Source organism: Rhinoderma darwinii, chromosome 5 (assembly GCF_050947455.1).
Source record: "Rhinoderma darwinii isolate aRhiDar2 chromosome 5, aRhiDar2.hap1, whole genome shotgun sequence".
NCBI lineage: Eukaryota > Metazoa > Chordata > Amphibia > Anura > Rhinodermatidae > Rhinoderma > Rhinoderma darwinii.
The window spans coordinates 162,266,520-162,338,608 of NC_134691.1; the positions used below are offsets into that span (position 1 = coordinate 162,266,520).

Below are 72,089 nucleotides of genomic sequence, written 5' to 3' on the forward strand. Positions count from 1 at the left end.
AATACCACATAAAATAGTTACTAGTTAACATCCCCCATATGTCTACTTTATGTTTGCATCGTTTTTTGAACGTCCTTTTATTTTTCTAGGACGTTACAAGGCTTAGAACTTTAGCAGCAATTTCTCATATTTTAAAGAAAATTTCAAAAGGCTATTTTTTCAGGGACCTGTTCAGTCTGAGGTGGCTTTGAGGGCCTTATATATTAGAAAATCCCCAGAAGTCACCCCATTTTTAAAACTGCACCCCTCAAGGTATTCGAATCAGCATTCACAAAGTGTTTTAACCCTTTAGGCGTTTCACAGGAATTAAAGCAAAGTAGAGGTTTTTTTTGCAGAAATTAATTTCTAATACATTTTTTTTTTGTAACACAGAAGGTTTTACCAGAGAAATGCAACTCAATATTTATTGCCCAGATTCTGCAGTTTTTAGAAATATCCCACATGTGGCCCTAGTGTGCTAAAGGACTGAAGCACCGGCCTCAGAAGCAAAGGAGCACCTAGTGGATTTTGGGCCTCTTTTTTTTTAGAATATATTTTAGGCACCTTGTCAGGTTTGAAGAGGTCTTGTGGTGCCAAAACGGTGGAAACACCCCAAAAGTTACCCCATTTTGGAAACTACACCCCTCAAGGAATTTATCTAGGTGTATAGTTAGCATTTTGACCACACAGGTTTTTCACTAAATATATTGGAATTAGTCTGTAAAAATTAAAATCTACTTTTTTTCTGAAAAAACATAGAAATTTTTAATATTTACGAGGAATAATGAAGAAAATCACCCCAACATTTGTAAAGCAATGTCTCCTGATTACAGCAATATCCCATATGTGGTAATAAACTGCTGATTGGACCCACAGCAGGGCTCAGAAGGGAAGGAGTGCCATTTGGATTTTGGAGCACGGATTTTGCTGGATTGGTTTTCGGTGCCATGTCGCGTTTGCAACGCCCTGGAGAGACCAAAACAGGGGAAACCCCGCAAAAGTGACCCCATTTTGGAAACGACACCTCTCAAGGAATTTATCTAGGGGTATAGTTAGCATTTTGACCGCACAGGTTTTTTGCAGAATTTAGTGGAATTAGGCAGTGAAAATGAAAATCAACTTTTTTTCTGAAAAAGCATAGAAATTTTTAATTTTTACAAGGAATAAAGGAAAAAAAGAACCACAACATTTGTAAAGCATTTTCTCCTGATTACGGCAATACCCCATATGTGGTAATAAACTGCTGATTGGACCCATGGCAGCGCTCAGAAGGAAAGTAGCGCCATTTGGATTTTGGAGCACGGATTTTGATGGATTGTTTTTCGGTGCCATGCCGCCTTTGCAACGCCCTGGAGAGACCAAAACAGTGGAAGCCCCCCAAGTTACCCCATTTTGGAAACACCCCTCAAGGAATTTTTCTAGGGGTATAGTGAGAATATAGACTCCACGGGTCTTTTGCAGAATTTATTAGAATTAGGCGGAGAAAATTAATATCACAATTTTTTTCCACTAAAATGTTGAATTTTCTCATTTTCACAAGGGATAAAGGAGAAATAAACAACCAATTTTTGTAAAGCAATTTTTCCCGAGTACGGAAATACCCCACATGGGGTCATACATTTTTTTCATTAGAAATGAATTAACCCTTTCAGGACTGATCCATTTTTTGCTTTCTTATTTTCGTTTTTCATTGCCCGCCTTCCAAGAGCCATAACTTTTTTCTTTTTCCGTCAGTAGAGTGATGTGACGGCTTATTTCTTGCGGGAGGAATTGTAGTTTCTATTGATACCATTTAAAGTGCAATAAAAAGTACTGGGAAACTGGAAAAAAATAGGAAAATATAGGAATATAGGAAAAAAATCTGATTCCATTTTTTGGGGTTTTCGTTTTTACAGCTTTCGCCGTGCGGTAAAAACGAAAACTACAGCGATTTTGGCGGTTTAAATTATTTAAGTTTTTTACGTTGTTCACCGTGCGAGTTAAATAATGGTATATTGTAATAGTTCGGCCTTTTACGGACGTAGCGATATCAATTCTGTTTATTTTTGTTACATTACTTTTGAAGAAAAATGGGAAAAGGTTTTTTTTTGTAACTTTTTTTTTTCTTTCTCACTACTAATAACTTTAATTCTTCTACACATTTTATTAGTCCCTTTAGGGGACTTGTACCAGCGATCATTGGATCGCGGGTACAATATGCTGTGATACTAATGTATTGCAGTATATTGTTATTTTTACAGGCTTCTGTAACCGCGCGATCGCTGTTCCTGTCCGTTAGTCCCGGGTGTCAGCTCTAATACACAGCCGACACCTGCAGCATATGGAGCGGGCTCAGCACGTGAGCCCGCTCCATACATCACCCCCGCACCATGACGTGCTATTAAGTCATAGTGCTCAAAGGGGTTAATGCACAGCGGATGGTGTGAATATTAAAATTTTGCACTGATGTGCCATTTTAGTGCATAATATGTTGTGCCCAGTTTGTGCCACTGAAGACAAATACCTCATAAAACGTTAAGCGGGTTCTCCCGGGTATGGTGATGCCATATATGTGGGCGCAAACTGCTGTTTGGGGACGCTGCAAGGCTCAGAAGGGAGGGATGCCATTTTGCTTTTGGAGCGCAGATTTTGCTTGGTAGTTTTTCTGTTTTGGGTTTCGCTGGTATTTTAGTTTATAATGTGGGGGCATATGTAATCTGCGCGGAGAACATCACGGCATAATAAGAGGGTATAATAATGCGGTAAATAAATAATAATTCATAGATATGTGGCCGGCGTCGCACTGATAAATGGTGTCGGATGTTACCCGCTTTTAGAACGCTCTGCACATTTTGCATTGCCATATTCCTGGGAGCCAGAACGTCTTTATTTTTTCACCACCGGAGCTGCGTGAGGGCTTATTTGTTGCGGGACAATCTGTACTTTTCATTGGTACCATTTTGGGGTACATGTGATTTTTTTTTATCACTTTTTATTACATTTTTTTGCAAGCCGGGTGACCAAAAACAAGCAATTCTGACGATGTTTTTTAGTTTATTTTTTGCGGTGTTCACCCTGGGCTATAAATGACCATTATATTTTATTCTGCGGGTCGGTACGATTACGGCGATACCATATGTATATAGGTTTTTTTATGTTTTGCAGCGTTTGCGCAATAAAATCACTTTTTTATAAAATAATGTATTTTCTGTCACCATATTCTGAGAGCCGTAACTTTTTTATTTTTCAGTCAAAAAAGCGGTGTAAGGGCTTGTTTTTTGCGGGACGGGTTGTAGTTTTTATCGGTATTATTTTCGGGTACATGCGACTTTTTGATCACTTTTTATTCTCTATTTTGGGTGGGGTGGTGACCAAAAAATAGCGATTCTGGTGTAGTTTTTTATTGATTTTTTTCACGGTGTTCACCGTGCGGGAAAAATAACATTATAGTTTTATAGTTGGGGTCATTACGAACGCGGTGATACCAGATATGTGTACTTTTTTTAACGTGTTCATTTTTTTCCTATAATGAAAGACTTATAGGAAAAAAATGCAGTGTTTGTTTATATAACATAACTTTTATTTTTACACTTTTTTTTTAAAACATTTTTATTCTTTTTTTTACCTTTTTCACTTGTCCCACTAGGGGACACTTAGACTTGCAGCTTTGATCGCTGCTTGAGTACATTACACTACACACGTAGTGTGATGTACTCCAACTGTCATTGTGACGTGACAGTCACACTGACAGGAAGCCTCGGAGGACCGGCAGGAGGATGCTCCTCCGAGGCTTCCGTACATGGCAACCCGGAGGTCATTATCTGACCTCCGATTGCCACGACAAGCATCGGTAGCCCCCACGATCACTTCGTGGGGGCTGCCGATGTGCTTCAAACCACTTAAATGCGGCGACGGCAATCCGTCGCCGCATTTATGGGGTTAATTGCCGAAATCAGCGGCGATGGTCCGCTGACCGGCAAGGCTGGAGTGTCAGCTGTCAGGGACAGCTGACCTCCCGGTTCCCGGACACCGTCCGTTAGGACAGTGTGCGCCGGGAACTACTCCGCAATAGTACGTCCTGGTGCGGGAACTAACCCCTCTGCAGGACGTACTATTGCGGCACAGCGCGGGAAGAGGTTAAACGCTCTTGTTCTATTTCTAATATTCTATTGATTGTAATAATGAAGAGCTTGTTGGATTCACACTTATGCCAGAATATTCTATCTCAGTAAGTGAGCATGTAAATGTTTGCAGGCACTATATTACTTATTTTTTTCTTATATTAAACTCTGACAGACTTACCCCTTATTGACCAGTTCTCCCAGTATTAGTAAGTAGGAGCGGAATTGAGAGTTACAGTATTTCATAGCGGTTAGGCTGGGTTCACACGACCACATTAACGTCCGTAATGGACGGACGTATTTCTGCTGGAAGTCCCGGACCGAACTCAGTGCAGGGAGCCGGGCTCCTAGCATCATAGTTATGTACGATGCTAGGAGTCCCCGCCTTTCCGTGGAACTACTGTCCCGTACTGAAAACATGATTACAGTACGGGACAGTTGTCCTGCAGTTAGGCAGGGACTCCTAGCGTCGTACATAACTATGATGCTAGGAGCCCGGCTCCCTGCACTGAGTTCGGTCCGGGACTTCCAGCAGAAATACGTCCGTCCATTACGGACGTTAATGTGCTCGTGTGAACCCAGCCTTATGTTGTGTTCCTCTGCCTTCCACGTGACTGACTACAAAGATAAACTGACACTGGCATTGCTCGGTGTGTATGCCCGCTGGAAATTTTGTTTGTCAGCCTCTGATCAACACTTCGTGTGCCCTAGCAGCATGTAAGAGGGTCGAACACTGTACCCCCCTTTTGTAAAAGAACTGAGAGTGTATCCTTTTTTATTAAGATTATTCCATTGTGTATTTGTTTTGCCTTATATATTGCATGTGTATCTACTGTAATATTTTACTTTGGCCACTAGATGACTCTATACTGGCAGTAATATATAGGAAGGAGGAAGTGGGTGGAGGGCAGTGTGACTGGAGATAGACTCTGAGGGGCCTGCTTTGAGTGTGTGAACAAGCAGGCACAAAAAACAGACACTATGGAGTAAGCTGGTGAGCTGTAATAGACACAAGTGGCAAGGGCTTGAGTGAGGGACCTGAAAATCCTGAGTGGTGCTGTACAACTAGGCCCGATTAATGCCATGGAGATTCAAGCCAGTTTGTGAAACATATGGAATGATGAGCAGTAAAGACTTGTCCTCCCCTTTTGATAGCCAAGGACTGTTCTCCTGAGGACATGCGTAAAGTGACCGCCATAGATGCCCACCCGGATGACAGATAAAGCTGTGTGTGCAGTGCCTAGATGTGCCAGGTGGGGCGGTAGCCGCAAAGGGCTGTAAACAGCCGGATTGGCAAGCGGGGCAGGAGCCGGTGAATAGGCCTAAGTGCTGGATTGCTATGCGGGGAGCAAGCCGTCCAGGGCTGATAATGGCTGGGGTTCTCATCATCGCCGTCAGCCACTGTATATAGTTGCATTTATTAAGAGACTGTGTTATTGCATTTGTAACGTTCAAGAATTCTGCCTAAGGCCCCATGCACATGAACGTGCTTTTGCGGCCGCAATTCCCCCGAAAATCCACGGGAGAATTGCGGCCCCATTCATTTATATGGGGCCATGTACACGACCGATTTGCGGGCGGCTTGCGGGTGACACTCCGTTGCCGACCGACCCGAAAATCACGGCCATGCACATGGGTTACGGTCATGTGCATGAGGCCTAAGAGAGTTCATCCCCAGTAAAGTGATTATTGAATCAACTGTGTCTGCAACATTTTTGTACCGGTATAAAGGGGGCCTGCAATTTCTCCTGGAGTGGACTTTTTGGTTGATACGGGCCCCCCCCATGCACCCACTAATAAGCAGGCTTACTGAACAGACGGCCCTAGAGTCCTTTCTAGATCCCCTGGGCTGACTGCAGAGTCACAGTCTCTGAGTGTGTCACCTGGGTTCTGGTGATGCGATCAAAAGTGGGAGTTCCCTTTGATCATGACACGGACTGCGGCAATCAAAGGGTTAAACAGCCTTAATCGGCGCTTTCTCCAATACCGGCCATACTCATAAGGCATCTCTAAGAACAGAAGCTGTTGGTAACAACTCATTCTTAAAAGAATAAGCGCTCACTGAAGTGCTTATTATTCTCTTCTACAAGCAGTAATTTTTTTATTTCTGTCAGACAAAAGGGCCCCCCTATGGATTTGCTTCTTGCTATATCCCCATTATTGTGCTGCTTGGGTAAACAGATTGACGTAAGAAATCTGTTGAGTTGGTTATATCGGATTCACTTAATTTAAATTTCCTTCCGGTATTTTGTGTCCAACTTTATTCCACTTTACTGACCAGTTATAGACTTGACCCAATTTATAGTCTTTTTGGTCATGTAAATATATTTCTCTTTTTTTTTCCTTTGATTCTATTTTCAATCTTGTCTATTTGCGACAGTGTCTTTTGGAATTTGTCCTCAAAATTGTGACTATTTTTCTGCCCTTCCAAAGCTGCCACTGTCTTGTTAAGTTCTTGTTCTATGTTTTTCAAGATGAATTCTTAATCCTCTATCAGGATGTTAATATGCAGTGGCGGATCCTCATATGGGCGTTTCGGGCGGCCGCCCGGGGCCCAAGGCTGCACGGGGGCCCATAGCTGCCCAAACCGCACACAAGTGAAAAAAAAACTCTCCAGGGCTGCTGCCGGCCGCATTCTAGCGGTCATCGGTCCCACGTGCTGCTGATGAAGAGGAGGGGGGGATGTGCAGGGGGAGTCATTTGCGGCCAGGGAACAGGGGCACAGCACATCAGCTGTAGAGAGCAGACTGTCAGAGATTGTGATTGGCAGGTGCTGGAGTCTCCCTGACAGTCTGCTCCTCTGTGCTGCTGTGCACTGTCCCTCCTGTTTAAATCTCCAGCAGCTGCCTGATAACGGCAAAACTGAAACTAGAGGGTGAAGGACCTGTGGTGACGTCACAGTCACATGATTAAGGTCCTGGAGGCTACCAGAGACAAGCACCGCAGAGGAAGAGACTGTGGTAAGTGTGTGTGTGTGTGTTTGTGTGTGTGTTTGTGTGTGTTTGTGTGTGTGTGTCATAATGTAAGTCTATATAGTGTGTGCTGTGTATATAGTGTGTGCTGTGTATATAGTCTATATAGTGTGTGCTGTGTATATAGTGTGTGCTGTGTATATAGTGTGTGCTGTGTATATAGTGTGTGCTGTGTATATAGTGTGTGCTGTGTATATAGTCTATATAGTGTGTGCTGTGTATATAGTGTGTGCTGTGTATATAGTGTGTGCTGTGTATATAGTGTGTGCTGTGTATATAGTCTATATAGTGTGTGCTGTGTATATAGTGTGTGCTGTGTATATAGTGTATATAGTGTGTGCTGTGTATATAGTGTATATAGTGTGTGCTGTGTATATAGTGTGTGCTGTGTATATAGTGTATATAGTGTGTGCTGTGTATATAGTGTATATAGTGTGTGCTGTGTATATAGTGTGTGCTGTGTATATAGTGTGTGCTGTGTATATAGTGTGTGCTGTGTATATAGTCTATATAGTGTGTGCTGTGTATATAGTGTGTGCTGTGTATATAGTCTATATAGTGTGTGCTGTGTATATAGTGTGTGCTGTGTTTATAGTGTCTATAATGTAAGTCTATATAGTGTGTGTGGTTTGAATATATAGTGTGTGGTGTTAGTGTGAATTGTATATAGGGTGTTTAATCTCACATTTTTTGTGTGTGAAATAATTTCCCACCCATAGAGCCCTCTGCAGTAAGTCAGATGCTCAGAACCCCCCAAGCAATATAATCTCCCCCATAGAGCCCTCAGTAGTTATTATACTGCAGGGGGGGGGGGGGGGTCAGAGCGTTTGATTGACTGTTGAGGGTTCTATAGGGGAATAACTCCTTCCCCCCAGAACCATAAGGGCGGATTTACACGAACGTGTAATACGTCCGTGCAACGTGCGTGCTTTTTACGCGTGTCGTACGGACCTATATAAGTCTATGGGGCAGTGCAGACCGTCAGTGATTTTTGCGCAGCGTCTGTCCGCTGCGTAAAACTCACGACATGTCCTATATTTCTGCGTTTTTTGTGCATCACGCACCCATTGAAGTCAATGGGTGCGTGAAAATCATGCATGCCACACGGAGGCACCTCCGTGGGACGTGCGTGATTTGCTCAACAGCAGTAAAACTATGATTGCAAACAGAAAAGCACCACGTGCTACAAACATACAGAGTGTCATAATGATGGCGGCTGCGCGAAAGGCACGCAGCCGCGCATCATATGGTGATGACACACGGAGCTGTTAAGTGTCTTTTGCGCGCGCAAAACGCCGCATTTTTTGCGTGCGCAAAACGCACACGCTCGTGTAAATCCGCCCTAAGTGTCAGACGCTTAGACCCTCCCATAGGGCACTCAGCAGTCAGTCAGATGCACTGGGGAGGGGTGTCTGACTGCTTAAAGGGTAACTAACGAAACTTTTAAAAAAAAATTACGTCATAGTGACATGTCAAATGTTCTAATCGGTGGGGGTCCGGGCACTGAGACCCCACCAATTGCTGAAACAAAGTGGCAGAAGCGCTCAGGTGAGTGAGGAGCCACTTTGTTTCTGATCGTCTTTCCTCTGATAGCCGAGCATGCGGTCTATGGGCACAACAGAAAGTCTATGAGTCCGTACACCGCGACGAGTAAAAACAATCAGAAATGAAGTGGAACAGCGCTCACCCGGGCACTCCTGCTGCTTTGTTTTAGTGATCGGTGGTGGTCTCAATGCTGGGACCCCCATCGATCAAAACTTCTGACATATCACTCTCACTATGACACGCCAAATGTTTTTTAAAAGTTTAGTTACCTCTTCGGGACTGAATTTATTGGTTTGAGTTAATGTATGGGCCTGGGTCTTAATTTGCTTAGGGGTCTGGGGTATAAGACAATTGATGGTGTTTATGTCTGAATTTTTATGTTGCTATAGATGCTGAAAATGGCTACAGAATCAAGGGGAAAAGATTTCTCATCAGGAAACTTTGCAGTCATCAGGAGAAGTCGCCATAACGGTCTGTGTCAGATGGAGAAGAAAAGAGAACGACCCATCAGTGAAGACATCACCTGTGAGTCATTGCATTTATAGATCTGTCACCTCTCCTGACATGTCAGTTATCGGAAATCCTTGTATTCCACATAAAGTCTTTGTGTACCCAAGACTAATAGACACATGCGTGTTACCATTCCCCTTGTCAGGAGGATGTGTCCCTACATAGTGTGATACTGTCAGCGATGGTTGGAGACTGTCAATATGTAGTGACACAGCCCTTTGACATGGGGAATCGTAGCACTCATTTGTCAATGCTCACACAAAAAGGTGGTGTTTAATATAGACATGACGTGGCAGGGCGGTGGTGGAGAAGGGGGCCCAAGCTTGAGGAACAGCCCAGGGCCCATGGTTTACTTAATCCGCCACTGTTAATATGTATCCTAGAAAACTCTGATAGGGTATTTTCTCAGTTGTCTTTTAGGCCTGATTTAGTCAATTTATATGTCAGGAAGAGGGGACTCCTCAAAACTCTTGTAATAAGATTTTGTAATGTTGTTTTAGTCCACCATGCTTGGGAAAGTTTTACAGTAAGATCCTTAAAATTGTCGTAGGAGAGTAGTAATTTCCGCTGTGAGGTCAGCTCCTATTGCACCTGTTTCCCCTTCAATAAGAAATAAATTTGACACTTCTGTCTTATGTATTGTGTCTTTCTTTCAATTGATCAGATACAGTAGCATAGCTAGCAGGCGGGGGCAGGGGAGGCGGTGGCTCCGGGCCCACTGAGATGGTGGGGCCCACTCACTGCGATGGTGGGGCCCTCCGCTCCCGCCACTCCCGCTGCTCTGCTCTTCTCCTGCCACTCTTCTCTCGCCGCTCCCGTCGCTCTCACCATGACTGTGCGCGGCCACACAGCCTTTCAAGCTAGCAGACGTTCGCGCACTCTAGGCACGTCTGCTAGTGCACACTTCTAACGCTGCCAGCCAGGAACAGAAGAAGCCTGCCTGCGTGTGAGGAGAGGGTGAGCAAGCACCCCTCCCCGATGTATCCCGTTCTGAAATTATACAGAGATAATTGCTGCTTTAAACAGGGATGATGGGGGTTAATACAGGGATGATGGCTGTACTACCCATCATCCCTGTATATAACCCTCATCATTCCTGTATATATCAACCATCATCCCTGTCTATAACTGTATATAACCCCCATCATCACTGTATATAATCCCCCTCATACCTGTATATACCAGCATGGCTGGTATATACAAGGATGATGGAGGTTTTATACAGGAATGATGGAGTTATATACAGGGATGATGGTTGATATATACAGGGATGATGGGGGTTATATATGGGAATGATAGCTGGAGCAGCCATCATCCATTTATATAACCCTCATCATCTCTGTACACAACCCCCTATCATCCCTGTATATTCCAGCCATTATCCCTGTATATAACTGTATATAACCCCCATCATCACTGTATGTAACCCCATCATTCCAGCCTGGCTGGTATATACAGGGATGATGGAGGTTATATACAGGAATGATGGCTGGTATATACCGGGATGATGGTTGATATATACAGGGATGATGGGGGTTATATATGAGGATGATAGCTGGAGCAGCCATCATCCATGTATATAACCCCCATCATCTCTGTACACAACTCCCTATCATCCCTGTATATACCAGCCATTATCCCTGTATATAACCCCCATCATCACTGTACACAACCCCCTATCATCCCTGTATATACCAGCCATCATCCCTGTATATAACTGTATATAACCCCCATCATCACTGTATATAACCCCTATCATACCTGTATATACCAGTTGTGATGGCTGGTATATACAGGGATGAAGGTTGATATATACAGGGATGACGGGGGTTATATACGGGGATGATAACTGAAGCAGCTATCATCCATGTATATAACCCCCATCATCCCTGTCCAATACCCCCTATCATCCCTGTATATAACTGTATATAACCCCCATCATCCCTGTACACAACCCCCTATCATCCCTGTATATACCGAGTAAAATGTTTTTTTTAATGTATTTTCTATGATATATTAAAGTGTTTTTCTATCTGAATTATAAGGGTATTGTAAAGGATCTGCCAGGCACAGCTTCGGGGTTAACTCCCTTAATTAATCAGTCAGCACCTGAATCTACATCCCTGAGACTGACTCCAGCTTCCACCACTCAGGCTGGCAGGCTTAGGAGTGGGAGAGCCTATCGCAACCTGGCCAGACTCAGCTAGCTCCCGCCCTCGGTCTATTTAAGCCTGCCTTTCCTGTTCCTCCAGTGCTTGTGATTCTTTTTCGTGTGGTTTCCTGGCCCAGCTACAGCTCCTTCTATTTTGTTCCTGCTCCATACAGACCCTGGCTTACTGACTACTCTTCTGCTCTTCGTTTGGTACCTCGCACACTCCTGGCTTGACTCGGCTCATTCACCACTCTGGTTGCTCACGGTGTTGCCGTGGGCAACTGCCCCTTTCCCTTGCTTGTATTCCCTTGTATGTTTGTCGTGTTTGTCGTGCACTTACTGAGTGCAGGGACCGCCGCCCAGTTGTACCCCGTCGCCTAGGGCGGGTCGTTGCAAGTAGGCAGGGACAGAGTGGCGGGTAGATTAGGGCTCACTTGTCCGTTTCCCTACCCCCCGGTCATTACAGGTATGTTAACACGGGCTATTTTTGGCCATTTTTTTATACAGTGCCAGTATAATTTACACGCTCACTAACTGAAATACACGGTCTGTCATAATTGTGAATCCCAAAAGCAGTTCATTACTATATAGGCGATCATTAAAGTATTCGAAATAGAACAAGAGCGTTATAATGACTATAGGTCGGTGGGCTGATGTAACACATTAGGGGACACTCAGCCCTCATTCCCATATCATCTAATATTAGTATCATCTAGTTTTTCTTATGACTTCTAAATACCAATAACCCCTATTTTCTAGTATAGTCTATCATAATATAATTTATGCATGCAGCGGTGTACATAGAGGTAAGTAGTCCCCATAACATAGCCCAACTACTAGTTAAGACCACCACAACTAGACCCCAACTTGTACAGCCCTGTTTGCACGTGTAGTAGAAGTGTACAATGAATTTGCATTACAGCGGTATTCAATGAAACGCAAATGACAATTTTTATGTACACTTTATTGTATTGAGCTTAGTAGTTACATAGACATCCAGTAGAGTTTCTAAGACTTTTTTTCATAGTGGGGATGACACATACAGTATTCATGGAGAGAAAAGTGCTCCTTGAAATAAGACAAGCGAATTTGATTTCTTTACTAAGTAAAAGATGAAGGGATGATCTGCAATGAATGGTACCCGTACAGGTAAACTAGTAACACTTATTCCAACTCCGGTGGCAGCAGCTGCCTCAGTACCCTCTTCATTCACCTCTATAAACGCTTTGTGGGCTACACTTGACACAACTAAACCCTTTGTTTTAGATATTCCGGATAAATCAGCATTTGTTTGGAACAGATCAGTCATTCCCAATTTCTTTAGCATTGACAGAAGCTGATAGCTTGCTTCCATCTTGAATTTAGGGATCTTCATATCAATCTCTGTCTCTCGTAAGTTTTTTGTTTGCACCCAGCTGGTCAGTAAGTCAGGCGTCGCCTTTGACAGGAGCTAAAAAAGCAAAAAAATAAAAATAAGAAACAGTGTAAATAAAAATGAACTTGGCCTCAGCTCTGGCCTTAAAAGGATTGTCTCATTAGAGATGACCCCTTTCAGATTTGAGCAGCTAATTTTGCCCGGGGAACCCGCAGCCTGCCATACATATCTACTGTAGTGGCCACTGCAGGGGAAATGTAGTATTGCATGATGGCCATGCAGATGAAAGGCCATATATTTAATAAATGGACGCCTCGAGTCCGCCAGAGAAAAAGGCTCTCTTGTAGAATGGATCACCATTTTGGCTCATAGAGGATGGTCACCCTCTATAGTGCCCATATGTCCCAATTTGGCATAAGGACAGGGGTTGTCTCTGTGAGATAAGCCCTTTAAAAACTATGTCTGTTTTTGAATCATTTTTTTAAATTTCTCCAGTGAATATAATGAAAAATTACCCAACTTTGCAAATAATCACTGATTAAAGAAATCCTATGTTTTTGTGAATACAGCTTCTATGCAGAATTATGTGTCCCACGTAGAATTTATATATGCATGTTTTGTTGCTTATTAAAGGAGACCAAGTAGAATAAATGTATAAAAAGCCTTTGGAGTACAGTGTGTGGCCTCCCAGTGTTTGTGATGTGAATTGCAGCCTGCTCAGGGTTTTGCTACCATGTCACGATAATGTATTGAATTTGTATCATGAGAAATTGGAGTCCTAGATGATATTTGCGGAATGGTATTACATTTTTATTGTACACTACACGGCCGTTATTTTTGGCAACTCTTCTTAGATTTATAGGACTGACTTACAAACTCACTTAATGCTCTACTGTTCTAATATAGTCTATAATGTCCATAATGTCAATATGCCCTTATAGAGTGACCCTATATATCGCATGTCCCTCGTTTGTTAATTTAAAAAATATATATTTAGCATTACCTCATTTACTCCATCAATTTCATCAGGCAACAGTATGATCATACTGATGTCTTCTTCATATGGAAGATGTAGAACCTTGCATTTTATCTCTGTTAGGGCAGCAAATTTGAACTTTCCACTCATAGACATCATCTGAATCGTCTTCTTTTCATTCTGGTAGAAGCAAAACATACAAATTCAAGCTTAAAGGCTATGGACACCTTTGATGGCATTTTTTTTCTCTAATATATAGAGCAATCAGTGTGATTAGTGCAACTTTGTATATAGTTTTTATTAAAAATTAGTTTTACTTTTGGAGATACAGCTGTTCTGTATTCTCTATACGGAACAGCTGTGTCGCTCGTTTTGCACTGAATCCGTCAGTCCCCCGGACCTGTCTTGCAGGATCCACCTGCAATCGATCACATCTAAGTTATGAACTTAGATGTGATCGTTTACAGGTGGATCACACACACACACACACACACACACACACACACACACACACACACACACTATAGATGTAGCAGATTACCTTAGTCATGTGGAAAGTTCCTTCTTTTGTATTTTCTGGATGGAACTTTTTTGCCCACTGCCCCTTAAAGTAAATTGCATTTACCAAGGCCAAAACGGATGATGCATCAAGTGATCCTTTAGCATACAAGTCAATAATTTTACCTAGCATGACAAAACAGACACAAAAAGTAACAAATATGAGCAAAAACTGGCAGTTGTTTGATGAATTAATGTTATTTGACTTTGATTCAGTTATACTCTACAAGGGTTATGCTTTGTAGGGACTCTGTCATTATTCTGGTCTTCTAATTGGGACCTTCTCTATTAGTTAAGGAGAATCTGTCAGCTCTTCTGTCATGTCTGTTCTAGTAAATACTTTTATTACCTATAACATATTTTAACAATACTGCAGCATCTTTTCTCCGAACCTCATGTTGTGACGCTCCTCTGTTATTCTTCCTAAAAAGTTCTGAATACATTGAATACTGGGTGTTACCAGTTGGTGTTGTGTCCCTACACTGTCCAATCAGTGCTGAAAGTGCCAGATTGTGTAGGAAATAACCCTTTTGACAATGGGAATGGTTACACCCAGTTGTCAATTCATTCATAAATTTCTAGGAGGAATAATAGAGGAATGGCACAGTGCCGAATTCTAAGGAAAGATGCTCCAGCATTGTTATTTCATGGGGTAAATAGGTATTTACTAAAACAGACATGTCAGGAGAAGTGACAGGTCATCTCTGTAGGTTGACACTTGTGGAACTGGAGATAAAATTATACTTGTATATCAGGGGACTGCACAAATATAACTTGATACCCTAATACTTCTATGATCATAGATGCTCCTTTAATGAATAAGAGCAGTCCAATAACAGATCATGGCAGTGATGAGTCCTTGTTATTGATCTGCAAGAACATCATCAGAATATAGGAATCTTGAATCTGAACACTGGCTCTAGGACAGCAGCTTAAATTCCTGCAATTTTTATAATCTATCTTCAGATTACTTTGCTCATAAGAGATTGATACAGATAATAGATGTACATACCTCCCAACCATCCCGGATCCAGCGGGACAGTTCCGGATTCCGTGAGGTGTCTTGCTGTTCCGAGCAGCTGGTGGCATGTCCCGGTTTCAATTATATCTGCGTCCTCAGGATGCAGATACAGTTGAATCAAACTGTAAGGCAGCCAGGTGCGGCTTGACCGAGTCAGGCACAATGCAGTGACGTCATCATGCCTGCCTGCACCAAGCCACACACAATGCGGAGGGATCCGCTACACTACACTCATAGTGGGAAGAGGTATAGGTGAGTATTTATTTAATTACCTTTATAAGGCACTATGGGGGCATTATACTGAATGTGGGGGGCATTATACTGGACATAGTGGGCAGCTATGGGGACATTATACTGCGTAAGGGCAGCTATGAGGGCATTATATTGCATGAGGGCAGCTATAGACGCATTAAACTGCATGGGGGCAGCTATAGGGGCATTATACTGGATATGTGGGCAGCTATGGACATTATACTGCATGGGGCAGCTATGGGCGTATTATCTTGGATGTGGTAGGCAGCTATCGGGGCATTGTACTGTGTGGGGGTAGCTATGGGGGCATTACACTGCATGGGGGCAGCTATGGGGCATTGTACTGTGTGGGGGCACTATGGAAGCATACTTGGTGGCAGGGGAAGCTATGGGGGCATTATACTGGGTGGGGGGAAGTTACTTGGGCATTATACTGTGTGGGGCAGCTATGGGGGCATTATACTGCATGGGAGCAGCTTAAGGGGATTGTACTGTGTGGGAGTACTATGAGGGGCATTGTACTGTGTGGGAGCACTATGGGGGCATTGTACGGTGTTGGAGGAAGCTATGGGGGCATTATACTGGGTGGGAGCTATGGGGGCATTATAATGTATGTGGGGCAGCTATAGGGGCATTACATTGTATGGGGCACCTATCGGGGCTTGACACTGTTTGGGTCATTTTACAGTGTGGGGGGGGGGCATTTTACTGTGTGTGGGGACATTATACTGTGTGTGGGGGCACTATTGGGGCACTATATTATGGGGGCACTATACTGAGTGGAGAGGCATTGCACTGTATGGGGGCATTATACTGTGTGTGTGTGCGTGTGTGTGTCTGTGTGTGTGTCTGTGTGTCTGTCTGTGTGTGTGTGTGTGTGGAGGGGAGGCCCTATGGGTGCTTTAAACTGGTGGGCACTATGGGGGCAATATGTGTGGGGCAATATGGGGCATTATACTCTGTGTGGCGGCATTACAGGGGAATACACTATGGGGAAATTATTCTGTGTGGGGGGCACTATTGGGCCATTGTGGGGTGAACTGGGTGTGTATGGGTGGGGGCTGGGCAGGGTTAAAGCCGTTCCTTAACGTTAAAAAAAATTGCAGTGGCGTAGCAGGAGTTGTCCCTATTTACAATACTTGAAAGTTGGGTGGTATGAATATATATTAGGGAATTACATATAAAGGCATTCCCTATGATACAAGAGTAGTTTCAGTTGTGGCTCATAAAATATACTGTCATAATTTATAAATAATGAAATATGAACACAAATTTTGCTGAATAAAGTAAATTATGGAACATAATGAAAAATTATTTACCATTTGTTATAGATTTTATCCATTCATTTATTTTCTTTCTTTCTGCTTCTGCATTATGCTGGAAGTCAACAGTCTGGAGATCTGCATTGAACTCATTTTTTATACGCTTTACATATTGCTGAAATAAACAATTCAATATTTTCAAGGTGAGGTAAGACTGCATTTGCTCATTGAATAGGACCTTTCATCTGTCCTGACTGACTATTTTTGTAAATTTGTGTATTCTCCATTAAATAACGATTAAGAAGCACCTTCTTTTTTTTTTTTTAGAACTCTGCGTTGTGCTGTTCCTCAGTTGTTCTTAATGGAAATGTATAAATGAGGCTCTGTTCACATTGCATTGGGGCTATACATCAGAGTTATATGTTTACCTGCAACATATGCCACTGTATAGTCATATACAATGTTAAGTACCATGCGGTAAACATTTTCTTACAGTGGTGCACTGTATAGGAAAGCGCAGTCTGCTGTGCTTTTCTATGCAGCAAAAAAATAAAGAAATGGTATGTCGGAACATACCACCTTGACAAAGACAAAAAGGTCACAAACTTTTGGGGTCCGTCAGGGGAATGGGGCACATGGCTACACTTGATGTATATGCAAGGAGCTTTTCTGGCCAATACGCCGAACGTGTTAAATAATCTGAGGAATGGCAGAGTACTAAGAATTTTTTTTCCCAGAATTGTTATTTTAAGGGGAATAAAAGGACAAAAACATACATGACAGCACCTTTTTAAACCAAATAAGAAGTACTCTAACAAAGTTTTGCATACTTTTCTCTAGCCAGAAATAAAATGAATTTGAACTAGAAAATTTTGGTTACCTTTGACTTCCTATACATAGGTAATGCTAACAAAATACATTAAATCCTTAAGAAGAAAACATTTGAGAACGCGTAAAATAAATGGAAAAGTACAGTAGAAAAAAAATAACAAACTTCAAATTTGTAACTTACATCTAGAACTGTAAACGTCTTTTCTCCAAAAAGTCCATTCACGATCTTGAGTTCATACTTTTTGCCTGTCTGGTTTGACAGAAGTTCCTTAATGTCTGGTTGGAGTCCTTCTTCACTGTCCTATAATGCACATACTATAAGTAATATTTAACGCATGGGCAGAAGATTTCAGATGTAAATGCCAGATTGTAGAAGTCATGAAATCATGAAAAAGAAATGTTGGGTAATGTGGGAAGAGGCTATATTTATGCACGATAATTTTAGCTTGTTGGAGTGAGCAGTGGATGAGCTCACATTTTGTTATATATCTTACATTAATTTAGTCTCTGAGAGCAGATCTTGGGTGCTATATCTAGCAGAACAGCAATATTTGCTACCTGGACAGCACTTTGCCCAAGTGCTAATTCTTGATGCCAAGATAATTTATACTGCAGATATAGATGGAATCGCAAAACGTAGAGTAGAGGATGTGCACCATGAGGAGAACCCAATTTTTATTCTGTTGTTGTGCCCTCCGTCATCTATTTACTCCTTATTTCTAAAGAAGATATTGGCCTTACAGAGCACTTCTTTTATTTATAATAATTTTTATAGAAGTGTGCAAGTTTCTCTACACCTTTATGCCTATAAATGTTTAATTGAGGGGAAACTCTTACAAAAAAAACAAATTTTCTATTAGAATTTAATACTTAGGGAGTCCTTCAGACTTTTTCCACCTATGCTGTATACATGGCCCAGATATGATACAACTCTAAACATTGGACTAACAGAAATACCCAGATCCTGAAGTACACAGGAATATTTTTATAATAGGTAGACATCACTTCTGTTATGTGCAAGACATGATTACGTTTGGTTAATATATACCTTTGTTGCGCTTGAACAAGGTTTTGGAACATGAAGGACCTGCAATAGAAAAGACAATTTAGCATGAATAATATAGGATATCCTAGTCTTGAAAGCCTAGTGACCATGAAACTGCACAGACATGCTTGCTACTGTATCTGAATATCATTGTATGTAATTGTGCAGTAATGGTTTTAAAAGGGGTATTTAAAACTCCTTGAGACTTTCCCTATGCCTGAGAAATAGGTCCTATAGGTGCCGGTACTCTGCTATGGTGTTTGTCTGCTACGACTATGGTTTAGACTCAACTTGTTTTCTGATCTCACTTCTCTGAGCTGTCTGCACTGACCCTGTGTCTTGTTACCTGTCCTGCAAGAACTCTTCCTGCTCTGACTTTGGCATATGCATGACTTTCCTTGTATCTGTGCTACACATCTCGTGCCTGTTTACATGTCAATGTTTGCTAAATTTGACTTTTCTGGGATAGCAACCTGGGAATTCCCTGTGGGAACGTCCATACCTCTGGGAGGATGTTAAGGGTAAGAACAGGATAATAGCTTGGACTCAGTTTCTTAGTCTATCCTATGCCAACCCGTTATTAACCAAGTGGGTTCACTGCCGGTCTGTGACTTATCTATGTACTCATCAAAGATAAAGAAACTGGAAACACAAAGTATTTAGAAACACAACAAATAGGTAAAGCAAGGTCTTTATATGTTATATTGAGAACTTTGTGTTCCTTAAGCACCTTTGACAAAGACTTCCCTTTTTAGTTAGGTACTGGGTAAGTAACCAGGTTGAATTCAGCCCTGTTTCTTTTCAATACAATGATAGGTTATTGCGTCTTGTAAAATTCTCATGTTACCATATAACATATGGGCAATGAAAATGTTCTACCATGACACATTATAGAATATAACATTGGTGAAGGTCTATAAGCTATGACCCCATGATTCACAAAACAAAACTCTGAATACCTTTCTGCATTACTTGAAGATTTCCATACCTCATATTTGCAATATATCTGTATAGCGTCCATGGCCATGAACCGGCGGCATTACTCACCCCCCTGCGGCCACAGCCATGGATCTGTGAGCGCTGGCCCGCATCTCCTCCCCAGGAGACGCTCACTTCCGATCCGGTTCGCTGTGTCCCGTAGGGTGCGCGCGCACGCTCGTGCCCGGCCTTTAAGGGCCAGTGCGTGCACATGGGAATCATCATTAATTATCCCATGATCACCCTGGACTAGAAGAAGGGTCCTGCCCCTTTGCTCATTGCCTGAGCGTTTTTAGTATTCCCAAGTTAGTCTTTGCAAATGGTTCCTTAGTGATTACCCTGTTCTCGTTGTTCCCGTGCCCTGCTACCTGTATCCCATGCTGTGTTATTGTTCCTTAGCCTGTTAGTGATTGGAGTCATGTCCTGCTGCTCCTGTTGTCATCCGCAATGTCTTGCGCAACCTACTGCACCTGCTGTCATCTGCCACTGTCTGGACTATTCAGGTAACCTTGTGCTGGACTTTGTATTGCTTGCGTGCTCTGTTGTTTGGCCAGCTGCCTCCCCGCTAGGGCAGTGCGGCCTAGTGGGTCCACATACCCACAGACCGTGACAATATCACACAGTCTAATTCTCTACAAAACCTATTCATTTCAGTGGTGCTGCAAGGATCTCCGGACCCTCGTTTATTGACGCAGTGGCTCTCATATTAAAAATGGTTGTCTGTGATGAGACAACTCCTTTAACTACTTTACCAATTGCTTCTGCCCCAATATTACGCTCTAATATACTGTATCTGAGTGATATATCAACAGATAATTAGAACTGGAATATCCCTTTACATTTTAGCCTTTTAAAATAAGTATTAATTGCAGAACAATGGTACCTTTTCCATTTGGGACTTAGTATTTCCATCTGATCCTCTCATAACCATCTCCAACACTATAGAAATGCTCACGGGTGAGTAAAATATGTTTTTGTTTTTTTCAGTTTTCAGGATTTCTTTCAATAGGTCATACGAGAAGCTGAAAACTGCTTTACTAGAGGCATCCATGATGTTTACGGTGGATCCTATAAAAAAGAAATACATTCAATTACTGTTCACACTTGAAAATGCCAAATTACTGAGAAACCTACACCATTATTTATTTTTTATTTTTTGGCTTCTACCTCTTAAAGAGGCTCTGTCACCAGATTATAAGTGTCCTATCTCCTACATAATCTGATCGGCACTGTAATGTAGATAACAACAGTGTTTTTTTATTTTGAAAAACAATCATTTTTGAGCAAGTTAGGAGCAATTTTAGATATATGCTAATTAGTTTCTTAATGACCAACTGGGCGTGTTTTTACTTTTGACCAATTGGGCGTTGTAAAGAGAAGTGTGTGATGCTGACCAATCTGTGACCAATCAGCGTCATACACTTCTCATTGTTCCAGCCCAGCTTCTTTCACTGCACAATCACGCTGTAACAATGGGCTGGAACAATGAGAAGTGTATGACGCTGATTGGTCAGCGTCATACACTTCTCTTTACAACGCCCACTTGGTCAAAAGTAAAATCACGCCCAATTAGTCATTAAGAAACGAATTAGCTTAAATCTAAAATTGCTCATAACTTGCTCAAAACTGATTGTTTTTCAAAATAAAAACTACTGTTGTTATCTACATTACAGCGCCGATCAGATTATGTAGGAGATAGGGCACTAATAATCTAGTGACAGAGCCTCTTTAAGCAGTCTTGAAAACCACTGTTATGTTCAATTAGGGCTAGATTACTTTCTTATTGCTTATCTGGTAGTTTGAGAGGTGCAAAAGGTTAGAATATATAAAAAGCTATTTCATGGGTTAGTGAAAAAGGTGGATTTTTAAGTCAGAAGCGAAAGTAAAACATTTTTTATGTGTTATTAATATCTAACTATATAGTTTAGAACACAATTTTTTTTCAATAAAATATTTTTATTGAATTTTTCAAAAACAAAAATAACAGATATTTTCCTTCTTGTCCCAACACCCTCATCTCACCCCCCCCCTCCCACCCACATACAAAACAGTGTGTACCATAATACAAGGTTTGAACATCATAGGCATCGAAGAGAAACATAACGTTAGCAGTAGGCAATGTCACCTAAAATTCGAGTACAATCAAGGCCAAACATCGCACAGCAATAAGCATCAAAGAGGTATATGCATACAAAGAAACTCTTCCAAAACCCTGTCTACAAAATAGGTAGAAATAGCAGGCACCCTACTCATCCCCTCCCACACCGGAATAACAGCAATAATATATCATATCATCATACTGTTCAAATAAGGCCTAATCTGTATCTGGTCAACTTCCTAGACGCTAGTCCAGGGGAATCTATCCATGACGCCCAGAGTTTTTCTAAATAATTTAGAACACATTTAAACAGTACACTGGAATACATTAGTTAAAAATTCTCTGAAGAATTTCACTTACCTCATGTACGATGCAAGTAAAAAGTACTATAGTGAGTAGGAGATATATATATAGAAAGTATATGGAAGTAAATGTAAGTCATATTACCTTGCCTGATTTGTTAAACAGTCTCACTGTATCCTTGCTAGATCTCAACTGACTGGTAAAGCATTTAAAATGTGCTGACTTTTATACTTTGTCTGTACCCACTGGCAATGTGCCATATAATCCAATGTTTGTGTAGCGAGTAACTGAATGGTACATTGTTTGCCATAGCTCTGTTGACACATTTTGAAGCACTTATTCACTTTTAAGTTGAAGGCTTTAAATGTCTTTGTTAATAAACATTATCTTTCTATTTATCTATCATTAGAAAAGGCAAAGCCGGAAAAAAATCCTTTATGCATTTGTCTGACAGGCTGAGCAGGTTTCCTACATTCTCAACAAACCAAATGAGCATCTAAAAGAAAAAAATCCTGAGCTAAATAATAAGTGTAAAAATGTAGGAAAGTAAAAACCTATTAAAATTTACATTTGGTAAATAAATTTAAAAAAAGGGTTAACTCGGTGGTCCCTTATAAAAAGTATAACTAGTGCAAAAAAACATCTAGAAATAGAATCCTAAACAAAGTTTTCCATTGGGATTTTAATGTGAACCAATAAAATATTTGCTTCAATGGGGTAGAGGAAATTTCTGCTTGCATCAAGTGTAGTTTTTGCCCACTGTCTAAAGTGCTCAAAAAAAAAGTATTAGATTTATAAGTAACTATTTATTTATTTATTTATTTATTGAGGTTAAAGATAGACAATGTGTGACTGTACATTGCATGCGAAATATGACCTCAGTAGAACTTGATAAAAACCACATCAGTTACTTTATGAATTAATGACAAGAAAGACAAACAAAGATGTTCTTGCTTTTAGTTTTTTAGTTTTGTGTTTTTCCCTATTCACGTCAATGCATGAAAAGCTCAACTTTTTTAAAGAAATTTGTGATCAACAGAACATAATGCAGATCTTAACCCCTTAGTGACCACCAATACGCCTTTTCATGGCGGTCACTAAGGGGCCTTAGGCTAGGCCGCCGCCTTTTCACAGCAGCCTAGTCTAAGTCGTGCACGGGCATGTTGGAGTGGGTGCCCGGCTGTCTAATGACAGCCAGGCTCCTTCTCTAACGGTAATCAATGTCTACTTAGATCTCAACTGTTTAGCCCTTAAATGCTGCAGTCAATAGTGACCGCGGCATTTAAGACATTTACAGAGAGAGGGAGCTCCCTCTGTCACCCATCGGCGGCCCACAATTGCGATTGCAGGCACCTGATGGGGTGCCATTGCAGCCGTGGGCCTAGCATGGACAAAGATTATAGTAAAAAAATAATTTTTCTCTCGCTCTCCTCTTTCCTTCCCCTCTCTGTCTCTCCTTTCTCTCCCAATATGTCTAACTTAACCATTGTCTCCCTGAATGCACTGAGTCTGAATATCCCGGAAAAGAGGTCCTCCATTCTCCGTCTCCTCTGGAAGAAGAAGGCACAAGTGGCGTTTCTTCAGGAAACCCATTATCAGGCTGATAGCATACCGAAGTTGACGGACTCCCATTATACGGAGGGGTATCATAGTGCGTCACCTGATTCCAAGACCAAAGGGGTCTCCATCCTGATCTCCCTTGGGAGCATGTGGAGACTCGTGCGGATGGAGCGGGAAGGTATCTCTTCGTGAAAGATAGGTTGGCTAACACATTGTTCACACTGGCTTCATATTATCTCCCTAACACTGGTCAGGTTGCCTTCCTGGAGAGGGTTTTGGTGGAGTTGGATGGCTTCCTGGAAGGCACTCTAATACTGGGGGGGATTTGAATGTCCCCTTGGATCCCACATTGGACTCTTCGCGCGGGCACTCAACTTTACCCAGGTCAGCTCACTGTCGTATACGTCGGTTGTTGCACAAGCACCAATTGGTCGATGCGTGGCGGCTCCTGCACCCATCGACAAAAGACTATACTTTCTTTTCGGTCCCTCATAACACATACTCCAGACTAGATTATTTATTCCTACGCCACTTCCATCTGTCCGACCTCTCCTCAGCCTCCATAGATGATATTACCTTCTCGGATCATGCTCTCACCACTCTTTCCCTCTCACTCCCAGCGGCCCACCCTCGCTCCTGGCAGTGGCGCTTGAACGAATCGCTCCTGTAGGACTCAACGGTGGTATCGGACATTCGCAGGGATCTCCTGGAGTATTTTGCCACAAATGTTTCCCCGGAGGTTGACCCGCTTTGTATTTGGGAGGCGCATAAGTGTGTGATCCGCGTTCTTTCATCCGTATAGGTTCTAAACTTAAAAAGGTGCGAATTGCACACTTGCTGGATCTCTTGTCTCGCATACATCTATCGGAACAGTCCCATAAGGCCTCCTTGGACTGGGTGGTGGGGGCGGAGCTTGGGCAGCTGCGAGTTCAGGTTCGTTCCCTCTGCCTTTCCAAGGCTAGGGCCTCCCTAGCTAAATGCAGACGGCATTTCTATGAATTTAGTAACAAACCTGGTAATACCCTGGCGCGAGCACGTAGGAAAATAAGATTACGTACCTATGTCCCCCATATCCAGTCTTCCAGCAATAGGCGTATGCACCCTCCCCATGGCATCTCGGAGGCCTTCCGGGCCTATTACCATTCCCTTTATAATCTTCCTCGGGCCTCTCCATCTTCGGATGGGGGGAGCCAACTGGAGCAGATAGAGGCCTACCTTCGGTCCTCAGGGATGAAATGTCTCCCCCAGGAGGCTATTGCTGTTCTGGAGGAGCCTATTTCCCCGGAGGAGTGGTCACAGGCTTTGAAGGACTCGCCAGCAGGGAAGGCGCCGGGTCCTGATGGCCTGCCTTTACAATACTATAAGGTCTGCTCAGACCTGCTCTCACCCGATTTCCTGCATGCCTTCAACTCACTTACTGTGGGGCGCTCCCTCCCTCTGTACACGCTGAGAGCCTACATTACGGTGATACCCAAGGAGGGGAAGGATCCATCCATATGTCAAAACTATCGCCCCATCTCTTTGCTAAACATGGATCTAAAACTGTTTGCGAAGATTCTGTCCCATAGGATTACCCCCCTCCTCCATAATGTGATCCATTACAATCAGGTGGGCTTCATGCCTCTTAGGGAAGCTCGGGATAATACCACAAGGGCAATTAACTTGATATACCATGCGGCTTCCTCGGCTCTGCCCACGCTTTTGCTGTCCACCGATACGGAGAAGGCCTTCGACAGGGTCAAATGGGACTTTATGCTGGCCACCTTGCGGCATATTGGGCTGGGCACTCACATGATGCAATGGATTTCGAGCCTCTACTCCTCCCCCTCGGCCCGGGTTAAGGTCAATGGTACTTTTTCCTCCCCACTCGCTATCTCTAACGGCACAAGGCAAGGTTGTCCCTTGTCCCCCTTAATTTTCAGTTTGTGCCTGGAGCCCTTCCTGTGTCAGGTTCGCTCCAAACCAGATATAGCGGGTGTATTGCTAGGAGGAGGGTCCCATAAGGTCGCGGCATATGCGGATGACCTGCTTTTCTTTCTCACAGCACCCAGGATCTCCTTGCCCAATCTCATGGCAGAGATGAGTAGATACTCGAAATTGTCCAACTTCAAAATTAACTATTAGAAGTCGGAGGCTCTCAATGTCTCGTTGCCACAGTCTCTGGTGAAAGATCTGTCTGAGTCCTTCTCCTTTAAATGGGCTAGAGACTCACTCAAATATCTGGGGCTCCAGCTCTTCTGGGATTTATTTAGCCTTTATGCAGTTAACTACCCTCCCCTCCTTCAACGGGAAAAGAGCGATTTGGATTCCTGGACGACGGGCACCTTTACTTGGTTCGGCAGGTGTGCAATTTTTAAAATGAATATCCTGCCACGGATCTTGTACCTCTTCCAGGCCCTGTCAATTCATATTTCCGCACATTCCTTCAAGACCTGTTGTCCTTACTCCATAGATTCATATGGGTGGGGAAACCAGCCCGTATAGCCCTCTCCATGCTTTTCCGTGCTAGGTGTGAGGGCGGGGTGGGTCTTTTGGACTTTGTCTTATAACACCAGGCCTCACAACTGTCACGGATTCTGGATTGGTTCAGGCACACGGAGGTTAAACAGTGGGTGTCGATGGAACAGACCTTTCTGGCAGTCCCTTTCCAGCCTCTGCCTTGGTTGGGCAAAGATATTCGGTTGCGTCCCGGCTCTTCCTCCGGAAAGAAATCTCCCCATCTCCCTCCCCTCCTCTTTCCAGTCCTGGGCAATCACGCATTCCCTCCGGGCGAGAAAGGGGTCCATTCAGGCGCTGGTTGCGGGCAGGTAAGGGACATGCTGCTCATTCCATACAAGGGGAGACTTGGATGACTGGCCCACAGTTAGCGCCTCTGACAGACCCCCTTCCTTTTACCTCTTGACAGATCACTCAACTGAGACATTTTCTCATTTCCTTGCCTGACCCTACAGAATATGCGCGGGATAGTTCCCCTTTTGAGCTCCTTTGCACAGGTACGGGCATGTTGCGCCACTCTCTGTCCAGACTATATACCCTACTGATTTCCCCTTCCAATCTTCCTACACCTTCCTACCTGCTCAGCTGGGAGAGCGACTTGGGCCTAACATTTACAGCAGAACATAAGGACCGTTTGTTCCCAATGACACATAAATCCTCCATGGCTAGCAGGTTTCAGGAGGCGGGATTTAAGATCTTATCGCGATGGTATAGAGTGCCTTCCAGATTGCATGCAATGATTCCTGCGGTCTCACCGCTGTGTTGGAGATGTGGAGACCAGGTGGGCACGATTTTACATATCTTCTGGGAGTGCCCGCTGCCGACAGATTTCTGGTCGGAGGTGTGGCGCATCTCCTCCAAATTCACGGATATCCTCCTCATGCGGACGCCGGCCTTTTTCCTGCTCCATCTGTGCGAGGCTCCATTATCTATGTACCAACGCTCTGTGTTTCGCCACCTGGTGAACGCAGCTAGAGCGTGTATTCCTGCGCTGTGGAGACAAACTTACCCTCCATCGATTGGTATGTGGTTCGGTAAGATCCAGGAGATTATGAGAATGGAGGATCTCATGGCATCCATGAGAGGGACCCATGCTAAATTCCTCAAAACTTGGTATCACTGGGTCAGATTCAAATCTTCTGTTGAGTTCGGGAACATTGTGGCTTCATGAATATAATCCTGAGGTATAGGGGGCATTCTTAGTTCTCTTCCCTCCCTTTCCCCTCTCTGTCTCACCTCCTCTGTTGCTTTTCTCTCTCTCCTTGATATGTCTACCCACGGACCTTTGTGCATGGCTGCGGGTTCAGGATGCATAGGTCGTCCGTTTCAATTACTGTATCAGATGTACGTTACTGTTCTTTTTGCACTTATTGTGCTGCAGATGTTTGCACTATCGTGTCTTGTGTTGTGGAAAATGGAAAATAAAAGAATTGAAAAAATAAATAAATAAATAAAACCATGTTTTCCATTAAAATGTGGTTTTATTTAGTAAAAAAAAGAACTAAAAGTACACATATATGGTAACACCGCGACTGCAAAAAACGATGGCGGAATTGCTTTTTTTACATTGCCCACCATAAAAGTGATAAAAGTTAATTAATAAGTCCCATTTACTTTAAAAAGTACCAAGAAAAACTACGTCTCGTCTCGCATAAATAAGCCCACATATCACTAAAGTGACGGAAAAATACAAAAGTTACGGCTCTTGGAATGCGATGATGCAAAAACAAATAATTTTAGTTTAGTAAAAAGTGTTTTTATTGTGCAAAAGTAGTAAAACCTAAATAACCTATACATATGTGGTATCGTCGCAATCCTACCGACCCATAGAATAAAGATAATGTGATATTTACACTGCACGGTGAATGGCGTAAATTTAAACCGCATATAACAATGGCAGAATATCTGTTTTTTTCTATTCCCTCCTCAAAAAAGTTAATAAAAGTTAATAAAAAAATTATATATAGCCCAAAATGGTGGCATTAAAAAAATACAACTAATCCCGCAAAAAAAGTCCTTATACAGCTATGTCAACGTAAAAATAAAAATTGATCGCTCTTAAAATGTGGCGATGAAAAAAACTAAAAAAAATAAATGCTTGCTCACTATGGGGTTATTGTCATCACACTTTCAGAAAATCCACGGTTACGGTCATGCCTCGAGACCAGAGCGTGGACTTGCTGTGTCACTATTGGATTTGGCTTGGGCTAAAATGGTGGCGGGGGGGGGAGGGTAGAGTCTTAGGGATTTTGGATGAGAGTACCTGGCTCGCAATCTCCTTTCTAGTTCACCCCAAAGGTATTTGATAGGGTTGCGGTCAGGGCTCTGTGTGGGCCAGTCAAATTCTTCCACAGCAAACTCACCTAACCATACATTTATGCACCTTGCTTTGTACACTGGGGCACAGTCATGCTGGAACAGAAAAGGACCTCCTCAAAACTGTTCCCACATAGAGAAGCATACAATTGTCCAAAATGTCTTGTTATGCTGAAGCATTAATATTTCCCTTTACTGGAATTAGTTGGCACAATGCAGTCAGACAGGTAATGTTCTCCTGGCATTCGCCAAATCCTGACTCGTCCATCAAACTGCCAGATAGAGAAGCATGATACGTCCCTCCACAGAACACGTTTCCACTGCTCCAAAGTCCAGTGGCGGCGTTCATTACACCACTGCATCCGAAGCTTGGAAACCCATGCGATGAAGCTCCCGGCTCACAGTTTTTGTACTGATGTTGATGCCAGAGGAAGTTTTGAACTCTTCAGTTATTAGGTCAGCAGAGTGTTGGCGACTTTTATCCATTATGCATCTCAGCACTCGGCGACCCTGCTCTGTAACTTTACGATGTCTGCCACATTGTGGCTGAGTTGCGGTGGTTCCAACAGTGGCATCCTGTTACAGTACAATGCTCGAATTCACTGAGCTCTTTAGAATGACCCATTTTTTCACAAATGTTTGTAAAGGTGACTGCATACCTAGGTGCTTGATTTTATACATCTGTGGCAATGGGACTAAATGAAACACCTGAATTCAATGATTAAGAGGTGTGTCCCAATACTTTTGTTTATATAGTGTATTTCCAAAGCAATGAACCAGAATCATTAAACAGAAGCGGTTGTACAGGTCTGGCAGAGATTATGCAATACAGATACAAGTCAGGGTAGGGGGAGTCAGGAAACGGTCAACGCAAAAATGGCACCATCACAAATGGACAGGAACTAGAATTTTGGTTAAAATATTTAGAGGTGATCAGCCATAGGATAAGCATTGACCAGCTGACATAAAGTAAGCTAGTCATTTTAAGACGTGACAGAGCTCGTATCGGCCGCACAGGTATTCATAGCGGTCAATGTCCTATTATAACCATACTGATTTTCCTCAATGTGTGAATTACACTCTGAAAATTCTCATTCATTTGAATTACAAAGTATTTTTGGTGGGAATGTTAAATCTTCACCAATAATATACATTTCTGCCACTCGGCCTAACAATCTTGCAAGGCGGTGTGGAGGACATTAACCTCTTCCAGCTCCACGCCGCAACTATACTCAACTGGACCTCTGGCAACTTGAGGTGGGGTTCAAGAGGTGAGGTGGGGGGCACTACCAGGGTAGCATCATGCAGGTTGTCCCTCTGAGCCAGGGCTTGGACCTGTAGGGAGAGGCCCTGCATTTGCTGAGACAGGGTCTAAAGGGGGTCCATAGTTGTGTCAGGGACCAGGGTAGACTAGGTATATGGGCCTGTGATTATGTAATGATGGGGTAGGGAGACAGACAGGTGTGCCCTAATCTACCCGCCACTCAGTCCCTGCCTACTTGCAACGACCCGTCCTAGGCAACGGGGTACAACTGGGCGACGGTCCCTATGCTCAGTAAGTAGACGACAGACAAACAGACAAGGGTACACAGAAGCTAGGGAAACGGGGCAGCTGCCCACGGAGACACCGTGAGCAACAAGAGTAGTGAACCAGCCGAGTCAAACCAGGAGTGCACGAGGTACAAAATGCTGAGCAGAAGAGTGGTCAGTAAGCCAAGGTCAATAACAAGCAGAGGATCAGTAGTTCAAGCAGCAGCAGCAGAGCCAGGAAACAAGCAGAGCAGAATCACAGGCAAAGGAGGAACAGGAAAGGCAGGTATAAATAGACAGTGGGCGGAAACTAGCTCCGTCTGGCCAGGCTGTGATAGGCTCTCCCACTCCTAAGCCTGCCATCCTGAGTGGTGGAAGATGGAGTCAGTCTCACAGACATAGGAGCAGGTGCAGACTAATTACCCATGGGCGTCGACACAGAAGCTGTGTCTGGCAGATCCTTTACAACTACAATGCGTATGAAACTAGCAGATATTGAAGATCGGTCACGCCGAAACTATATAAAATTCAAAGGAATTCCTGAATCTGTCACTCAAGCAGAACTGGTTTCATATCTTCACCAGTTAATGCTGATTCTACAACCGGACCTCTCTAAGTCAGATCTTAACATCGACAGAGCCCATAGGCTACCTAAACCCAAAGGATTACCTGAAAAAATCCCCAGAGATGTCCTGGCAAGAATACACTAATTGCAGCAGAAATGCTCTCCTCTTCCAGATCCATTCCAAGCAATCTCTCTATTTACAGACCTATCACAAGCTACTATCCAAGAAAGGAAGAAGATGCAACCGCTAACTATGCTTTTGAGAGAACATAAAATCCTCTATAAAATGGGGTTTTCCAACTAAAGTCAAAATAACCAAAGGAAACAACACATTTGTTATTCAGAACCTATAAGATGGCCTGAACCTGCTCAAAAAATGGAACATTAAACTAACACCTCTACAAGACAAGTGGGAAATACAAGAAGCAAGGCCTAAACGGGATGAAAGACCGTCACATCCAAAAGACCCTGATTGAGACTTCTTATATAGGTGGGGCTGGGGGCCTACACCCATCTCTGGAACTCTTACCCCACGATAATTTCAGCCATGTCGGCTGTACACTGTGACATTTATGGTTTGAACTTTCTTGTTCTTTGTTTTTGTTGTTTTGATTATTTTCAACAGGTCACCATACTACAAGAACACCACAGGAAAACAGAACGTAATATTCCATCCAACTGTCAATCAAACATCACATCTCAATACAACATGAAATCCTATTGGTCAAAGCCGATGCAGACTCATCTAAACTGCAAGTATATTACACTACACAAAGCTGTCAAGTATTCCAAAACAAATGACTATTAAAATCTTATCACTCAACACGAAGGGTCTTAATCACCCCTTCAAAAGATCCTCGCTTTGGTCTGAAAGCAAGTTAGAAAATGTTGACATTATATGTGCTCAAGAGACTCATCTTTTAGAAGCAGATGCCCACAGAATCAAAAATATCAATTTCCCACATATATACCATGCCCATACCTCACAGAAAAAGGCAGGAGTATTGATTGCTTTTAAACGTACTTTAATATTTGAAGAATTAAATGTATTAGCTGACCCAAAAGGGAGGTTCCTTGTGCTGGTATGCAAACTAAATAACAGAATATACACAATTTGTAATGCATATGCTCCTAACAGCAAGCAAATCAATTTTCTTAATAAAGTACTTAGGAAAATTAAAAAAATACAAAAGGGCAGTTTAATTCTATGCGGTGATTTAAATCTAATTTCAGATCCATTAATGGATACAACAGCTAAGCACAAGAGACCGCCCTCAACATTATTGTCATGGTTACATAGTAACGACTTGTATGATACTTGGCGATGTCTTCATGCCAACGAAAAGGAATACACATATTATTCTTCTCCACATAGAACATACACAAGAATAGACTATTGTCTCACAGATAAAAATTCTCTGCAGCTATGTGCTGAGGTCAAAATAGGTGACATAACTTGGTCTGATCATTCACCTTTAGTTATAAAAATTAATGAACCTCATATTCCACAAATAGAGAATGTATGGAGACTAAACAACTTTCTACTAGCACATACCGAAACCCAGAAACTCATTCATAAAGAGATCAAGGACTTCTTCGAACTCAATGCCACACCTGAAATCAGTGTATTTACTCTTTGGAATGCTCATAAGGTGTACATACGAGGTATTTTTATTAAAATATCAGCATTCCACAATAAAAAGAGGAAAAAACAATTGGATGACATTACCACAGAACTGAGAAGTCTAGAAACACAACAAAAAAATAACCCATCATTTCTTACCCACCAATAATTAACTCATACCAGAGACAAACTCAGATCCTTACTACTATACAAATATGAACATAACTTAACTAAACTCCGTATGAAATACTATAGCCTAAACAATAAAGCCAATGCTTTCATGGCCAAAAGAGTTAAAAATATACAGATGAAAAATAAAATTGCCCATCTGATCTCACTGACCACATCTAAGAAAATGCTTAATCCAAAAGAAATAGCAGATAATTTTGGAGAGTATTACTCTTCATTATATAACTTAAAATCTGACCCTACAATTTCACAACCAACTACCGAAAATATTCAAAAATTTCTTGACAAAGTCAATCTTCCTACTATATCCAACGATCAACTGAATAGCCTAAACAAACCAATCACAAACTTAGAAATTCTTAGAGCTGTTACAACACTCAAAAGATCTAAAGCCCCAGGCCCAGATGGCTATACAAATGAATACTATACGACCTTCAAAGACATTTTTTCTATCACATGGAAACCTTGTTTAATGAAGCAATACAGTTAGGATCATTTCCTAAAGAAATGCTTTTAGCTACAAATACAACCATACCTAAACCTAATAAAGACCCAACTTTAATCGCCAATTATAGACCCATCTCTCTGCTAAATGGAGACATTAAACTCTATGCAAAAATTCTATCACATAGATTGGAAACTATACTGCCTGGTCTGATAAACCCAGACCAAGTAGGCTTCATTAAAACAGACAAGCCTCTGATGCTACAAGACGATTTATTGACATAATAGATTGGGTGGAGAGGAATCGAACGCCCTCTCTGCTCTTATCTTTAGATGCAGAGAAGGCATTTGATAGAATAAACTGGACATATACTTTTCAGACTCTAGAAAGGTTTGGGTTTCATGGCCTGATCTTACAAGCAATCAAAGCACTATACTCTAACCCCTCCACTAGGGTACTCACAAATGGAATGTTATCCAAACCATTTGACATATCCAATGGCACAAGACAAGGATGCCCTCTTTCCCCTTTAATATTTGTATTAGTAATAGAACCCTTTGCAGAACTCATAAGATCACACACTCAAATACAAGGTGTACAAATTAATAATTCTACTCATAAAATTGGCTTATTTGCAGATGACATTATAATAGCCCTGAGAAATCCATTATCTTCCCTACAAACTGTATCAGAAACCATCAAGATATTTAACTCCATATCTTACTACAAAGTCAATGATAATAAATCATTACTTCTAGGTTTAAACATACAACCGCAAATGAAGGACATTATAACAAATTCCTTTCCTTTTAAATGGCACGATCAATATATCCCATATCTAGGTATAGAACTAACCTCGTCAATCAAGGCCTTGATTGATAAGAACTTTAAACCTCTAATTGTTCAACTTCAGAAAGATTTAGATCATATGAGTAAATCTGAACCATCCTGGTGTGGTAGAATTGCGTTATATAAAATTATGACCTTACCTGTTATACTATATAAATTACGAACAATTCCCATTCTTATCCCCCTCCATATAATAAACCAACTACATAAACAAATGTCTAACTTTATCTGGTCGGACAAAAAACCAAGGATAGCTTTAACCCCTTCAAGACACAGCCAATTTTTTCAAATCTGACATGTTTCATTTTATGTGGTAATAACTCCGGAATGCTTTTACCTATCCAAGCGATTCTGAGATTTGTTTTCTCGTGACACATTGGACTTTATGTTACTGGCAAAATTTGCTCGATACATTAAGTATTTAATTGTGAAAAACACCAAAATTTAGCGAAAAATTGCAAAGTAGATGTGAAATGTTCAAATTTCTTATTTTTTTTGCAGAAATTCATTTTTCATCTATTTTTTTTGTAACACAGAAAGTTTTACCAGAGAAACACAACTCAATATCTATTGCCCAGATTCTGCAGTTTTTAGAAATACCCCACATGTGGCCCTAGTGCATTTATTGACTGAAGCACCGGCCTCAGAAACAAAGGAACACCTAGAGGATTTTGGGGCCTCCTTTTTATTAGAAAATATTTTAGGCACCATGTCAGGTTTGAAAGGCTCTTGCGGCACCAAAACAGTGGAAATCCCCCAAAAGTGACACCATTTTGGAAACTATACCCCTTGAGGAAATTATCTAGGGGTATAGTGAGCATTTTGACCCCGCAGGTTTTTTGCAGAAATTAATGGAAGTAGGCCGTGAAAATGAAAATCTACATTCTTTCAAAGAAAATGTAGGTTTAGCTAATTTTTTCTAATTTCCACAAGGACTGAAAGGAGAAAAAGCACCACTACTTTTGTAAAGCAATTTCTCCCGAGTAAAACAATACCCCGCATGTGGTCATAAACGGCTTTTTGGGCACACGGCGGAGCTTAGAAGGGAAAGAGCGCCATTTGGCTTTTGGAGATCAAATTTAGCAGGAATGGTTTGCGGAGACCACGTCGCATTTGCAAAGCCCCTAAGGGACCAAAACAGTGAAAACACCAAAAAAGTGACTCCATTTAGGAAACTACACCCCTTGAAGAATCCATCTAGGGGTGTAGTGAGCATTTTGAACCTACAGGGGTTTCATAGATTTTATTAGAATTGGGCCGTGAAGATAAAAAAATCCTTTTTTTCCAATAAGACGTAGCTTTATCTCAACATTTTTCATTTTCTCAACAAATAAAGGAATAAAAGAACCCCAACATTTGTAAAGCAACTTCTCTGGAGTACGGCAATACCCCATTTGTGGTCATAAACTGCTGTTTGGGCATACGGCAAGGATCAGAAGAGAAGGAGTGCCGTTTGGCTTTTGGAGCACAGATTTTGCTGGATTGGTTTCTTGACACCATGTCACTTTTGCAAAGCTCCTAAGGTACCAGTACAGTGGAAACTCCCCAAAAGTGACTCGATTCACGAAACTACACCCCTAGAGGAATTCATCTAGGGGTGTAGTGAGCATTTTGACCCCACAGGTGTTTCATAGATTTTATTAGAAATGGGCAGTGAAAAAAAAAAAATCCTTTTTCTTCAATAAGACGTAGTTTTAGCTGAAAATGTTTCATATTCTCAACAAATAAATGTAAAAGAGCACCCCAACACTTGTAAAGCAACTTCTCCTGTGTACGGCAATACCACATATGTGGTCATAAACTGCTTTTTAGGCACAGAGTAGGGCACAGAAGGGAAGGAGCGCCATTTGGCTTTTGGAGTACAGATTTTGCTGGATTGGTTTCTGGGCGCTATGTCACATTTGCAAAGTTCCTGTGAGACCAAAACAGTGGATCCCCCCCAGAAGTGACCCCATTTTGGAAACTACACCCCTCAAGGTATTCACCTAGGGGTGTAGTGAGCATATTAACCCCACAGGTGATTGGCAGAAATTGGTGTGCACGTGATGTTGCAGAGTGAAAATGGTTTTTCAATAGATATGCCAATATGTGGTGCCCAGCTTGTGCCACTGGAGACACACACCCCAAAAATTGTTAAAAGGGTTCTCCCGGGTATGGCGATGCCATATATGTGGAAGTAAACTGCTGTTTGGGCACACTGTAGGGTTCAGAAGGGAGGTAGCGCCATTTGGCTTTTGGAGCGTGGATTTTGCTTGTAGTAGTTTTGTTTGGAGTCTTACTGGTGTTTCCGTTTATAATGTGGGGGCACATGTAAGGCGGGCGGAGTATATAAGGGGCATAGTCAGGTGGTATAGTGAGGTAAAAAAAAACAATAAAATAATCCATAGATGTGTGTTATGCTGTGACACAATCCTTTCTGCACAGGCCGGTGTCGCACTAATAAATGGTCTTTACTTATCCCCCTTTTGGTCCGCACCTTTGAAGTTTGGGGAATTTTGCTGGGAAAGTGTTGTCCTGGTATAATACGGGCGCTCTCACTTCCAGCAGATATGTTTGGGCCCTCCCCTTCCTGGATCCCTAATTTTAGAGGCCTTGATAATTCGCCACTTGAAACAGAAGAGACGTTCCCCTCGGGCCGGCACAACTGCATATTTTTATTTCCTGGCTTATTGGTGCCTTGACTAATTTTATTTTTTCATAGACGTAGTGGTATGAGGGCTGTTTTTTTTTGTGTGACGAGCTGTAGTTTTTATTTGTACCATTTTGGGGTACATGCGACTTTTTGATCACTTGTTATCCTTTTTTTTTGGGAGGCAAGGTGACCAAAAAACAGCAATTCTGGCATATTTTTTTAGTTCTTTTTATACAGCGTTCACCATGCGTTATAAATTATATGTTACCTTTATTCTGCAGGTCAGTCCGATTCCGGTGATACCTAATTTATGGCACTTTTTATGTTTTACAACTTTTTGCACAATAAAATAACTTTTGTAAAGAGAATGGATTTTTTCGGTCGCCAAGTTGTGAGAGCCATAACGGTTTTACATTTTTCGTCGACGGAGTTGTATGAGGGCTTATTTTTAGCGAGACGAGTTATAGATTTTATAGGTACCATTTTTAGGTACATGCGACTTTTTGATCACTTTTTATTTCAATTTTTGGAAGACAAAGTGACCAAAAAATAGCAATTATGTCAGTATTTTTTAGTTATTTTTTTTACGGCGTTCACTGTGCGGAATAAATAACATCATATTTTTATAGTTCAGGTCGTTACGGTCGCAGCGATACCAAATATGTATGGCTTTATTATTTTATTCAATAATAAATGACTTGATAAGGGAAAAAGGGCGATTGTGTTTTGTGTTATTATTTGAAACTTTTATTGTATTTTTTACAACTTTTATTTTTACTTTTTTTACACTTTTTTTTACACTTTTCTTTAGTCCCACTAGGGGACTTGAAGGTCCAACTGTTTGTTTGATGTTCTAATACATTGCACTACCTATGTAGTGCAATGTATTAGAACTGTCAGTTGTTCACTGACAGCAAGACGATCAGGCTCCGCCTCTGGGCGGGGCCTAATCAGCTTACGCAATGGCAGACAGGAGTCCATTGTTAGGGCTCCTGTTGCCATGGTAGCAGTCGCCAGCCTTGCCATCGCGTGGCAAGGCTGCCGATTTGCTACAAACCTCTAGGATGCAGCGATCACAATGGATCGCTGCATCGAAGGGGTTAATGCCAGGAATCGGAGCTAGCTCCGGTTCCTGGCAATAGATCGGGGTGTCCGCTGTAACATACAGCGGACACCCACTGCTGATGACGCCGGCTCAGCTTCTGAGCCGGAAGCTGAGCCGGCGCCATCTTGCCGATGGTACCGGAAGCCTCCTGGGCCCCGCCGACGACGGGGCATAGGAGGATTCCGTTACAGGCTGATCGGGAGGTAAGCATTAGCCCTCCGATCGCCTTTGCAGCCACCGGCAACCCAGCGATCACGTTGCTGGGGTGCCGATGGCTATAAACTCCTCACATGCTGCGATCTCTATTGAACGCAGCATGTGAGGGGTTAATCGGTCGGATCGGAGGCTAGCTCTGGTCCTGGCCGATACCTCAGGGTGCCAGCTGTAACATACAGCTGTCACTCGGAGGTGATGTCGCTGGCTCAGCTCCTGAGCCAGCTTCATCTCCATGACGTACAAATTGCGGGAAGGGGTTAAAAACGATGTCACAACATAAATCTGATGGATGTTTTAGTGAAGTTATATCACCATGCTGCCATACTAGACCAACTCAAAGAATGGTGGCTCCCCCATTCTGATAAGAAATGGGTAGACATAGAAAAAGCTTCCCTAGGAGTAGATAACTTAAAAAATATATTGTACTCAAAAGCCATTAAATATAGACCAGAACACGGCTCCACATCAACAGTACATGCTACTTTACAAATTTGGAACAATTTTACTAAATATAAACATCTTGATATGCCTACCAAAATAGAGAAAATCCCATTCCAAATCTTGAATGACTTTCTTCCAGATCTAGACATAAACAGCTGGATAAACGCAGGCTTAACATATATAGATGATCTATGTGTGGAAAATAATTTCTGTGGCTTCTCTGACTTATCATTCAGATACAAACTAGATAAAACTCAATTCTACAAATTTCTGCAGATAAGAACTATTATGAGAGAAATTTCATATCCATTACTTTCCCTACCTATGCCGGCTTCTACGTACTTAAATAACCAATTAAAAACAATTAAAGGTATTAACACGTTTTATCAGATTGGTTCCCAATCACTTACCTTTGAAAATCAAATACATATATCTAAATGGCATAGAGATCTGAACGGCCAATTTTCAAGAGACCAGTGGTTAAGAGCGTTCTCCATCTCTCTTAGATCCTCTTCCTGTACTAATCATCAATAATTATATTATAAAATATTCTATAGATGGTATCTCACTCCATATAAACTTTCCAGAATATATAGTGATGCATCGCCCCAATGTTGGAGAAGTTGTAACCATTTGGGATCCATACTTCACATATTTTGGGAATGTCCTTTATTATTAACCTTTTGGCAATCAATTAGCGCACTACTAAATGAGATTACAACTCAAAATATTAACCTCACGCCGGAACTTGGGTTACTACGGCTTGGAATTGATGTTATTCCCAAACAATTCCAAATTGTAATATGTCATATTTTAATATCTGCCACATCAGCTGTAGCGTTCAGATGGAAAACATGTAACTACCAAACTATCAATATGAATATATTTATGCCTGTAGCATACAAAGACATGACCGGTTCTGAAAAGATTGGATGTGTTGGAATAATTCTGTATATGCCGTACCTCTCCCTTTCTAGTGGGAGCTCATACGTTGTCTGTTGTATACATTTTATTTTTTCTTTATGATGACATGTATACGTTCTTCACAACATTTATTTTATTCACCTTTCTTTTATTATCCATATTATTTTGAATCCCATTTTCTCAAAATATTAAAACTCATAGGAATTAACAATTTAATTATTATTTGAGACTTTAACTATTTACTTCTACCTGCGAGTAGAACTGTTCGCATATATTTTCTGATGTCTCAACTGTTTAATAAAGACATATTGAAACAGAACTTTGATGGACATATTCCTTTTTTCAACCGCACTAACTAAGCAACTATGTAACAGTATTTTTGCTGCTTTTTTATTTGTTAACAATGCATGTTTCTTTTCTTATCAATTTTAGGCTTATTTTGAACTTTTTAGCTATTTTTTCCCCTGATAATAATATAGTGTTACCCTTAGGTCATGCCTACATAGAATTTTTTTGTAGTGCTACTTGATTTTAACTAATCAGTTAGGGTAAGGCCACACGGTGCGTCGTTGACGCGGTTTTGTTTGAAAACCGCATGCGGTCAACAGCATGCGTTTTTTGTCTCTGTTAGGGCCTGGCCAGACGTGGCGTATTTCTGCCGACACTGACCGCATCAATGACGCACATAATCTACGTTGCAGATTCTGTTGCGGATTTGCCTAAAATGTGCAGGAAATTGATGCGGATTAGCCGTTGCGTATTCAGGTGAAGAGTACTTCCTGCTGTCTTTTAAAACATTTCATCTCAGTCTGGCTATAAACCTAGAAATACATAGGTCCAGCCAGAATGAAGAAATATCCTTTTCTTAAAACCAATACGCAACGCAACGCACATAACATCTGCGGATTTCATTGCAGAATTTTGAATCTCCATTGAAGTCAATGGAAAAATTCCGCAATGAGTCCGCAACAAGTCCGCTACACGTCCGCAACAACCAGTGTATGCTGCGGACACCAAATTCCGCACCGCAGCCCATGGTCTGCAGCGGAGTTTTCCGCCACGTGTGCACGAACCTAACTAAAAAGGTGTGGAAACCAATAGAGAAAATGTCCGCTGCGGATTTCCGCAGCGGACTGGCCGTTGCGGAATTCCAGAGCAATTCCGCCATGTCTGGCCATGCCCTAATGCTGCAGTTTTGTTGCATTTTTTTACGCACATACAGGGTGGGCCATTTATATGGATACACCTAAATAAAATGGGAATGGTTGGTGATATTAACTTCCTGTTTGTGGCACATTAGTATATGGGAGGGGGGAAACTTTTCAAGCTGGGTGTTGATCATGGCGGCCATTTTAAAGTCGGCCATTTTGTATCCAACTTTAGTTTTTCAATGGGAAGAGGGTCATGTGACACATCAAACTTATCGAGAATTTCACAAGAAAAACAATGGTGTGGAAAAACAATCCCATTTTATTTAGGTGTATCCATATAAATGGCCCACCCTGTAGTTTATGGAAATAGTTTTCACTGGTGTTGGAGTTTGTTAGGTGCTGCCTGTATATAGTTAATTATAATGCATTGCAGACCTGTTAGCAAAAACACAAGCAGTACAGCAACAACATTGGCAGCGCGGTCATTAAACGCAAGCAGTCGGACATTATGAAGATGTGTTCAACCGCACAAAAAACACATTGTAATATAATAGCAGCAGTCTGTCCATAACAAAAACTTCACCATTGATTTATTTTGAAAAATGACTTGCTGCGGTTTAAAAACGCAACATAAATGCAACGTGGCTGCACCGTGTGGCCTTACCCTTATAGCTGCAGTCCAAATAAGTACATTTAGTTGCATGCAATATTAGACTGCAGCTGTCGCTCAATAGTTAAAATGAACCAGTAGCACTACAAAAAGTCTAGGTGTAGCCCTGGTCCTAAATAAAGCTTTTTTTGTGATCATTATTGTCTACTATAAATCAATATATTACATGTAGAATAATTGGGTCAGTGCTAGAGTTAGAATTGGCAGGAGGAGTGTTATTTAGGGGAATATTTGATTATTGCCACTATTAGGGTTGTGCTGGCTCTAGTTAGACCCAACATCAGACTCCTACTGCCGACATCCTGGCGATCATGTGACCAGTTGCATGACCACCGGGACTAGAACAGGCAGCTGCGCTGCCGATGCCTCTATTCTATACACAGTGCTCATTGAGCGCTGTGTGCATGATTACAGAGAAGACAAAAGAGGTAAAAACTCTACATGGTACCCCATTTGGAGATTGATCAGGCAGCCAGCTTAAACCTGCACCGTAAATATACTATAGTGCAGGCTTTAGGGACTTGGGCCGTTCACCTTATATACATAAAGTCTCCAGTCACATTTCTGTGTGTTTTTTTTATGCCAATAATTGGATAGTCTGCTGCACTATTGTTGCCTTAAAAAAAAAAAGCAGATACCTGACGTACCTATTATAAGTAGAGTTGACCGAATCAATTCTACACAAATCAAATTTGCTCCGAATTTCCCCAAAATTTCAGATTCGTCAAAATTCCAAACTTTTGATAAATCTGTCAATATATTGTTTATTCATTTTTATGGTAGCACCCCAAAAAGATGTAATAATAATAGTTTAAAAGCTGTATCTATAACCCGTCTCCTATCACAGGACGCCTAAGATAAAATTATAACATGGAATCTCATTGCTGGGATGCTCCAACCAGCAGTTTGAAAAGGACATTATAATAAAAAAAAAAAATACCCCCTATACAATTAGTTGAAACATTTCTTTTGAACATTTGAGGAATATTTGAGGGCGTTCTGAGTTGTTTTTCCCCAGCACAGTACTCATTCTATTTTGTCACCACCCTTGGACATGGAATGGCTCAGAGTTTTTCATACAATTATTGTACATTTTTGCAATCAAATGCTAAAATATATGTTTACTGTGTGAACTACTGTAAGAATTATCATAAAAAATTATTAAACTTTATACGAACTGCTTAAGTTTGTGTTCCCTTGTATCATAACTTTATATTGAGGAATGATTAAATAAATATTTCATAACATATAAGCTGCAAGCTGAGGCGTTATCCCTTGCAATGCTAAAGTAACCACCCTATAATTTCAGTAACAATGTACTGCATAATGTACAGGAATTGTCACCATGCTACTAATGTGAGTTCTGACCTGCTGTGATTGTGGTCACACTACTGCACTTTATGTATTCACAGGAATTAAAGCACAGTAGAGGGGAAATTTACAAATTATTATTTTTTTGCCGAAATTCATTTGTAATATTTTTTTTGTACCAAAAATGACACAGCTGACACCCGCAGCATATGGAGCGGGCGCAGCATGAGAGCTGGCTCTATATATCAACCCCCGCACCACTACGTGCTATTAAGTCATAGTGTGCAAAGGGGTTAATGCGCAGCGGATGTTGCAAAGTGAAAATTTCCACTGATATGCCTTTTTAGTGCATAATATGTTGTGTCCAGTTTGTGCCACTGAAGACAAATACCTCATAAAACGTTAAACGCACTCTACCGGGTATGGCGATGCCATATATGTGGACACAAACTGCTGTTTGAGCACGCTGCAGGGCTCAGAAGGGAGGGAGCGCGATTTTGTTTTTGGAGCGCAGACTTTGCTTGGTAGTTCTGTTTGGGGTTTTGCTGGTATTTCAGTTTATAATGTGGGGGCAAATGTAATCGGTGCGGAGTACATCAGGGTATATGTAAGCTGTGCGGAGTACATCAGGGCATAATAAGAGGGTATAATAATGCGGTAAATAAATAATAATCCGTAGATATGTGGCCGGTGTCGCACTGATAAATGGTTCTCAATCTTATCCGCTTTTGGAACACTCTGCACATTTTGCATCCCAATATTCTGAGAGCCAGAACTTTTTTTATTTTTTCTCCACCACAGCTGCGTGAGGGCTTATTTGTTGCGGGACAATCTGTAGTTTTTATTGGTACCATTTTGGGGTATGTGCAATTTTTTTATCACTTTTTATTCCATTTTTATACAAGCCAGGTGACCAAAAACCAGCAATTCTGATAATGTTTTTTTTTTTGTTTTTTTACAGTTTTCACCGTGCGCTATAAATTACATTTTACGTTATTCTGCGGGTCAATACGATTACGGCAATACCATATGTATATAACATTATAATTTTATAGTTTGGGTCATTACGAACGCGGTGATACCAAATATGTGTACTTTTTTTTAACATTTTAATTTTTTTCCTATAATAAAAGACTTATTTTAGGAAAAAAAGCAGTTCTTGTTTTTTTAACATAACTTTTATTTGAACACTTTTATTAACTTTTTTTTTGTCCCACTAGGGGACTTGAAGACTTGCAGCTCTGATCACTGCTATAATACATTACACTACCTACGTAGTGTAATGTATTCCAACTGTTATTGTGACGTGACAGTCACTCTGACATGAAGCCTAGGAGGACCAGCCAGAGGTCCAGTTGAGTATAGTTGCGGCGTGGAGCTGGAAGAGGTTAATGTCCTCCACACCGCCTTGCAAGACTGTTAGGCCGAGTGGCAGAAATGTATATTATTGGTGAAGATTTAACATTCCCACCAAAAATACTTTGTAATTCAAATGAATGAGAATTTTCAGAGTGTAATTCACACATTGAGGAAAATCAGTATGGTTATAATAGGACATTGACCGCTATGAATACCTGTGCGGCCGATACGAGCTCTGTCACGTCTTAAAATGACTAGCTTACTTTATGTCAGCTGGTCAATGCTTATCCTATGGCTGATCACCTCTAAATATTTTAACCAAAATTCTAGTTCCTGTCCATTTGTGATGGTGCCATTTTTGCGTTGACCGTTTCCTGACTCCCCCTACCCTGACTTGTATCTGTATTGCATAATCTCTGCCAGACCTGTACAACCGCTTCTGTTTAATGATTCTGGTTCATTGCTTTGGAAATACACTATATAAACAAAAGTATTGGGACACACCTCTTAATCATTGAATTCAGGTGTTTCATTTAGTCCCATTGCCACAGATGTATAAAATCAAGCACCTAGGTATGCAGTCACCTTTACAAACATTTGTGAAAAAATGGGTCATTCTAAAGAGCTCAGTGAATTCGAGCATTGTACTGTAACAGGATGCCACTGTTGGAACCACCGCAACTCAGCCACAATGTGGCAGACATCGTAAAGTTACAGAGCAGGGTCGCCGAGTGCTGAGATGCATAATGGATAAAAGTCGCCAACACTCTACTGACCTAATAACTGAAGAGTTCAAAACTTCCTCTGGCATCAACATCAGTACAAAAACTGTGAGCCGGGAGCTTCATCGCATGGGTTTCCATGGCCAAGGAAGTGCATTAAAGCCTTGCATCACCAACCACAATTCCAAGCTTCGGATGCAGTGGTGTAATGAACGCCGCCACTGGACTTTGGAGCAGTGGAAACGTGTTCTGTGGAGGGACGTATCATGCTTCTCTATCTGGCAGTTTGATGGACGAGTCAGGATTTGGCGAATGCCAGGAGAACATTACCTGTCTGACTGCATTGTGCCAACTAATTCCAGTAAAGGGAAATATTAATGCTTCAGCATAACAAGACATTTTGGACAATTGTATGCTTCTCTATGTGGGAACAGTTTTGAGGAGGTCCTTTTCTGTTCCAGCATGACTGTGCCCCAGTGTACAAAGCAAGGTGCATAAATGTATGGTTAGGTGAGTTTGCTGTGGAAGAATTTGACTGGCCCACACAGAGCCCTGACCGCAACCCTATCAAATACCTTTGGGGTGAACTAGAAAGGAGATTGCGAGCCAGGTACTCTCATCCAAAATCCCTAAGACTCTACCCTCCCCCCCCGCCACCATTTTAGCCCAAGCCAAATCCAATAGTGACACAGCAAGTCCACGCTCTGGTCTCGAGGCATGACCGTAACCGTGGATTTTCTGAAAGTGTGATGACAATAACCCCATAGTGAGCAAGCATTTATTTTTTTCGTTTTTTTCATCGCCACATTTTAAGAGCGATCAATTTTTATTTTTACGTTGACATAGCTGTATAAGGACTTTTTTTGCGGGATTAGTTGTATTTTTTTAATGCCACCATTTTGGGCTATATATAATTTTTTTATTCACTTTTATTAACTTTTTTGAGGAGGGAATAGAAAAAAACAGATATTCTGCCATTGTTATATGCGGTTTAAATTTACGCCATTCACCGTGCAGTGTAAATATCACATTATCTTTATTCTATGGGTCGGTAGGATTACGACGATACCACATATGTATAGGTTATTTAGGTTTTACTACTTTTGCACAATAAAAACACTTTTTACTAAACTAAAATTATTTGTTTTTGCATCATCGCATTCCAAGAGCCGTAACTTTTGTATTTTTCCGTCACTTTAGTGATATGTGGGCTTATTTATGCGAGACGAGACGTAGTTTTTCTTGGTACTTTTTAAAGTAAATGGGACTTATTAATTAACTTTTATCACTTTTATGGTGGGCAATGTAAAAAAAGCAATTCCGCCATCGTTTTTTGCAGTCGCGGTGTTACCATATATGTGTACTTTTAGTTCTTTTTTTACTAAATAAAACCACATTTTAATGGAAAACATGGTTTTATTTATTTATTTATTTTTTCAATTCTTTTATTTTCCGTTTTCCACAACACAAGACACGATAGTGCAAACATCTGCAGCACAATAAGTGCAAAAAGAACAGTAACGTACATCTGATACAGTAATTGAAACAGACGACCTATGCATCCTGAACCCGCAGCCATGCACAAAGGTCCGTGGGTAGACATATCAAGGAGAGAGAGAAAAGCAACAGAGGAGGTGAGACAGAGAGGGGAAAGGGAGGGAAGAGAACTAAGAATGCCCCCTATACCTCAGGATTATATACATGAAGCCACAATGTTCCCGAACTCAACAGAAGATTTGAATCTGACCCAGTGATACCAAGTTTTGAGGAATTTAGCATGGGTCCCTCTCATGGATGCCATGAGATCCTCCATTCTCATAATCTCCTGGATCTTACCGAACCACATACCAATCGATGGAGGGTAAGTTTGTCTCCACAGCGCAGGAATACACGCTCTAGCTGCGTTCACCAGGTGGCGAAACACAGAGCGTTGGTACATAGATAATGGAGCCTCGCACAGATGGAGCAGGAAAAAGGCCGGCGTCCGCATGAGGAGGATATCCGTGAATTTGGAGGAGATGCGCCACACCTCCGACCAGAAATCTGTCGGCAGCGGGCACTCCCAGAAGATATGTAAAATCGTGCCCACCTGGTCTCCACATCTCCAACACAGCGGTGAGACCGCAGGAATCATTGCATGCAATCTGGAAGGCACTCTATACCATCGCGATAAGATCTTAAATCCCGCCTCCTGAAACCTGCTAGCCATGGAGGATTTATGTGTCATTGGGAACAAACGGTCCTTATGTTCTGCTGTAAATGTTAGGCCCAAGTCGCTCTCCTAGCTGAGCAGGTAGGAAGGTGTAGGAAGATTGGAAGGGGAAATCAGTAGGGTATATAGTCTGGACAGAGAGTGGCGCAACATGCCCGTACCTGTGCAAAGGAGCTCAAAAGGGGAACTATCCCGCGCATATTCTGTAGGGTCAGGCAATGAAATGAGAAAATGTCTCAGTTGAGTGATCTGTCAAGAGGTAAAAGGAAGGGGGTCTGTCAGAGGCGCTAACTGTGGGCCAGTCATCCAAGTCTCCCCTTGTATGGAATGAGCAGCATGTCCCTTACCTGCCCGCAACCAGCGCCTGAATGGACCCCTTTCTCGCCCCGGAGGGAATGCGTGATTGCCCAGGACTGGAAAGAGGAGGGGAGGGAGATGGGGAGATTTCTTTCCGGAGGAAGAGCCGGGACACAACCGAATATCTTTGCCCAACCAAGGCAGAGCCTGGAAAGGGACTGCCAGAAAGGTCTGTTCCATCGACACCCACTGTTTAACCTCCGTGTGCCTGAACCAATCCAGAATCCGTGACAGTTGTGAGGCCTGGTGTTATAAGACAAAGTCCAAAAGACCCACCCCGCCCTCACACCTAGCACGGAAAAGCATGGAGAGGGCTATACGGGCTGGTTTCCCCACCCATATGAATCTATGGAGTAAGGACAACAGGTCTTGAAGGAATGTGCGGAAATATGAATTGACAGGGCCTGGAAGAGGTACAAGATCCGTGGCAGGATATTCATTTTAAAAATTGCACATCTGCCGAACCAAGTAAAGGTGCCCGTCGTCCAGGAATCCAAATCGCTCTTTTCCCGTTGAAGGAGGGGAGGGTAGTTAACTGCATAAAGGCTAAATAAATCCCAGAAGAGCTGGAGCCCCAGATATTTGAGTGAGTCTCTAGCCCATTTAAAGGAGAAGGACTCCGACAGATCTTTCACCAGAGACTGTGGCAACGAGACATTGAGAGCCTCCGACTTCTAATAGTTAATTTTGAAGTTGGACAATTTCGAGTATCTACTCATCTCTGCCATGAGATTGGGCAAGGAGATCCTGGGTGCTGTGAGAAAGAAAAGCAGGTCATCCGCATATGCCGCGACCTTATGGGACCCTCCTCCTAGCAATACACCCGCTATATCTGGTTTGGAGCGAACCTGACACAGGAAGGGCTCCAGGCACAAACTGAAAATTAAGGGGGACAAGGGACAACCTTGCCTTGTGCCTTTAGAGATAGCGAGTGGGGAGGAAAAAGTACCATTGACCTTAACCCGGGCAGTGGGGGAGGAGTAGAGGCTCGAAATCCATTGCATCATGTGAGTGCCCAGCCCAATATGCCGCAAGGTGGCCAGCATAAAGTCCCATTTGACCCTGTCGAAGGCCTTCTCCGCATCGGTGGACAGCAAAAGCGTGGGCAGAGCCGAGGAAGCCGCATGGTATATCAAGTTAATTGCCCTTGTGGTATTATCCCGAGCTTCCCTAAGAGGCATGAAGCCCATCTGATTGTAATGGATCACATTATGGAGGAGGGGGGTAATCCTATGGGACAGAATCTTCGCAAACAGTTTTAGATCCATGTTTAGCAAAGAGATGGGGCGATAGTTTTGACATATGGATGGATCCTTCCCCTCCTTGGGTATCACCGTAATGTAGGCTCTCAGCGTGTACAGAGGGAGGGAGCGCCCCTCAGTAAGTGAGTTGAAGGCATGCAGGAAATCGGGTGAGAGCAGGTCTGAGCAGACCTTATAGTATTGTAAAGGCAGGCCATCAGGACCCGGCGCCTTCACTGCTGGCGAGTCCTTCAAAGCCTGTGACCACTCCTCCGGGGAAATAGGCTCCTCCAGAACAGCAATAGCCTCCTGGGGGAGACATTTCATCCCTGAGGACCGAAGGTAGGCCTCTATCTGCTCCAGTTGGCTCCCCCCATCCGAAGATGGAGAGGCCCGAGGAAGATTATAAAGGGAATGGTAATAGGCCCGGAAGGCCTCCGAGATGCCATGGGGAGGGTGCATACGCCTATTGCTGGAAGACTGGATATGGGGGACATAGGTTGTATAACAGGTAAGGTCATAATTTTATATAACGCAATTCTACCACACCAGGATGGTTCAGATTTACTCATATGATCTAAATCTTTCTGAAGTTGAACAATTAGAGGTTTAAAGTTCTTATCAATCAAGGCCTTGATTGACGAGGTTAGTTCTATACCTAGATATGGGATATATTGATCGTGCCATTTAAAAGGAAAGGAATTTGTTATAATGTCCTTCATTTGCGGTTGTATGTTTAAACCTAGAAGTAATGATTTATTATCATTGACTTTGTAGTAAGATATGGAGTTAAATATCTTGATGGTTTCTGATACAGTTTGTAGGGAAGATAATGGATTTCTCAGGGCTATTATAATGTCATCTGCAAATAAGCCCATTTTATGAGTAGAATTATTAATTTGTACACCTTGTATTTGAGTGTGTGATCTTATGGGTTCTGCAAAGGGTTCTATTACTAATACAAATATTAAAGGGGAAAGAGGGCATCCTTGTCTTGTGCCATTGGATATGTCAAATGGTTTGGATAACATTCCATTTGTGAGTACCCTAGTGGAGGGGTTAGAGTATAGTGCTTTGATTGCTTGTAAGATCAGGCCATGAAACCCAAACCTTTCTAGAGTCTGAAAAGTATATGTCCAGTTTATTCTATCAAATGCCTTCTCTGCATCTAAAGATAAGAGCAGAGAGGGCGTTCGATTCCTCTCCACCCAATCTATTATGTCAATAAATCGTCTTGTAGCATCAGAGGCTTGTCTGTTTTAATGAAGCCTACTTGGTCTGGGTTTATCAGACCAGGCAGTATAGTTTCCAATCTATGTGATAGAATTTTTGCATAGAGTTTAATGTCTCCATTTAGCAGAGAGATGGGTCTATAATTGGCGATTAAAGTTGGGTCTTTATTAGGTTTAGGTATGGTTGTATTTGTAGCTAAAAGCATTTCTTTAGGAAATGATCCTAACTGTATTGCTTCATTAAACAAGGTTTCCATGTGATAGAAAAAATGTCTTTGAAGGTCGTATAGTATTCATTTGTATAGCCATCTGGGCCTGGGGCTTTAGATCTTTTGAGTGTTGTAACAGCTCTAAGAATTTCTAAGTTTGTGATTGGTTTGTTTAGGCTATTCAGTTGATCGTTGGATATAGTAGGAAGATTGACTTTGTCAAGAAATTTTTGAATATTTTCGGTAGTTGGTTGTGAAATTGTAGGGTCAGATTTTAAGTTATATAATGAAGAGTGATACTCTCCAAAATTATCTTCTATTTCTTTTGGATTAAGCATTTTCTTAGATGTGGTCAGTGAGATCAGATGGACAATTTTATTTTTCATCTGTATATTTTTAACTCTTTTGGCCATGAAAGCATTGGCTTTATTGTTTAGGCTATAGTATTTCATACGGAGTTTAGTTAAGTTATGTTCATATTTGTATAGTAGTAAGGATCTGAGTTTGTCTCTGGTATGAGTTAATTTTTGGTGGGTAAGAAATGATGGGTTATTTTTTTGTTGTGTTTCTAGACTTCTCAGTTCTGTGGTAATGTCATCCAATTGTTTTTTCCTCTTTTTATTGTGGAATGCTGATATTTTAATAAAAATACCTCGTATGTACACCTTATGAGCATTCCAAAGAGTAAATACACTGATTTCAGGTGTGGCATTGAGTTCGAAGAAGTCCTTGATCTCTTTATGAATGAGTTTCTGGGTTTCGGTATGTGCTAGTAGAAAGTTGTTTAGTCTCCATACATTCTCTATTTGTGGAATATGAGGTTCATTAATTTTTATAACTAAAGGTGAATGATCAGACCAAGTTATGTCACCTATTTTGACCTCAGCACATAGCTGCAGAGAATTTTTATCTGTGAGACAATAGTCTATTCTTGTGTATGTTCTATGTGGAGAAGAATAATATGTGTATTCCTTTTCGTTGGCATGAAGACATCGCCAAGTATCATACAAGTCGTTACTATGTAACCATGACAATAATGTTGAGGGCGGTCTCTTGTGCTTAGCTGTTGTATCCATTAATGGATCTGAAATTAGATTTAAATCACCACATAGAATTAAACTGCCCTTTTGTATTTTTTTAATTTTCCTAAGTACTTTATTAAGAAAATTGATTTGCTTGCTGTTAGGAGCATATGCATTACAAATTGTGTATATTCTGTTATTTAGTTTGCATACCAGCACAAGGAACCTCCCTTTTGGGTCAGCTAATATATTTAATTCTTCAAATATTAAAGTACGTTTAAAAGCAATCAATACTCCTGCCTTTTTCTGTGAGGTATGGGCATGGTATATATGTGGGAAATTGATATTTTTGATTCTGTGGGCATCTGCTTCTAAAAGATGAGTCTCTTGAGCACATATAATGTCAACATTTTCTAACTTGCTTTCAGACCAAAGCGAGGATCTTTTGAAGGGATGATGAAGACCCTTCGTGTTGAGTGATAAGATTTTAATAGTCATTTGTTTTGGAATACTTGACAGCTTTGTGTAGTGTAATATACTTGCAGTTTAGATGAGTCTGCATCGGCTTTGACCAATAGGATTTCATGTTGTATTGAGATGTAATGTTTGATTGACAGTTGGATGGAATATTACGTTCTGTTTTCCTGTGGTGTTCTTGTAGTATGGTGACCTGTTGAAAATAATCAAAACAACAAAAACAAAGAACAAGAAAGTTCAAACCATAAATGTCACAGTGTACAGCCGACATGGCTGAAATTATCGTGGGGTAAGAGTTCCAGAGATGGGTGTAGGCCCCCAGCCCCACCTATATAAGAAGTCTCAATCAGGGTCTTTTGGATGTGACGGTCTTTCATCCCGTTTAGGCCTTGCTTCTTATATTTCCGGCTTGTCTTGTAGAGGTGTTAGTTTAATGTTCAATTTTTTGAGCAGGTTCAGGCCATCTTCTAGGTTCTGAATAACAAATGTGTTGTTTCCTTTGGTTATTATGACTTTAGTTGGAAAACCCCATTTTATAGAGGATTTTATGTTCTCTCAAAAGCATAGTTAGCGGTTGCATCTTCTTCCTTTCTTGGATAGTAGCTTGTGATAGGTCTGTAAATAGAGAGATTGCTTGGAATGGATCTGGAAGAGGAGAGCATTTCCGTGCTGCAATTAGGATTTTCTCTTTTATGTGAAGGAAGTGTATTCTTGCCAGGACATATCTGGGGATTTTTTCAGGTAATCCTTTGGGTTTAGGTAGCCTATGGGCTCTGTCGATGTTAAGATCTGACTTAGAGAGGTCCGGTTGTAGAATCAGCATTAACTGGTGAAGATATGAAACCAGTTCTGCTTGAGTGACAGATTCAGGAATTCCTTTGAATTTTATATAGTTTCGGCGTGACCGATCTTCAATATCTGCTAGTTTCATACGCATTGTAGTTGTAAAGGATCTGCCAGACACAGCTTCTGTGTCGACGCCCATGGGTAATCAGTCTGCACCTGCTCCTATTTCTGTGAGACTGACTCCATCTTCCACCACTCAGGATGGCAGGCTTAGGAGTGGGAGAGCCTATCACAGCCTGGCCAGACGGAGCTAGCTTCTGCCCACTGTCTATTTATACCTGCCTTTCCTGTTCCTCCTTTGCCTGTGATTCTGCTCTGCTTGTTTCCTGGCTCTGCTGCTGCTGCTGCTGCTTGAACTACTGATCCTCTGCTTGTTATTGACCTTGGCTTACTGACCACTCTTCTGCTCAGCATTTTGTACCTCGTGCACTCCTGGTTTGACTCGGCTGGTTCACTACTCTTGTTGCTCACGGTGTCTCCGTGGGCAGCTGCCCCGTTTCCCTAGCTTCTGTGTACCCTTGTCTGTTTGTCTGTCGTGCACTTACTGAGCATAGGGACCGTCGCCCAGTTGTACCCCGTTGCCTAGGACGGGTCGTTGCAAGTAGGCAGGGACTGAGTGGCGGGTAGATTAGGGCTCACCTGTCTGTCTCCCTACCCCATCATTACATAATCACAGGCCCATATACCTAGTCTACCCTGGTCCCTGACACAACTATGGACCCCCTTTAGACCCTGTCTCAGCAAATGCAGGGCCTCTCCCTACAGGTCCAAGCCCTCAGAGGGACAACCTGCATAATGCTACCCTGGTAGTGCCCCCCACCTCACCTCTTGAACCCCACCTCAAGTTGCCTGACCTGTTCTCAGGGGACCGGAAGACTTTTTTCTCCTTTCGGGAGAGTTGTAGGCTCTATTTTCGCTTAAAGCCCCACTCCTCAGGTTCTGAGAGCCAGCGGGTGGGTATAATTATGTCCCGGCTCCAGGACGGGCCCCAAGAATGGGCCTTCTCCTTGGCTCCTGACGCCCCTGAACTTTCCTCCGTTGATCTTTTCTTTTCTGCTCTCGGGCTCATTTATGACGAGACTGACAAGACTGGCTTTGCCGAGAGTCAGCTGGTGACCTTACGTCAGGGTAAGAGACCTGTTGAGGAGTATTGTTCTGACTTTAGGAAGTGGTGTGTAGCTTCTCGGTGGAATGACCCTGCCTTGAGGTGCCAGTTTAGATTGGGTCTGTCGAACGCCCTGAAAGACCTGCTAGTTAGCTATCCCTCTTCTGACTCCCTAGATCAGGTTATGGCTTTAGTGGTACGACTTGACCGACGTCTCAGGGAACGACGACTTGAACGCTTTTGTGCCTTCTCCTCTGACTCCCCCATGATGCCTCCCGAGGTTCCGTTGCTTCGTTCTTCCACGGAAGACTCGGATGTACCTATGCAACTCGGGGGCCTCCTTGTCCCCCCAACAACGTAGAGAGTTCCGCAGGAAGAATGGTCTCTGCTTCTACTGTGGGGATGACAAGCATCAAGTGAACAACTGTCCTAGGCATAAGAATAAGCAGCCGGAAAACTTCCGCGCCTAAGTGATCATCGGGGAGGTCACTTGGGCACACAGGTATTTCCCGTAAAGATGAAACCTAATAAAATCTTGCCTCCCTTTCAGGTCTCTTTTGGTGGTAGGTCTGCTACCGGCAGTGCCTTCGTGGATTCAGGGTCTTCTGCTAATATTATGTCTGTGGAATTTGCTATGTCTCTAGCTATGCCATTGATTAATTTGCCTAAACCTGTCCCGGTAGTGGGTATCGACTCCACTCCTCTTGCTAATGGTTATTTTACACAGCATACCCCTGTTTTTGAACTCCTTGTTGGCTCCATGTATTTGGAGCAGTGCTCTGTACTGGTGATGCAGGGATTATCGTCCGATTTGGTTTTAGGCCTTCCCTGGTTGCAGTTGCATAATCCCACGTTTAACTGGAATACTGGGGATCTTACCAAATGGGGTAATGAATGCATGACATCATGTTTTTCTGTTAATTCTATTTCTCTCCCTGAGGAGGTGAACACTCTACCTGAGTTTGTTCAGGACTTCGCTGATGTTTTCTCTAAAGAGGCCTCCGAAGTGTTACCTCCTCATAAAGAATACGATTGCGCAATCGATTTGGTACCAGGAGCTAAGCTCCCTAAGGGTAGGATATTTAATCTCTCTTGTCCCGAACGTGAAGCCATGAGAGACTATATCCAGGAATGCCTGGCCAATGGTTACATTCGCCCCTCTACTTCTCCGGTAGGTGCTGGCTTCTTCTTCGTAGGGAAGAAGGATGGTGGTCTTTGGCCGTGCATTGACTACCGGAACTTGAATAAGGTCACTGTAAAGAACCAGTACCCCCTTCCTTTGATTCCTGATCTCTTCAATCAGGTTCAGGGGGCCCAATGGTTCTCTAAGTTTGATCTACGGGGGGCTTATAACCTTATCCGCATCAAAGAGGGGGATGAGTGGAAGACTGCGTTTAACACGCCCGAAGGTCATTTTGAATACCTCGTCATGCCCTTTGGGTTGTGTAATGCTCCCGCGGTCTTCCAGAATTTCATAAATTATATTTTAAGAGACTACTTGGGGGTATTTCTTGTAGTGTACCTTGATGACATACTTGTGTTTTCCAAGGACTGGTCCTCCCACATTGAGCATGTCAGGAAGGTGCTCCAGGCCCTTCGGGAAAACAAACTGTTTGCTAAGACTGAAAAATGTGTGTTTGGGGTGCAGGAGATACCATTTTTGGGTCAAATCCTCACTCCTCATGAATTCCGCATGGACCCCGCCAAGGTCCAGGCTGTGGCGGAATGGGTCCAACCTGCCTCCCTGAAGGGGTTACAGTGCTTCCTGGGGTTCGCTAATACAGGAGATTTATTGCTAACTTCTCGGTCATTGCTAAGCCTCTTACAGATCTCACTCGCAAAGGTGCTGATCTCCTCCACTGGCCTCCTGAGGCTGTCCAGGCTTTTGAGGTCCTTAAAGGAACAGTGTCACCCAAAAAAATGTTTTAATATCAGTTTTATGTTAGGGTTTTATTAAAAACGTTTGTATTTATTTGTGTGTTTGTGTGTTACTTTTTTCTATTTTTACACTTTTTCTTCCCTATGGGGGCTGCCATTTTTTTTTCCATTTCTGTATGTGTCGATTAACGACACATACAGACATGGAATACGGCAGCTCCAGTCCCATAGGGACTGCGAACGGGGCCCGTTCCATCCACTTTGGTGTACGCCGTGTGTGTAGGAACGGCGCATGCGCCGCTCCCACACAGTCCGATTTGAAATGCGCGCCGTCCGGCGCCATTTTCCTGTGGACCGGAAGTCGCGGCCGGGCAGTAAGATTACTACTTCCGGTCGCGGCTTCCGGACTTGTGCACATGGAGCAGCGGCAGCAGACGGAGCGGACGGACCGGAGGGAGCGGCGGCGACTGGAGCAGGTAAGTGATTTCTATGTATGTGCGTGTTTCAGTGTGTTTTACTAGTGTATGTAAACCTTCTACACTGTGTGTTAGCTCAAAAAATGGCGACACACAGTGTAGGAGGTTAGACCGTTCAAACCCCTCGTTTCTCCCGGCACTAGCCAGGATAAAGGAGGGAGGATTCTGAGAGCTCACTAGAGCGAGGGATTTTTTCCCAATTTTGCAGCATAAAGCAATGTGGTTGCTTTACCACATGCAATGCTGCAATTTTGGGAATTCCTCCATCTAGTGACCAGTGCTGGGAAATATTATAAATTGAATCCAATTTATAATATTTCCTGACTCGTGGAAAAAATAAAAAAAATTAGAACAATGTTTAATCACCTACACACTAATTGTTTAACTAAAAAAAAACAAACATGTTTTTCTGGCAACACATTCCCTTTAAGAAGTGCTTTATCTCGGCCCCAGTGCTGGTTCAGCCCAACCAAATGGAGCCATTCATCGTGGAGGTTGACGCCTCCGAGGTGGGAGTGGGTGCTGTCTTGTCCCAGGGTACCAGGTCCCTCACCCATCTCCGTCCCTGTGCCTACTTCTCCAGGATGTTTTCGCCCACTGAGATTAACTATGATATTGGCAACCGCGAACTCTTAGCCATTAAATGGGCATTTGAAGAGTGGCGCCACTTCCTGGAGGGGGCTAGGCACCAGGTAACGGTCCTTACTGACCACAAGAATCTGGTTTTCTTAGAATCTGCCCGGAAGCTAAACCCGAGACAAGCTCGATGGGCGTTATTTTTTACCAGATTCAACTTTTTGGTCACCTATAGGGCTGGGTCTAAAAATATTAAGGCTGATGCACTGTCGCATAGCTTCATGGCCAGCCCTCCTTCGGAGGAAGATCCTGCTTGTGTTTTGCCTCCAGGTATAATCATTTCCTCTATTGATTCTTATTTAGTCTCCGAAATTGCGGCTGATCAAGGTTCAGCTCCCGGGAACCTTCCTGAGAACAAGCTGTTTGTTTCCCTGCAATTCCGGCTAAGGGTACTTAGGGAAAATCATGACTCTGCACTATCTGGCCATCCAGGCATCCTCGGTACCAAGCACCTCATTGCCAGAAACTACTGGTGGCCTGGGTTGCTTAAAGACGTTAAGGCCTACGTCGCCGCTTGTGAGGTTTGTGCTAGGTCCAAGACTCCCAGGTCCTGACCAGCGGGCTTACTATGTTCTTTGCCCATTCCCCAGAGGCCTTGGACCCATATCTCCATGGATTTCATCACCGATTTGCCTCCATCTCAAGGCAAGTCGGTGGTGTGGGTTGTAGTAGACCGCTTCAGTAAGATGTGCCACTTTGTGCCCCTCAAGAAACGACCCAATGCTAAGACGTTAGCTACCTTGTTTGTCAAACACATCCTGCGTCTCCATGGGGTTCCTGTCAATATTGTTTCTGACAGAGGGGTACAATTTGTTTCATTGTTTTGGAGAGCCTTCTGTAAAAAGTTGGAGATTGATCTGTCCTTCTCCTCGGCTTTCCATCCTGAAACTAAGGGCCAAACGGAGAGGACTAATCAGTCTCTAGAACAATATTTAAGGTGTTTTATCTCTGACTGTCAACATGATTGGGTCTCATTCAATCCCCTCGCCGAATTTTCCCTTAATAACCGGGTCAGTAACTTGTCAGGGGTCTCCCCCTTTTTCTGTAATTTTGGGTTTAATCCACGGTTCTCCTCCGTTTCACCTGGTAGTTCCAACAATCCCGAGGTAGATGTCGTTCATCAGGAACTGTGCACAGTCTGGGCCCAGGTTCAGAAGAACCTAGAGGCGTCCCAGAGCATACAAAAGACTCAGGCAAATAGAAGACGTTCTGCTAACCCCTTGTTTGTGGTCGGGGATCTAGTGTGGCTATCTTCTAAAAATTTGCGCCTTAAAGTCCCATCCAAGAAGTTTGCTCCCCGGTTTATAGGGCCGTACAAGGTCATTGAAGTCCTTAACCCTGTCTCCTTCCGACTGGAGTTGCCCCCTTCATTTCGAGTACACGACGTGTTTCATGCCTCCCTCCTTAAACGCTGCTCCCCGTCCTTGGCTCCCTCGAGGAAACCTCCGGTCCCTGTTCTCACCCCTAAGGGGGTAGAATTCGAGGTGGCCAAGATTGTGGACAGCAGGAGGGTCCAAGGCTCCCTCCAGTACCTGGTCCATTGGAAAGGATACGGGCCTGAGGAGAGGACTTGGGTACCCGACCGGGATGTTCACGCTGGGGTATTGCTCAGGAGGTTCCACCTTCGTTTCCCCAATAAATCAGGTCCACCTAGAAAGGGTCCAATGGCCCCTCATAAAAGGGGGGGTTTTGTAAAGGATCTGCCAGACACAGCTTCTGTGTCGACGCCCGTGGGTAATCAGTCTGCACCTGCTCCTATTTCTGTGAGACTGACCCCATCTTCCACCACTCAGGATGGCAGGCTTAGGAGTGGGAGAGCCTATCACAGCCTGGCCAGACGGAGCTAGCTTCCGCCCACTGTCTATTTATACCTCCCTTTCCTGTTCCTCCTTTGCCTGTGATTCTGCTCTGCTTGTTTCCTGGCTCTGCTGCTACTGCTTGAACTACTGATCCTCTGCTTGTTATTGACCTTGGCTTACTGACCACTCTCCTGCTCAGCATTTTGTACCTCGTGCACTCCTGGTTTGACTCGGCTCGTTCACTACTCTAGTTGCTCACGGTGTCTCCGTGGGCAGCTGCCCCATTTCCCTAGCTTCTGTGTACCCTTGTCTGTTTGTCTGTCGTGCACTTACTGAGTGTTGGGACCGTCGCCCAGTTGTACCCCGTCGCCTAGGATGGGTCGCTGCAAGTAGGCAGGGACTGAGTGGCGGGTACATTAGGGCTCACCTGTCTGTCTCCCTACCCCGTCATTACAGTAGTAAGTTCTTCTTCTAGATTATTATGTGCATCTACTAGGGAGTTATGTGCTGTGGTATATTCTCCCATTTTGTCTTCTATATGGTTAACTCTGTCTCCAAGGTCATCTATATGTGATGATATTTTATGTGCCATTTTAGACATATCCGATTGAATGGAGCTTTTTAGAGCTGTTAACATATCTTTCATTAAGTTGACAAAAATTGCTTCTGTAGATGAGGGGATATGTGCAAAAAACGTTGCGCTAGGTGTAAAATGGACATCCGAAATGTCATCTGTTTCATATTCCCCATTTGAGTGGAATCTCTGCTTTGGTTTTGCAGGACTCCTGGTGGTTGTTGAGTCTAATGAGTCCTCTTCTGAAAACTGTTGTTTATATTTGGAGCTTGAGCAGTTATTTGCGCCGTTTATACTTTTTAATTTGGAGTTTTTTATTTGGTTAATATCATGAGCATTTTCTCCTTCAGCGTGGACAGGAGATATTGTTCCCAAAGAGCGAGGCGATTGTGAATTCACCATATCTCTGTGTTTGGATTTGGCGCCGTTTTCTTTTTTGTCTTTACCCATAAAGAAGTCTGCTAGGCGTTTTGGCGGTTCTTTGTTTCGCTTGCCTCTAATCATATTCAAAATGTAGTAGATGGCTGTAATAATGGTTAATATGGTATGTGGAGCTGAGACTCTTCTGGTATTTAATTCCGTGCACCATGCGGTCTCTGCCTCAGTGTGTGTCTTTTGTATAGTCACCACTTCAATTACATTTATCTGAGGCGGTGCGTTTATATGTTTCTGTTTTAGGGCGCAGCTTCAGCACACCAAGTAGGTCTTAAAGAGGCTCTGTCACCAGATTATAAGTGCCCTATCTCCTACATAATCTGATCGGCGCTGGAATGTAGATAACAGCAGTGGTTTTAATTTTGAAAAACGATCATTTTTGAGCAAGTTATGAGCAATTTTAGATTTAGTTTCTTAATGCCCAACTGGGCGTGTTTTTACTTTTGACCAAGTGGGTGTTGTAAAGGAGTGTATGAGGCTGACCAATCAGTGACCAATCAGTGACATACACTTCTCATTGTTCCAGCCCAGCATGATCCACAGCACAGTAAAAACACGCCCAGTTGGGCATTAAGAAACTAAATCTAAAATTGCTCATAACTCTTTAAAGAGGCTCTGTCACCAGATTATAAATGCCCTATCTCCTACATAATCTGATCGGCGCTGTAATGTAGATAACAGCAGTGGTTTTTATTTTGAAAAACGATCATTTTTGAGCAAGTTATGAGCTAGTTTAGATTTATGCTAATGAGTTTCTCAATGGACAACTGGGCGTGTTTTTACTTTTTACCAACTGGGTGTTGTACAGAGGAGTGTATGAGGCTTCTCATTGTTCCAGCCCAGCATGATCCACAGCAAAGTGTGATTGTGCAGTGAAAGAAGTAAACACGCCCAGTTGCTAAAAACACAATACACGCCCAGTTGGAAATAAGAGAAAACACGCCCAGTTGTCCATTAGAAAGGCTCATTTGCATAAATATAAAATTGCTCATAACTTAGCCAAAAATGATCGTTTTTAAAAAAAACTAAAAACGTTACTGTTATCTACATTGCAGCGCCGATCACATGCAATAGGAGATAGGGATTTGATAATCTGGTGACAGAGCCTCTTTAAAATATAAAGTCTCCAAAACAATGCACCATGTGGTTTCTGCTTCAGTCTTGACCTTTGTATGGTCGCCCCCTCAGTTGATTTTATCTGAGGTGGTCTGTGTACATGTTTTGCTACAGGTCAAGGCTTCAGCCTGTCAGGTAGGCCTTAAAATATATGTCTCTCAAACAAAGAAATAAAAGTACCTTTTGGTTCTTAAGATGATCCGGAGTGTGATGTGTAGTCTTGGTGAAGCCGGGGAGGCTGCCTGCACAGGGATGGCATCAGATCTTATGTGGAGCGGAGTCTTATCTGTTTTTCAGCTCCCTGCCCCACCCGGTCTCTGGGGATTCCAGGTCACAGTGCTGTTATCTGCTTGATTTCTCCTCCAGTAGTGAATGATTAACAGAGAGAATCTGTCTCCTGAGTTTAGGATGATTTGCTGATAAGATTTAACACCCTGAGAATGCTTTATCTGTCGCTTTAGTTGTAGGTGGAAGTGGAGCTAGCTCAACACACAGCCATCTCTGCTGCCATCAGGACACGTCCCCATGTCCATCAAAGTTCAACCAAGGGATGGGAAAAATGTCTACTCATTGACATAGGAGCTAATATTTTTTCGTTCTAGGAAGTGATCTAAGCCTTTTTAAAAGCCATCTACTGTACCTGCTGTGACCAGCTCTACTATTCCATAGATTGACTGTTCTCACAGTAAAGAAGGCTTGTCGTCTCTGCAGGTTGAACCTTTTTTTTCTCTAGATGGAGGGAGTGCCCCCTTGTTTTTTGAGGGGACTTTACATGGAACAGGATTTCACCATATTTTTTGTATGTGCCATTCATATATTTATTTATGTTAATCATGTCCCCCCTTAGTTGTCTCTTGTCAAGACTAAATAGGTTTCATTCTTTTAATCTTTCCTCATAACTTAGATCCTCCATGCCCCTTATTAGCGTCGTTGCTCTTCTTTGTATTTTTTCCAGGTCCAGGGCATCCTTTCTATGAACTGGAGCCCAGAACTGAACTGCATATTCTAGATGAGGCCTCACTAATGCTTTGTAAAGTGGTAATATTATATCCTTGTCCTGCGAGTCCATGCCTTTTTTAATACACGACAATATCTTGCTGGCCTTTGAAGCAGCTGATTGACATTGCATGTTGTTATTTAGTTTATGATTTACAAGTACACTCAGATCCTTCTCAACAAGTGACTCTCGGCGGTATAGCACCCCTTAGGACATATGATGCCTGCAGGTTGTTGGTACCCAGATGCATAACTTTACATTTTTCTACATTAAGGAGGCTCTGTCACCAGATTATCAAATCCTATTGCATGTGATCGGCGCTGCAATGTAGATAACAGCAAAGTTTTTTTTTTGTTTTTTTTTTAAAACGATCATTTTTGCCCAAGTTAGGAGCAATTTTATATATTCATGCAAATTAGCTTTTCAATGGACAACTGGGCGTGTTTTCTCGCATTACCAACTGGGCGTGTTTTGTGTTTTTACCAACTGGGCGTGTATTGTGTTTTTAACAACTGGGCGTTGTGAATAGAAGTGTATGACGCTGACGAATTAGCATCATTCACTTCTCATCGTTACCACCCAGCAAAAACTTTGCTGTTATCTACATTGCAGCGCCCATCACATTCAATAGGACTTAGGGATTTGATAATTTGGTGACAGAGCCTCTTTAAACCTCATTTGCCAAGTGGACGCCCAAACACTTAGGCCTCATGCACACGACCGTAAAAACTCCCGTTATTACGGGTCGTAATTACGACCCGTAATAACGGGCTCATAGACTTCTATTGGCGACGGGTGCCTTCCCGTTTTCTCACGGGAAGGTGCCCGTGCCGTTGAAAAAGATAGAACATGTCCTATTTCAGGCCGTAATAATAGAAGTCTATGGAGCTCTCGTAATGACGGGTGGCTACATGTGTGCACCCGTCATTACGGCAGCGTTGCTAAGCGACGTCAGTAAATAGTCACTGTCCAGGGAGCTGAAAGAGTTAACTGATCGGCAGTAACTCTTTCAGCACCCTGGACAGTGACTACCGATCAGTATAAACCTGTAAAAAATAAAAATAAAAGACGTTCATACTTACCGACAACTTCCTGCTTCCTCCAGTCCGGTCTCCCGCCCGTTGCCTTGGTGACGCGTCCCTCTCGACATCCGGCCCGACGTCCTGGATGACGTTTCAGGCCATGTGACCGCTGCAGCCAATCACAGGTCAATTACAGGCTGCAGCGGTCACATGGACTGCCGCGTCATCCAGGGATGTCGGGCTGGATGTGAAGAGAGGGACGCGTCACCAAGACAACGGCCGGGTAAGTATGAATTTCTTTAACTTTTATTACAGAAAAGGCTGTCCCTTCTCTCTATCCTGCACTGATAGAGAGAAGGGGCTGCCGATTAGTGCAGTGCTATTTTGCCGCCAAAAACGTGCTTGTAAATACGGGTGGAATACGTGTGACACCGGACCCATATTTACGGGCACGGGTTCGTAAATACTGGTGCAAAACGGGTGGAATACGTGTGACACCGGACCCGTATTTACGCCAGTATTTACGGGTGGGAAAAAATACGGTCGTGTGCATGAGGCCTTAGTTTGTTTAAATCAGCTTGCAATTTACGAACATCTTCCATAGACTGAACTATATTACATAGCTTGGTGTCATCTGCAAAAATAGAAACAATGCTATTAATCCCATTCTCTATATCATTAACAAATAAGTTGAATAATAGTGGTCCCAGCACGGAACCCTGGGGTACACCACTTATAACCGGGGACCATTCAGAGTAGGAATCATTGACCACAACTCTCTGGATACGGTCCTTCAGACAATTCTCAATCCAATTACAAACTATACTTTCTAAACCTATAGTCCTTAACCTCTTCCCGCGCTGCGCCGCAACTGTATGTCCTGGAGAGGGCTTGCTTCCCGCACCAGGACGTACAGTTGCGGAGCGGTTCCCGGCGCACACTGTCTTAACGGACAGTGTCCGGGAACCGGGAGGTCAGCTGTCCCCGACAGCTGACACTCCAGTCTTGCCGGTCAGCGGACTTTCGCCGCTGATTTTGGCAATTAACCCAATAAATGCGGCGACCGAATGCGATCGCCGCATTTAATGGGTTTGAAGCACATCGGCAACCCCCACAAAGTGATTGTGGGGGCTGCCGATGCTTGTCGTGGCAATCAGAGGCCAGACAATGGCCTCCGGGTTGCCATGTACGGAAGTCTCAGTGGAGTAGCCTCCGGCTGGTCCTCCGAGGCTTCCTGTCAGTGTGACTGTCACGTCACAATGACAGTTAGAATACATTACACTACATAGGTAGTGTAATGTACTCTAGCAGCGATCAAAGCTGCACGTTTAAATATCCCCTAGTGGGACAAGTAAAAAAAAGGTAATAAAAATGTTTTAAAAAAAGTGTAAAAATAAAAGTTATAAGTTATATAAACAGAAAATGCTTTTTTTCCTATAAGTCTTTTATTATAGGAAAAAATTAACACGTTAAAAAAAGTACACATATCTGGTATCACTGCATTCGTAACGACCCCAACTATAAAACTATAATGTTATTTTTCCTGCACGATGAACACCCCAATAAAATCAATGAAAAACGACACCATAATCGCTATTTTTTGGTCGCCACCCCTCCCAAAATAAAGAATAAAAAGTGATCAAAAAGTCGCATGTACCCGAAAATAGTACCGATAAAAACTACAACCCGTCCCGCAAAAAACAATCCCTTACACAGCTTTTCTGACTAAAAAATAAAAAAGTTATGGCTCTCAGAATATGGTGACGCAGAAAATAAATTATTTTATAAAAAAGAGATTTTATCGCGCAAACGCTGCAAAAACATAAAAAACCTATATACATATAGTATCGCCGTAATCGTACCGACCCGCAGAATAAAGTAAAATTGTCATTTATAGCGCACAGTGAACACCGCAAAAAAATAAACTAAAAAACATTGTCAGAATTGCTTGTTTTTGTTCACCCGGCTTGCAAAAAAAAATGGAATAAAAAGTGATAAAAAAATCGCATGTACCCCAAAATGGTACCAATGAAAACTACAGATTGTCCCGCAGCAAATAAGCCCTCACACGGCTCCGGTGGTGAAAAAATAAAAAAGTTCTGGCTCTCAGAATATGGCAATGCAAAATGTGTAGTGTTCAAAAAGCGGATAAGATCGGGCGACATTTATCAGTGCGACACTGGCCACATATCTATGAATTATTATTTATTTACCGCATTATTATATCCTCTTATTATTCCCTGATTTATTCTGCACAGATTACATATGCCCCCCACATTATAAACTCAAATACCTGTAAAACCTCAAACAACTACTACCAAGCAAAGTCTGCACTCCAAGAGCAAAATGGCGCTCCCTCCCTTCTGAACCCTGCAGCGTGCCCAAACAGCAGTTTGCACTCACATATATGGCATCGCCATACCCGGTAGAACCCGCTTAACGTTTTATGAGGTATTTGTCTTCAGTGGCACAAACTGGGCACAACATATTATGCACTAAAATGGCATATCAGTGGAAAATTGCAATATTCACACCATGCATTAACCACTTTGCGCACTATGACTTCATTGCACGTCATGGTGCGGGGGTTGATGCATGGAGCGGGCTCACGTGCTGAGCCTGCTCCATACACAGCGGGTATCAGCTGTGTATTACAGCTGACACCCGGGACTAACGAACGTGCTGTTACAGAAGCCTGTAAAAATAACAATATACTGCAATACATTAGTATTGCAGTATATTGTACCAGCGATTCAATGATCGCTGGTGCAAGTCCCCTAAGGGGACTACTAAAATGTGTAGAACCTTTTCAGGCTTGAGGCACCCCTGGAAAAAATAATTTCCGCAGGGCACACATACCAAAAATTGTTTACAAAATGACAGAAAACTGCTATAAACCATCACTACACTCTTAGGCTGGGTTCACACGACCACATTAACGTCCGTAATGGATGGACGTATTTCGGCCGGAAGTCCCGGACCGAACTCAGTGCAGGGAGCCGGGCTCCTAGCATCATAGTTATGTACGATGCTAGGAGTTTCCACTGTATTGGCCCCTCCTGGGCGTTGCAAACGCGACATGGCACAGAAAAACATTCCAGCAAAATCTGTGCTCCAAAATCCAAATGACGCTCCTTCCCTTCTGAACCCTGCTGTGGGTCCAATCAGCAATTTATTACCACATGTGGGGTATTGCCGTAATTGGGAGACATTGCTTTACAAATTTTTGGGGTGCATTTTCTTCATTGTTCCTTGTAAATATTTAAAACTATGTTTTTTCAGAAAAAAAAGTAGATTTTCATTTTTACAGACTAATTCCAATATATTCAGCGAAAAACCTGTGTGGTCAAAGTGCTAACCTTACCCATAGATAAATTCCTTGAGAGGTGTAGTTTCCAAAATGGGAAACACTGTTTTGGCACCACAAGACCTCTTCAAACCTGACAAGGTGCCTAAAATATATTCTTAAAAAAAAAGGAGGCCCAACATCCACTAGGTGCTCCTTTGCTTCCGAGGCCTGTGTTTCAGTCCATTAGCACACTAGAACCACGTGGGATATTTCTAAAAACTGCAGAATCTGGGCAATAAAATATTGAGTTGCATTTCTCTGGTAAAACCTTCTGTGTTTCCAAAAAAAAAATGTATTAGAAATGAATTTTGGCAAAATAATTAAATTTGTAAATTTCACCTCTACTTTGCTTTAATTCCTGTGAAACGCCTAAAGGGTTAAAACACTTTGTGAATGCTGATTCGAATACCTTGTGGGGTGCAGCTTTCAAAATGATTTATGGGGATTTTCTAATATATAAGGACCTCAAAGCCACTTCAGAACTGAACTGGTCCCTGAAAAAATGGCCTTTTGAAATTTTCTTTAAAATATGAGAAATTGATGCTAAAGTTCTAAGCTTTGTAACGTCCTAGAAAAATAAAAGGACGTTCAAAAAACGATGCAAACATTAAGTAGACATATGGGAAATGTTAATCAGTAACTATTTTGTGTGATATTACTATCTGTACTACAAGCAGATACGTTTAAATTTAGAAAATGCTAATTTTTGCACATTTTCTAAAAATATTGGTGTTTTTCAGAAATAAGTATCAAATTTATCGACCATATTTGTTCACTAACATAAAGAACAACATGTCACGAGAAAACAATCTCAGAATCGCTTTGATAGTTAAAAGCATTCCGAAGTTCTTACCACATTAATTAACACATGTCAGATTTGAAAAAATCCTGAAGGCCAAAACAGGCTGGGTCCTGAAGGAGTTAATTTACCCATTAGACGTCTATGAGGGACAGTGTCAAATGCCTTTAAAATCCCTTCCCGTCATAAGCAACTTTCAGATTTTCATTTTCGTTTTTTCCTTTCCACCTTCCAGAAGCCATAACGTCTTTATTTTTCCGTCGATATAGTACTATAAGGACCTGATTTTTGCGGGACGAGTTTCTAGTTTTTCGTAGCACCATTTATTTTGCTGTATAATGTACTAGGAAATGGGAAAAAATTATTTGTGGGGTAGAAAATGAAAAAGACAGCGATTCCCTCATGGTTTTTTTGCGCGCCGTTTTTAGGGAATTCACTGTGCAATTAAAACAACATGTTAACCTTATTCTGTGGGTTAATAAGATTACGGCGATACCAAATATATATAGTTTTTTCTATATTTTACTACTTTTACAAGTAAAAACCTAAGTGTATAAAAGAAAATGTATTTTGTTGCCAAATTCAGAGAGCCATAACTTTTTTATTTTTCCGTCGATTAAGGGTATGTTCACACGAGGTCATTACGTCCGTAATTGACGGACGTATTTCGGCCGCAAGTACCGGACCGAACACAGTGCAGGGAGCCGGGCTCCTAGCATCATACTTATGTACGACGCTAGGAGTCCCTGCCTCGCTGCCGGACAACTGTCCCGTACTGATTACAGTACGGGACAGTAGTTCCACGGAGAGGCAGGGACTCCTAGCATCGTACATAACTATGATGCTAGGAGCCCGGCTCCCTTCACTATGTTCGGTCCGGTACTTGCGGCCGAAATACGTGCGTCAATTACGGACGTAATGACCTCGTGTGAACATACCCTAAGTGGTATGAGGGCTTATTTTTTGCGGGATAAGCTGTAGTTTTTAATAATACCATTTTGGTGTACATGCAACGGTTTGATCACTTTTTATTTCATTTTTTGTCGGAGATTAGGTGACCAAAAATAGACATACTGGCGTTTACAATTTTTTTTTTTACGACGTTCACCGTGCGGGTTAAATAATGATATATTGTAATAGTTCAGGCTTTTATGGACGCGGCTATACCAATTATGTTTATTTATTTAATTTTATACTATGCTCTAGGGGGAAAATGGGAAAAGGGGAGTTTTTTTAACTTTTAATATTTCTTTTATTTTTTACACAAAACAAACCTTTATTTAACTCATTTTAACTTTTTTTATTAGTCCCCCTAGGGGACTTCAACTAGCGATCGTTAGATCGCTTAATAATAATAATAATAATAATAATAATAATAATAATCTTTATTTATATAGCGCCAACATATTACGCAGCACTTTACAATTTAGAGGGAACATGAAACAAACAATATCAGACATTACATAGTGACAAAGTTCATTTACAATTCAAACCTGGGGAGTGAGGACCCTGCTCGCAAGAGCTTACAATCTATGAGGACATAAGGGAGACACAAAGTGTAATAGTGTTTGTTCTGTACAATGGTCCGGCCATTTTTATACACATGCGGTGGTAACATAAAGCTGCATGAGCCGGTCACCAGCCAGTATCCGTGTATGACGGACATGAAGAGAAGGAGTGTGAGGGAATCTTATTCTGATGACTAATCTAAATGGAGGGCCATGGAAAGGAGTCAGATTAGGGAATGTTATAGGCCTGTCTAAATAGATGTGTAAATAGATCGCTTGCACGATATACTGCAATACTAATGTATTGCAGTATATCGTGATTCTGACAGGCACCTATTAAGCCCTGGGTGTACATAGATGGCGGACCTGGGGGTCTTTATTAGGCCCCCAGGCAGCCATAGCAACGATCGCCCCCCCCGCCGCATATGCGTTGCGGGGGGGTGCGATGAGCTGTCAGAGGGGGCCGCCCCCCTCTTTTTAACGATTTAAATGCTGCGGTCACTATTGACCGCGCCATTTAACGAGTTAAACGAGCGGGATTGCGCTTGAGCGCGATGCCGCTCATTACTCTGAAGTGTCGTCTGTAACATACAGCCGAAACCAGCATCGTATGGAGTGAGTTCACTCCGTGAGCCCGCTCCATGCGTCCCCTACCCGGCTATGACGTAACTGTATGTCATATGTCAGGAAGGGGTTAAAAGTACAAAAACACTATATCCACAGCGGCCCCTCTGTCTAGGCTTCTGCTCACCTCTTCATAAAAACAAATCAGGTTGATTTGACAACTTCTGTCCTTAGTAAAACCGTGCTGGCTGTCACTTATAATTCAATTTTTTGTCACATACTCCTGTATATAGTCCCTCAATAGCCCCTCAAACATTTTTCCCACGATTGATGTTAAGCTAACTGGTCTATAATTACCCGGGGAAGACCTAGAGCTAGAACTAAGCTCTTTAAGAACTCTACGGTGTAACCCATCTGGTGTCGGGGCCTTGTGCACATTTATTTTATTTAACTTAGCTTGGAGCATATCTGCATTCAGCCGATTAACTATGTTAATCAATGTATTAACAGCACTGGCACCGGCTACATCAGCTGCTCCTTCTTCTGTTATATATACAGAGCTAAAGAACCCAATTAGTTGCTAGGCCAACAAATAAAAGTTATAGCTGGTTTACTAACACTTGTTAAAAATGGCTAAAGGGTGTCTGATTCTGAAGGCTCAAAATAGCCTGGATCTGAACGGGTTAACAGTAAGTGCCGAATATTGTCATGCAGACCAAGTACTATTACTGTAGAGTGAACAATTATGGTTTCCATGGTCAGTCATACATTTATGATATAAGAAAGTGTTCTCTTCTTTGTGGGTTAGGCACATGTCATGAAAAGCCTAAGGCTAAAGGTGTGCTGAAATATAGTTAAATATTTCACATTAAATGTAAGTATAGCTCACACAATTGGGCTTTGACAATACACAAAGATGCAATGTATAATCTTTATGTATTTCCCCATTTCTAACGCCCAGATAAAAAGATAGGTGTAATTTTGGGATTGTGGTTTCACACGAACACCTTTTATTATCTAATATCCCTGTGGTCTAGGGTTGTGAAAAGGCTAATACCAACATTCCTAGTCATCTAGGGTAGTTAAGGGGTCAATGCCAGCTTCCCTGGTGGCCTAAGAGTTGAAGGGGTGTTACGCTCCTACTGCAGATGTTATTACAGTTAAGTTAATGCTGGAAGTCGATCATCTAAGCCGCAGTCTGATTTGAGCTAGCTAAACCAAGGTGTGGTTCACTGTTTAACCCCTGGAATCTGGAAAACCCCATGTCGTGCTCATCGGAGTAGTTTGGGATTGGTGGCCATAGCCCAGCATTAAACAAGACGTAGTCAAAGGCTAGCCAGGAGTCATCAATGATAGTCGACAAGATAAAAGTGAAGAGTCAGAAACATAGTCGAGGTCAATAACCAGTGAGGTAAACAAGAGCCAAGCAACCAGGAACCATATAAAAATCACACAGAGACAAATATGAAGTTAGACCTGAAAGGAAATACCTATCAGCAGGCAGTGAGTGACATGTCTGACTGAAAATTTATCGCAAACCTCACATTAAAGGCAGCGCCGATTCTAGCTTTTCTGCTGCCAGAGGCAAACATTTTAATGGCGCCCCCCCCCCCATCCGCAAAGAATAAAAAAATCATAAGTAAGAAACAACCTGTATATCGAAACAAAAAATGAAAAAACTATGTTAAAAAAATATATACATTATTGAACATTTCTATAAGCTGCAAGGTCTCATGATGCTACAGGCAATTGTGTAGTAAATATCCCTATGTTGCCCCAGCCATAAGTACTAGTAAAATGACCAGGGCAAAGTGTATCCAAAATGCAAACACAAAAATGAAACAACAATGTCAGTGTTCAAACTTGTGTCAGGGCCCCTTTAACCCCTTCCCGCTCCTTGACGTACTATTACGTCATGGCAGCTGTATCGTTCGCGCTCCATGCCGTAATAGTACGTCTCGGGAGTAACGGCCGTTTCGGCCGTCCTCCCGACACATACAGGAGCTGTGACGCTGCTGTCTTGTTCAGCAGCTGTCACAGCTCCTACAGCGGGGACCGATCGCTGTGTCCCCGCTGATTAACCCATTAAAAGCCGCGTTCTATAGAGATCGCGGCTTTTTAGGGGTTAAGCTGCCATCGCCGGCCTGCTACGCGATAGCGGCCGGCGATGGTGACTATGGCAACCGGACACCAAACAATGGCGTCCGGCTATGCCATAGACGGAAGCTTAGTGGGTCCTGACAACGTCAGGACCCACTATGCTTGCTGTCAGTGAGTAGCTGACAGTTCTAATACACTGCACTACGCATGTAGTGCAGTGTATTAGAATAGCGATCAGGGCCTCCTGCCCTCATGTCCCCTAGTGGGACAAAGTAATAAAGTTAAAAAAAAGTTAAAAAAAGATGTGTAAAAATAAGAAAATAAAAGATTTAAAAGTAATAAAAGTAAAAATCCCCCCTTTTCCCTTATCAGTCATTTATTATTAATAAAAATATATAAACAAACAAATAAACTATACATAATTGGTATCGCCGCGTCCGTAACGGCCTGAGCTACAAAATTATTTCATTATTTATCCCGCACGGTGAACGCCGTAAAATAAAATAATAATAAACCGAACCACAATCACAATTCTTTGGTCACTTCACCTCCCAAAAAATGGAATAAAAAGAGATCAAAAAGTCGCATGTACCTAAAAATGGTACTGATCGAAACTACAGTTCGTTACGCAAAAAATAAGTCCTCGCACGGCTTTATTGATTGAAAAATAAAAACGTTATGGCTCTTAGAATAAGGTAACACAAAAAGTGAATGATTGTTTACAAAACGTATTTTATTGTGCAAACGCCATAAGACATAAAAAAAAACTATAAACATAGGGTATCGCCGTAATCGTATCGCCCCGCAGAATAAAGTGAATATGTCATTTATAGCGCACGGTGAACGCTGTAAAAAAAAAAGAATAAAAAAACAATAGTAGAATTGCTGTTTTTTAGTCACCACGCCACCTAAAAATAGAATAAAAACTGATCAAAAAGCCGCATGCACCCCAAAAAAACTACAATGGATTCCTCAAGGGGTCTAGTTTCCAAATTGGGGTCACTTTTGGGGGGTTCCCAATGTTTTGGCACCACAAGACCTCTTCAAACCGGACATGGTGCCTAATAAAAAAGAGGCTTCAAAATCCACTAGGTGCTTCTTTGCTTCGGAGGCCGGTGCTTCAGTCCATTACCGCCCGAGTGCCACATGTGGGATATTTATCAAAACTGCAGAATCTGGGCAATACGTATTAAGTTGCGTTTCTCTGATAAATCCTTTTGTGTTATAAAAAAAATGGTATAAAGAGGATTTTCTGACAAAAAAAAAATGTAAATTTCACCTCTACTTTGCTCTAAATTTATGTGAAACACCTAAAGGGTTCATAAACTTTCTAAATGCTGTTGTGAATACTTTGAGGGGTCTAGTTTCTAAAATGGGGTATTTGATAGGGGTTTCTAATATATGGGCCCCTCAAAGCAACTTCAGAACTGAACTGTAACCTAAAAAAATAAATAAATGAGGCAATACTTCGCTTCTTACATTATACTAATAATGAGCCGTGCCCACCCCGAGATGACCCCAGTTTTGACCGTTTGTATAAACGGAGACCCCTATTAGACCGTTCAAGTGCCCGGTTTTCCCAAGCATACACCCCCGAGAAGTGTATTTCTATTGATGAGTCCCTGGTACATTTTAAAGGGAGGGTTCAATTCCGCGAGTACCTGCCGGGTAAGAGGGCAAGGTATGGCGTGAAGATGTATAAGCTGCGAGAGTGCATCAGGGTATACCTACAGGTTTAGGATATATGAAGGAAAGGCCACCCCCAAACCAGACTGCATCCTGGACTACAATAGGTACATGGGGAGGGGTGGACTTGTAAGATCAAGCCCTGAAGCCCTACAGCGCCATGCGGTGTGGTATAAGAAGCTGGCCGGGCACATCATACAGATGGCATTGTACAATGCGTACATGCTACGTCGATGTGCAGGCCAGACGGGAACTTTCCTGGAATTTCAAGAGGTGATTATCAAGAACCTAATCTTTAGGGACCAAGAAGGGGGGGCACCCAGTACTTCTGGAAGCGAGCCCACACGCATCGTACCAGGGCAACACTTTCCAGGAGAAGTTCCCCAA

The 72,089-nt window shown here is 42.3% G+C and overlaps 1 protein-coding gene across 2 annotated transcripts; it reads right to left on the minus strand.

Annotated features, from left to right (window-relative positions):
• Positions 1 to 12,203: 12,203 nt before the first annotated feature.
• Positions 12,204 to 59,994, minus strand: LOC142651696 (serpin B3-like). 2 transcript variants are annotated; one of them, XM_075826704.1, is made up of 8 exons: positions 59,858 to 59,994; positions 20,440 to 20,624; positions 18,582 to 18,620; positions 17,715 to 17,834; positions 16,760 to 16,877; positions 14,151 to 14,293; positions 13,637 to 13,789; positions 12,204 to 12,708 (listed from the first exon to the last, which is right to left on the minus strand). In XM_075826704.1, exons 2-8 carry the CDS (start codon positions 20,605 to 20,607, stop codon positions 12,307 to 12,309), a joined length of 1,143 nt encoding a protein of 380 aa, XP_075682819.1. In that variant the 5' UTR covers positions 20,608 to 20,624; positions 59,858 to 59,994; the 3' UTR covers positions 12,204 to 12,306. The 2 variants fall into 2 exon arrangements, with proteins under 2 accessions (XP_075682819.1, XP_075682818.1); XM_075826703.1 differs by lacking the exon at positions 59,858 to 59,994 and adding an exon at positions 22,102 to 22,155.
• Between the last annotated feature and the right edge of the window lie 12,095 nt (positions 59,995 to 72,089).

What these genes read in the sequence shown, in the direction of transcription:
- LOC142651696 (XM_075826704.1), bottom strand. Translation starts at nt 20,607, where the DNA reads ATGGATGCCTCTAGTAAAGCAGTTTTCAGCTTCTCGTATGACCTATTG. An exon ending in CTTGTTCAAGCGCAACAAAG is followed by an intron (nt 17,835 to 18,581) that starts GTATATATTAAC and finishes TGTGCATTATAG; the next exon opens with GACAGTGAAGAAGGACTCCA. An exon ending in AAATTGATGGAGTAAATGAG is followed by an intron (nt 12,709 to 13,636) that starts GTAATGCTAAAT and finishes TTGCTTTTTTAG; the next exon opens with CTCCTGTCAAAGGCGACGCC.